The sequence below is a fragment of the Numenius arquata genome, chromosome 23 (assembly GCF_964106895.1).
Source record: "Numenius arquata chromosome 23, bNumArq3.hap1.1, whole genome shotgun sequence".
Classification (NCBI taxonomy): domain Eukaryota; kingdom Metazoa; phylum Chordata; class Aves; order Charadriiformes; family Scolopacidae; genus Numenius; species Numenius arquata.
This window is the reverse complement of record NC_133598.1, coordinates 5469260-5537580: the sequence shown is the minus strand read 5'-3', so window position 1 is coordinate 5537580 and position 68321 is coordinate 5469260. Positions and strand designations below refer to the sequence as shown.

The 68321-nt window shown below is 48.5% G+C and overlaps 5 protein-coding genes across 8 annotated transcripts; 2 read left to right on the top strand and 3 right to left on the bottom strand.

Moving 5' to 3' along the window:
* Nucleotides 1-25075: 25075 nt before the first annotated feature.
* On the bottom strand, nt 25076-37870 carry CALCOCO2 (calcium binding and coiled-coil domain 2). 3 transcript variants are annotated; one of them, XM_074163100.1, is made up of 13 exons: nt 37769-37870; nt 36806-36928; nt 33100-33288; nt 32654-32756; nt 32158-32291; nt 31306-31431; nt 30698-30825; nt 30508-30598; nt 29646-29768; nt 28436-28531; nt 27619-27757; nt 27174-27211; nt 25076-26668 (listed from the first exon to the last, which is right to left on the bottom strand). In XM_074163100.1, the coding sequence occupies exons 3-13, from the start codon at nt 33277-33279 to the stop codon at nt 26486-26488; spliced, it is 1341 nt and encodes a 446-aa protein (XP_074019201.1). In that variant the 5' UTR covers nt 33280-33288; nt 36806-36928; nt 37769-37870; the 3' UTR covers nt 25076-26485. The 3 variants fall into 3 exon arrangements, with proteins under 3 accessions (XP_074019201.1, XP_074019199.1, XP_074019200.1); XM_074163098.1 differs by lacking the exon at nt 36806-36928 and adding an exon at nt 34136-34268 and having other exon boundaries at nt 37769-37800; XM_074163099.1 differs by lacking the exon at nt 36806-36928 and having other exon boundaries at nt 37769-37837.
* A 705-nt stretch (nt 37871-38575) lies between these two features.
* Nucleotides 38576-41597, top strand: ATP5MC1 (ATP synthase membrane subunit c locus 1). Its single transcript, XM_074162676.1, is given in 6 exon segments — nt 38576-38605; nt 38608-38672; nt 39227-39275; nt 39883-39960; nt 40235-40410; nt 40993-41597. Coding segments are annotated over 6 exon segments (513 nt in total). The 3' UTR covers nt 41108-41597.
* Nucleotides 41598-42883: 1286 nt separating this feature from the next.
* UBE2Z (ubiquitin conjugating enzyme E2 Z) lies at nt 42884-53058 on the top strand. The gene is made up of 7 exons (XM_074162780.1): nt 42884-43212; nt 45067-45139; nt 46910-47097; nt 49020-49131; nt 49745-49857; nt 50388-50478; nt 52888-53058. The coding sequence occupies exons 1-7, from the start codon at nt 42884-42886 to the stop codon at nt 53056-53058; spliced, it is 1077 nt and encodes a 358-aa protein (XP_074018881.1).
* Nucleotides 53059-55725: 2667 nt separating this feature from the next.
* On the bottom strand, nt 55726-59879 carry SNF8 (SNF8 subunit of ESCRT-II). 2 transcript variants are annotated; one of them, XM_074162778.1, is made up of 8 exons: nt 59805-59879; nt 59114-59164; nt 58441-58579; nt 58012-58116; nt 57215-57287; nt 56458-56599; nt 56227-56301; nt 55726-55985 (listed from the first exon to the last, which is right to left on the bottom strand). In XM_074162778.1, the coding sequence occupies exons 1-8, from the start codon at nt 59856-59858 to the stop codon at nt 55848-55850; spliced, it is 777 nt and encodes a 258-aa protein (XP_074018879.1). In that variant the 5' UTR covers nt 59859-59879; the 3' UTR covers nt 55726-55847. The 2 variants fall into 2 exon arrangements, with proteins under 2 accessions (XP_074018879.1, XP_074018880.1); XM_074162779.1 differs by lacking the exon at nt 59114-59164 and having other exon boundaries at nt 59805-59858.
* Nucleotides 59880-62080: 2201 nt separating this feature from the next.
* On the bottom strand, nt 62081-66173 carry GIP (gastric inhibitory polypeptide). Its single transcript, XM_074163074.1, has 4 exons — nt 66100-66173; nt 64890-65036; nt 64395-64526; nt 62081-62177 (listed from the first exon to the last, which is right to left on the bottom strand). The coding sequence occupies exons 1-4, from the start codon at nt 66171-66173 to the stop codon at nt 62081-62083; spliced, it is 450 nt and encodes a 149-aa protein (XP_074019175.1).
* Nucleotides 66174-68321: the final 2148 nt, after the last annotated feature.

The following is a 68321-nucleotide window of genomic DNA, read 5'->3' as shown; positions in this document are numbered from 1 at the left end:
TGGGGATTATGCCTCCTGCTGTTCATGGCAAAATCTCGTGAGGCTTTTAGGGCTAAGATCTTCAGAGCAGGTGAAATAGTGGGGATCTGAACCTCCTCAGGGCAGCCCCGCTGTGGAAATGCCCCACGGAGGTGTCCGGGGGTGCAGCACCGCTGCTTTTCTGGCCGAATCGTGTGTGTTTCTCACCTGTGCTGCAGGGAGACATCTGTGTACATCCAAGAAGCGGCCAAGTGCTTCGTTCAGGCTTCTTCTGCCTTCCTGAGCCTGGTGGTGGATCAATAACGCCTAAAAGGGGTTACCAACAGGCACAGGGCTGGGCTCAGCACGGCCCAGGCAGAGCAGAGACCAGAGCAAGTGTGTTGGGAGACTTTGTGATTAATAGATCGCCAAGAGATTACTACAACTGCTGGGAGATGGTCCATGTCATTGCCATTGTCACTGTCACTGCCACGCCGGGTCTGGGGAGGTTCCTCCTGCCTCCCCTGCCCGCTGCACTGCGGCGTGGGGTGATTCCCAGTGGGGATGGATGGATGCAGCATGGAAAGGCACCGAGCATCCCGCCTGGACCAGCCCAGAACTCCACTGCGCCCTGGGCTGCAGCATCGCGGGGGACAGGGAGAGACATCCCAGTCCTGGTGGGTTTTAATGCATTTTTACTAATTTCTACTTATTCTGTAATTCAAAGGTTGAGAACAGAGTCTCCTCCCTGCTCTCCCCCCCACCCCTCAGCCCGTGAATCCAGTTTGAGATCCCAGCGTGAGGCGGGAAGAGCAGTGAGGAAGGACTGCGGGCACAACACGAGATGTGCGTGTCTGGAAACACTCTGAGGCCAAACTCGGTGCGCAGAGCTCCTCGTCCCTGATGCTACCCCACTTTCCTTTGCCTCCCCCGCCGGGGAGGTGTAAAGCCCCCCGATAAATCAGATGGGGCGGGCAGTGAAGCCCCCCAGAGCATCCCCGGCCTCTGCTTCCCACCGTTCACACCCCGTATCTTGCTCCTCTCCGCAAAACCCCTTGGAGGTGGGAGAAGGGGGGAGAAGGGGGGAGAAGGGGGGAGCCCGGTGGGTGCCCCCAGCTCTGCCCCCACCCCGGGTGGCCCTGAGTGCCGGGCGTGGGCGGGTGCCCGGGGGGGAGAGCTGGGAGGGGGCTTTCAAAGGTCGCTCTTCCCTCCCCCCAACCCCCACCTCCGCCCCCTTCCTTATTGCAGGGGCGGCGGCCGGGGCCGCCCGGTGCGGCGGGGAGGAGGAGGGTGGGGAGGAAGGCGGGGAGAGGCAGGGAGGGAAGGGGGCAGCCTGGGGGGAGACACGCAGCCGCCTCCCGCCTCCTTCCCCGAGCTTCAGCCGGGGCTCGGGGGGCTCCGGGGGCGCGGGGACCTAAACAGCTTTTTAGTCTTAAATGAAGCCGATATCCAAATCCAGGTATTTCCCGGTATTTTCACCGCTGGATTCACAGCTTCCCCGCCACACGTTCCCGGCTGGTAGGACCTTGCCAGCTGATGCCGAATTGGTTTGGTTTGGGGCGATAAATGCGTTGCTGTGAATCAATGAAACGCCCAAACGTTACTTGCCAGAATGGTGGAAACCAAACTAGTGCCAAGTATTAGTCGATGGGCGAGTGAATTGTGTGTTTACAAGAAGCGCCAGACTACATTCATCCCACGCGTGAATACAATGGCGGGATTGTTGGTTTACGAGAAGGACAAGGTCGGATGTTTCATATTCTGCTTTGCAGAAACATCGTTCCATCCGTTTTCCAAAGGGCAAAACGCGGGGAGACCACTTTACCCGGGTCCGACGTTCGCAATCGCTTTTCTTCCCCCCCCTTTTTTTTTTCCACCTTCGGAGGGGGTGGGGGAGGAATTGGGGCTCCTCTCCCCAGCCCCGCCGGTTTTGGGGGTGAGAGGGTATTTCTCAGGCCCTTCGCTCTCTGAGACGGTTCAAAACCCCGCAGGTTTCAGCACACAGCGGGGGGAGCCGGACCAGGAGCTCAGGTCGAGATGACAGGAGAAGAGGAAATTCTTGTCGATGCAGAAATAACTGTTTGAGGACTGAAGAAAGCACGCCTGGAAAGTTTACTGCAGTTGCAGTCGCAATTAAAGGAAAAGGTAGCTTTCCCTGTCCCATTTATTCCCTGGAATAAATCCAGCCACTGAGTCGGACTCGGTCGAGGCACAGGAATTCCCGTCTCCATCGCCTCCGAGCAGGATAAAGGTTTTAATATTCACTCCTCTGAACGTCCTCCTGAGAAACAAGGACCGTGGCAGAGCAGCAAGGACGTTGCAGGGCTCAGAGCTCATGTCAACGTGAGCATCAACGCCCGGAGCCTTTTTCCTTCGTTTTCCCTAAAAAACAAGGAAATTCCTTGTATTTTCCCTTCGCCGCTGCCGAGCAGAATTAACACCTCAGGCGAGTTTTGTTGCAAACCGGCCGAAATTATCACCACGGCCAGATCGCCATAGACTTTTTGTTTGTTTGTTTGACGGAATACCTTTTTCCACCCGGTACCGGACCGACTGACGGCGGCCCCGAGCCCCCCGAGCCCGTTCCCCACCTGGATTCCTTTCCCGGCACTTGCTGGTTTTCCCGGTGCTCGGGACACGGAGCGAAGCACGGAGCTTCCCACGGGGGGAAACCCACTGCCTTCCTCTCTGGGCCCTGGAGATATAATAATTAAGACCCTCCAATTATAATCAAGACCCTATATCCCCATTGAGAGCTTCCCTGAGAAGTTTAAGTAACTGAAGTGCATTTATCAATATATTATAAGTATTCGAATAAATATTAACATCAGTCATTAAGTTAGTATTCTTAATATTGATACAGTAATAACGATATTGGTCAATATTAAAATATTGCATTATATGTATAATAATAATATAATAATATATAATATAGTAATAATAATTAACAAAAAACCATCCCGACCAACTTTTTATTTAATATCTGTACCCGTATATGAGCATGTGCGAAGGAGTGGGTGGAAAGACGCCGTCTTTTTTTTTTCCTGTTGCATTTAACGCAGTGGACAGGAGAGTTTTCTTTCCATTCCTTCCCTTAGTTTATCGGTATGTGCCAAAATGCAAAAAAAGAAACCAAAAAACCAAAACCCAAACAACAACCCACCAAAAAAGCCCACACCAAACCCTCAATAACAAAGTACTGAGATAATACCGCGAAAGAGAAAAAAATAATTATAAAATCGGTTTAGATTTTTTTTTTTTCAAACTTTTTTTTTTTTTTTACTTAGTCCCTGTGTTGCCCGAATTACAGTAAATCCCGAAGGGAGAGAAGGTTTTCCCCTCCTCCCTCTCTGTAATATTTCAGCCTTACCTGGGTTTTTTTTCAGCTGTCCTGGGAAAAAAAGACTGATTTTTCCTCTCCCGTTTTGGTGCCACCGACTTTGAGGCTCCCCCGGGCGGCTGGAGACCCCCGCTGGGCTTCGGGGGTGCCCTGGTTCCCCCCAAACCCTCCCCCGGGAGGGAAGGTGTGCTCGGAGGCGGGGAAGGTGTCCCGCAGCAGGGACCCATCCGCCGGTGCCCGCCGATATCCGCCTCCTCTCCTCCCTCCCGGGCTGACGAAGGGATCGAGTTCCCAGCCGGGAAGGCAACTGCTTTGGTTTTACGTTAATTATTCGGATTATTAAAAATGAGACGAAGCTAAAGGTGCCCCCAAGGTGCTCAAGAAGGTGCCACTTTAGCCATTAATTTAAGGAGAGATTTGTTTGTGAACGATTCAGCCGGGAGCACCCCCACGGCTAAATTGTGGTTTATTTCTCTTTCACTTTCTTCTCTTTTTCTTCTTCCCGGCAAATTTATCCGGTGGGGTCCCGGGGTTCTTGGGATCCCGGGTGTGAACAGGGGAGAGACCCTTGGGTCTGGTTGGAAAAAACTCAAAACTTTCCCTGTTGAATCATTCCTGTCCTCACGAAACCTTAACGAAAATGGAATAATGCATCTTTCAGCAACCTTTCCCCCCCGGGATTTGTACCTTGTCACATCTTAATTTCCAGGCGATCTCCACGGCTTCTTGTCCTCCAGCCAGGAGAATCAATTTTCCTTCTTAATTGTCAAACAATCAAGATGTAAAAATTGAAACAAATTACAGCACAATCATAAATAGGAAATAAAACACACGTGCATGCTGTTAGGAAAGCTATATGCAAACTAGACACTTTTTCTACCATTTATTTCTGTCTATTAAGTTATTTTTTCCTGTTCCCACGGATGGGTACCTTTCTCTTACCCAGAGACAGTTCTCCCTGTCTTCGTACCAGGTGTTTATGCGCTGTTTGGAGCAGTCTATGGACCATGACTTCCATTCTAAAATTTCACATTTTCAGAATTCTGATATTTTTTTTTTTTAGCCAGCGTTTCCACGGGAGCTGTAGGTTTGATATACGCAGCTCCAAGCGCGCAGACGTACACCTGAGCTGCCCCCCACCTCCCTGCAGAGATATCTCACAGCCTCCCTGGGCAACCTGTCTCGAGCATTTTGGTGGTCCCAGACCATTCTTTCTTCTCATTTAAGTCCAATCCTTGCTGCTGGTCAATGCAGCTGGGAAATAACTCTGATTTTCAAGGTATAATTTAGGGAAAAAAAAGACTCCCAATGCCGGAGTTATTCACTACCACCCTAAAAAGTCCTTAAAAAAATATTTTCAGCCATTTCCTTTGACAAATGTCCTTCCAACATCGTCCAGACCAGTTTCTCCATAGCAAAAGAGGTTGACCACGTGCGTACACTTGCACACCCACACAGCAGGAGACTGGCTTGCCATTCTTTTCCTGTTCCAAGATAATCTAGACGTTTTAATACCTGTGCCCACACCATTTTGTATTCACCAGAAGGAGAGGCGGATCTGGGTTCTCCCTCCTTGCGCAGTGTGTGCACCACATCAGAGCACTTCCAAGGCACCCACCCGACAGATGATTCACAACTCATGTCGCCTTTCCGCCGTCATTATGTACAACTTCTCCTGCTGACTAGTCACGTACCGCAAGACATCAGGGAGTGCCGGCTCGTTTTATGAATGACAGGACCAATAAATGCTGCTCGCTGGTCCTCGGCGGTTGGGAGCAATGTTACCACCCGTGTGACACCATGTAATCGTGTATTTCTGTGCCCGGGCCCCGGCTGTTAAAAGCAGGGTGTGTGACATCGCCATCAGCGGCTTCATATTTTCCATTCATTACCCAACACGTGTCAGAAACACGATAGGTTGTTGCTTAAGAAAAGAGATTAAGAAGTAAATATTGTTTCCTCATGGCTGGCTTATTGTAATCGTCTCCTCTCTTGAGCTCAACCATTTTTACTGCTTGTAGAGAAGACATTTTCCTCAGACTATAACGGCTCAAATCCTTTCTAAAGGTAGAGGAGTTTTATCTCGGATATTCTAAAAAAATCTGTATTGGCTCCTCCTGGTCGCCACACCACTTTGGTGTAATGATCCAGGAATTTCAGACAGAATTCCTCTTCTGGCTCTGCCATGGGGCAGGAAATCTAGACGAGTTTCAGGAGAAAGCAGTCAGAGCGCTCCACAAGCTACATCCCTCCCTGTCTCTGCTAGAATATAAATCTTCAGATATATGTTGTAATGAAAGAAGCCATCCCATATGCACTGGAACCAATTAAATCCCAATCAGATGTTCCCAGCAGAGGGGATGTGCCTTGGGAGCAGCGCAGCTCCTCCACGCACACAGGCAGAGCCTTGCACCTTCCTACACGGGCTGGTGGCTGGAATTACAGGCCCCTGGAAGGTGCTGAGCAAAGGTTTTGCCTCCTGAAGCGCGTTAAGCCTCTGTTATTTTGGGGTTTGCTCCTATTGTTACTTCTACCGAAGCTGTGGTGGGCATGTCTTCTGCTGCTACACTCATACTTCCATTGGTTACGTGGGTGTATTCGGAGACCCCTGCCCTGATCCTGCAGCGGGTTGTCCACGTCGCTTGTGCCAGACTGCAGCAGCTTGAGGTTATGACGGGGCTGTGTTAAAACTGAATTAACTGGTGGTCGCTTGTAGGATGGAGGAGGACCGACCCTCAGCAGCTCGGCCTTGGCAGCCCAATTGTGTAAGAAGGAGCTCTCTGAACTCAACCCAAAAGGACCAAAATGACCCCGACGCACCATTTCTTTTCGTGAAAGCAGGAAAAACGGACGCTGAGGCTTGTTGTGCCGCTAGCTCTTGAAATGAAGCTACCAGAGGACAAATATTACCTACACCAGCTGAAAAGCAATACGAATGGAAACCGATGCAATTTTCACATGCAGATAAACCCTTTAATCTCATTTTGCATAATTGTATTGTTGCAAGGGGATTATGCACTATTGAAACTGCAGATACCCTCTAGCCTAGATCATTTCTCAGAGCCTTTAGTCGACAGTATTGCTGTATATAATAATTATAGCTCATGATCATCTCACTTTGCCCAGCTGTTATTGATATAACTCATCAGCCAGACGTTGTTCGAAAAACATACTACTAATAAATGCCACTGAAACCTGCGTGCATACAAAATATGACGGAGTGAAGAAATAATAAAGCTGCTACAGTGAATGATCAGAACAAAGCGATAGTCACATGTAGTGGGACCTGAAAGCCTTCAAGGCAGAGGCATTTACTGGAATTGCTTCCAAAATGCACAATTCAAAGCGGGCAGAACGAAGGAGGTTTGGTTTATCTCAGCAAGGAGCCAAGTGATACCAGAGAAATCGAGGAGACGGTATTTGATATCTGAACACAGGGGCATATCTGAGCTGCGTTAGCTCTTTGCATCTCCCCACCTCCCCAGCTCCACCAGAGGAGGGCTGAGAACGTCTCTGTGCTCCATGAGAGATGAAGCTGCCAACCTGTTCTTGTGAGGACCTTCCTCACAGAAACACCCTTCCCCCCCCCCCCCCCCCAGCTTTCCTGTAACTCCTCTTTGCCAGCTCCCGTTTCACAGGAGCTAAGGTGACAAAAAGGCATCAGCTCCCTTCTTCTGCCAATTTGACTTTTCAGTGGGAAGCGCTGGAAATTGAGCACCGTCCCGTCCCCCCTCCCCGGGATGAGCAGCAGGGAAGTGGCACACGTACAAGCGCAGATATTGTAGAACATTTCTTCCTGGCCAAATGAAGTGAAGACAACTGAACCCGTACTTGCCCTTAGCTGAAGGGCAGGGTCAAAACTTCATTTTCTTTTTGATTAACCCTCAGATTAAGTAATTTAAAGGGAAGGAAAGTGATTCTGCTGAGTGACACTAATTTCAGTCTGATTCATTTTACAGTGTTGTAAAAACAATTATGTGCCTGGCACCCTCCAGAACATTGAACACTGTTCAATAACCATCAGATCTACTGAGATGAAACTGATACAGCTTGTTAGAGCATAAACTTATTGAAAATGTGCTTTGCAGCCAGACCAAGCTTTTTTTTTTTTTTTTTTTTTTTTTTTTTTCTAATATAAGGTTGGCTGATTTTCCTCAACTTAACTAAAAAGGTGCTGTTGCTATCATCTCGTCTGATCAGATTTTTAAAGGATTCTAACTCTCACTTGGGCACTTAATTGGATTAATCTGATTTTTTCAGCAGTATTAACAATCTGTGGGATTATGTGTTAGGGGCTTTAAAAGGACTAAACTTTTCTAACAGCTTGGGACAGATTTTCAAGCATTTAGCAATTATGTAAAAGCCAGAAATGGCCATCTTCCATTTAAGCTGTTAAATAAAAGTGCATTCCCAGTGCACTTGCTCCCAAGGATATCCCACCCTGTCCTAACTCACTGGTCAGGGCCGCACACGGCAAATGGAAGAACTTTCAATAATCCAGTTCTTCTGAAACCAGCTGCTTTGATTTGCTGTTTTCTGACTACATTTACATATCTGTCCATTTTAATACTTAAACTGATATCACTGTTAAACCCCAAAAGAAAGGAAATAATTAGCTCTGTATCCTTTTTCTTTTTCTGCAGTGACACAAGACAATGAAGAAACTTCCTTTTACAGACACAAAACCTCTTTTGTTGAGATCCTGAAATTGAAAGAGATGATGCAGAAAAAGAATATCCCAATGAAATTCACTTTTCTAGAATTAAAAGGTAAGAGGTGACAGATGGCCTGAATATATCCAACCGAGAAGGTTCACCATCCACTCTGAGATGGTCAGAACAAGGCTGTGGACATGAATGTTACGGGATCTCACACTTTGTCCCAGAGTCAGTAAGATCTAAAGCCCCTGAGGGGTGTCTCTACTGTCGGATCCAAGCCTGTGCCGTTAACAGCTGGAGCAGGAACCAAAAAGCAGGCTGAAGCTGTCAAAATGATTGACTCCACTTTGGAGAGTATGAGGGTTTGGTTCTGTTCCTCATTCTGTGGGTCACAGAGAATGTTCCAGAGAGGTCCAGTGACACAGAGAGGTCCAGCGACACAGGATCGTCCCTGCCAACTAGCAACAAGCTCAGTGCTTCAGTTTCCCTGTCCACAATACTGTTGTCATACCTACATTTTCCCAATCCACTCGTGATGCTTTGTGCAGTGTTTCTAATATGCCGTGCTTCATTTCTTCATCTACGTTTGGTTCCAGAACTGAAGGAAGGAATAAAAGAAAGAGGTACTAATTGCCTTGTGCGTATTTTTACACAGGAACAGTCTTGGAGTAGGTAGCTTAATTTCTACCAAAACTCCTATTAAAATATATGAAATGATTAATATTTTATCGATGCCCTGCATTGGAATTGTCTTCCTTAACACAGATACGTCTGTCTCCCGAGGCTAAATAGCTTGTATCAGGAGTTGATACAAAATCAGATTGATGGTATGGGCTAAATCCATTCTTGGTGCAACATTGCTGAGGTCAGTGAAATCGAGAGCGTCAGCTCAGTCTACGTTACAAAACTGGCTACTGTTAAAAAATGAGCCAAAAAAGGTGAGGATTAGACACTGGTTATCTTTTAATTTTGTTTCACGTAGCTGTTCTGCTGGGGTAGAGGTTTTCATCCCTTGCTGTCACCTACTCATTCCCCACCTTCCCTCAGCCACTGCCCACTGAAATAAAACAATAGAAGAGTGAACAATTGGACAGAAAACAGTTGGTCAGTGGCTGTAGCTACCTCTGCTGCAGATTCGGGACGTGCTTTTGTTAAAATTCACAACAAAACAACTTTTCCCAGCGTTTTTCTAGCGTAGTTCCACAGGTGAAGCTCAGAGAGCGAGTTTGCAGAACACCAAACTGGCACCAGTAACAGCAGTAGGCTGTGGAGAGGAGGGTGAAGATCAGGCAGAAGGAGGCACTGGGTTCTCTTTGTTCTGTTGCTGGTAGAGGAAACAAGAAGCAACAGTCTCAAACCTTTTTTTTTATCAAGGCAGATGTTGTGAGTGCTTTGGATGGGGACAGTGCCTCCGTATCGACAGTTTTGTTAATATGTAGTAAATACACATACATTTTCTGAAATTGAGCTTGAAAAAGAAACCGCCTTATCCAATGAAGCAACTTGTCAGACGCATGAGGTCTTTTTGCCTTTAATCAGATGAAAACTAGGCCAAGGAAGGGCATATCTGGGAGTAGCTGAGTGCTCTCTTAACAGGGTTAAGTGCAAAATGAATGACTCTCAATGGAGCAATATAAACAACCCGCCCTGCCAAACCCCCAGACTGAAGATCACACTTGGTGTTCTTCATTTCAGCCTCCTCCACCCTTTACTCTTCACGAGCCTGAGAAGTGAGACTCTGCTGTACCACATTAATGTGTTTGTTTTTTTTTTTTTAATACTCTTTACAGTCCTATGAAGACTCTTAGATGTACAGGTTTGGTTTAAACATACCTTGCCTTGTGAATAGAAAATTTCTGAGGCGTGCTGCAAGCACTCAGTGGTTCAGCTGAAGTTCAGTACGGAGAACTTTTTTTCCTCACTAACTGTATTCCTCTAAGTAAATCAGACATCACACCGGCATTCTTAGCAAAGGATTTTTCATTGAGCAAAACAAGAGCTGGCAGCAACCAGATACCGTCATAGAAAGCATATATACATCAAGTTCCAGTACAATGGTTTTATGACAGGACACCCACAAACTCCTGACATTTCTTTTCTAAAGGCAAATTTCACTGGTCATCTGTTGATGGATGCTACATGCTGGCAAAGCTGTAGAAGCAGAAGCAATTGCCAAAGAGTATATTTTTAAAAAGAAACAACAAAATGGCACTGTCAGCTCTGAGTGAACAACATTGTCTACAGAAGAGAGGATCTCTCTGATTTGGGGAGATAGAGCTTTGGGAGACAGAGCTTTGGGAGCAGAGGTTTGCTAAAGCCCCATAAGGAAGGAAATACAATAATTAATCTATTAATGGTATGTCCACGCTACAGGCTGACACTTTAAACAGCCTAGCTCAAATTCTGGAAGCGTTGTAGCCAAGGCAGAGCTACACGTGCACTGTCAGTTCCCAGTGAAGTAAATTAAAGATAGCTCAGGCATTGCTTCACGAAGGGGGCTCCCAAATTAGCTACAAACCTGCACGCAGGGAAGTGTTTCATTATTTTGGTGGTACTTGCTTATCACCACCCACGTGCCATCGCTCATAAAGGCCAGCTACTCCATACCACCACTATAAGACCGCAGAACAGAGCCGTGCTTTGGAAGCAGACTGAAATCATACCCTGAAAGAAAGCACACCCTTCCCCACCAGCTGGTGACACTCCTCCCACAGATTCTGTTAAACTGGGCTTGGAGCTTGTGAACAACTTGCAAAATAGATCCTGAAAATCCTCTGCCTGGCAGTATATTTGTCCTGTGTTGTCTCCAGGAACGACACGATGGTCAAAGAGAAGGCAGCAGAAGGTAGCACCTTCCTCGTCAAGGATTTGTCTTCTAAATATAACTTCTACCAAGTCAATATATCATTTCCAAGGCGGTTATCATACGCTGAATATTGCTGATCAATCATCTAGCACACAAAGCAAATAGGTTCCCCTCTTGGCAGTGTTCAGTCCTTCATTCCTAAATCACTTTAAAATTAAAATTAGGAATCTTTTGCTCTTTTGATGCTTTGCCTTAACATTCTATAAATAGAATACTGAGGATACAGTGCTGAGTCAGAGGAAGAGAAATCACCTGCCCAGTAACTCCCGTCCCTCCTCACTACAGCGTGAAGTCAAACCGAGCAAATGATGGGGCCCACTGAAATGCACCATTTTTCACTGTACGCAGTTCACCCACTATTTGCTGGATACTTCTGGAAGGTGCTAGTTCTTGGACAGATAGGTATTAGCATCTAGTTTCTCCTTTTCCTCTTCCTTTGTCCTCAAATTTATTTGTAGCTTCCATGGTTTGTAACTTAGGACACACTACGCTACCCTTTGTGTCAAATAACTAGGATGCTGCTGCCACAAGCCATTTAATATTTTCATGAGATCAAGGTTTTAGAGGACTGGAATTAGAAAACAGAAAAAAAATACTGTGAATATGGTCCTCTGAGTGTTTTTTACTTGCTAATCTGACTCTCTGATCCGTTGTAGGGTGATGACCACATACTGCGGGATCTCTTGGATTGGAGTTGTAGCCATCCAGTGGCTCCAAATCTTATTTGATTTTTGCTAAAAATCATCCCCAGTCTGGAGCAACAGAGACAATATCGCTCAGCACATCTGAGCTCACAGCTGGACTAAAGGAATGGGTCTATCCCACATCCCAGGCGTAACCCCAAGCACCCACACTTGAGTTGGACTGTGTTCGCATTGTGTGGCTCCGGGAAATGCTAAAGGAGAAATTGTGAGCCCAGTTTATCCCTTTGCATGGAATTTTTGCAGAAAGCAGAGCCCACGAACCGGGCTCTGTGTCTGGCCCCGCTGCCTTTATTGCTAGGACTGATAAGATAAAATAACTGATGCGAAAGCCTCTCCTAAAAGAGCCCTCACCTGCCTGCCTCAAACTGCATATAAACTGAATTCCTACACGATTTGACGGCTACCTAGAACACAGTATGTACGGTGTGTTAGGAAATTAAATATATCTTACAGATGAATGAGATGTGCAGAGCCAGGTCAGGGGATGCACTATGCTCGATCCCAGCATCTAAGGTCAGAGGTGACATAGGAAATCTGGAGTTTTGCTGCTGGTTTCAACAAAGATTTGTGAACAAGTCACTCAAGCTGGAAAAAATAGCTTCTTATCCAGCCTGTAGAGTGATGCCAGCTGGTTTTTTATACATATTGCAAAGAGGGAAACAAATAAGTAACACAGTCAGCTTGGAATTATAGCCTCAGGTTGAACGCAAAGTTGCTACGAATCTGGTATGTGCTGGGAGCAGAAGAGGAGGAACTGGCATTAACTTGCTGTGCTCCGAGAACCACAGTTTGTCCCTTCCATTAGCAAGTAACTTCCACCGGGAGTGATGGGTATCTCTGAAATACTTCTGTAGGCAAAGAACTGGAGTGAAGCTGGACCCCGCATGTGTCCCGGAGCACAGTCACTGGTTTTCCACCCATTCAGTGTAGTCTATCCCCCTCTGCCGGCCACCCATCCGGCTCCGGGAACTGCAGGAGACCTGCAAAGAGCCAAACCAAGCTGAAACTGGTGGTAAGAGAGAAGCTGATGGCAGCAATGGACAGGCTGGGGAAAAAAGGAAAAAAAGACAAAAAAAAAAAAAAAAAGACAAAAAAAAGAGACCAGTTAATACATGCTCATGTTGCGGGATTAAAGAGAGACTTTTATCCTCAAGAAACTGAGGGTTGGATTTGTGATTCAAGGTAATATCAAACCCGCGTATTTCAAAGTGAGCACTGCCCTGGTGTAACTGGGAAGTAGATGTGATAGTTATGTTTTATATTAGAATGTGCTGTTATCCATATTTTAATAATAACATCTTCTATATGCAGCCACATCTGGCTGGTATCACAGCCATATTTCTGCATGCAGTTATTAAAAGTGGGCAATTTCCTAGAATATTGGAAACTCTGACAACAAACACAAATGTAACCAAACTGGTGTATTTCTACCCTAATATTGCAATAGCTCAATCTCTGTACTGCCTCTTCTTTATATCATTATAACTGTATTCATGCCTAGAAATTCCTATTGCTCAAACTGTTACTGGGTTAGAGCAATCCCATAGCACAGGAAAGGATTTAGGAAGCAAAATGTAAAGAAGAAACGTATACTCCCGGATCACTTTATAAAAGTTGTGCCTTGCACAATCACAGCACCGCAGCTGATTTATTTACGAAGAAAGAAGGTGGAACATTGCAAGAGAAATGCTTGCAATAGGACAAATACTATGTCTAGGTAAACTAATATAAACCTGCCTATCACAGCTGGCAAAGATAAATGCAGTAAAGATGTAGAATTGTTATGGAATGATGATCTAAGATTACAAGCAAAGTTTGGAAGGAGCAGTAACATCATAACATCTTACTGGACAAATCAGTGTACCTAGGAAAAGCAGGCAAGCATTTAATCTCAAGGAAAAAAAAAATTGAAACAGATCCAATGTATGCTGTCAAGCTGGAGCACAAACTCCCCTCTGTGGAGTTTTCTTCCCAATTTTGGTGTCCAGTTCTGTTACTCACCTGAGTTTCTTCACTTGATTTATTCAACAGCAAAAAATGCGGTGCACTGGGGAAACACAGATGCTTTGAAGACTTATGTCAAGCATATGAAGGTGTACGAGAAGAGGTAAACACTACCCCCTCCAGGACTAGCTTAGGAATGTTCTCTCCTTTTTACCTCTTCCTACCAGTGTCTTTTTCTCTGGCAGAATTAACTCTGTTCTCGTTAATGGAATAATTTGTCAGATGCATGCATACATTACCCTGTAAATGAATGAACAAGATGCAGGGTTAGAAAGGTATTAGCCTCCTCCCTTCTTCTCTACATGATCCTGGTCACACTGCATAATGTACAAAGCATCTTAATTAAGCACAGAAGATTTAATGGCACTAAATATGATCAGCCCTATACTGATCCCATTACTCTAAAGAACCCAATAAATGAGGCTCAACAGTTTCAATTTCACTTCACTGCAATCTCATCAGCATTCCAATTCCATCACTTCTGAGAAATCAGCAGTTTCAATGGAAGATAACCCTCTTTCTCAGTCAGGCCCCATTCTACAACCACTTATTAGTAGAGCTAATTCTGCATTGGAATGATCCAGAACTGCATACCAGAACCTTTCCCAGCCATCAGCTAAGCCATGACTTCTTTTCAGAAAGAAGTAATCCAAAATATCTTAGCATTTAGGGCTTCCTTTCCTTCCAAGATTTCTTTTTCTTATTTTTTTTTTCCCCCGCAATAATTCTTCATGAAAAATAGTACCAGAATAACACAGAACGTTAATTAGGTAGGTATTTATGAAAGTATTAACTGTGCCAAAACTTGTACGCAGCACTGATCCAGATAACATAACACATGCTGTCTTCTACTACAGAATCTGCTCAAATATTTCATGCGTAATTCTATTTATGGCACTCAGATACTACGAAGATGAATTACTAGTATTTATGAAGTGCTTAGAGATTCTCAAGAGAAAGATGCTTTGGACAGTGGAACCATTAGGATTTCTCTGTATCTCTGGCTGCTTTGTATTGAACTGTCATTAACTTCTGCTAATAGGCTTGTTTACTTACCAAGCCACGATGCAAAAGGTCAGAGGATGCTGAAGTAGCAAAATGTGTAAGGCCCTCATTATAGACAGATATCCTCAGAGGGTCACAGGATGTGACCAGCACATAAATCCTCAGATCAAACTTAAATCTAGCAATAGTAAAAGGCTTGGAAGGAGAACATGAAGCCAATTTGCTTCTGAAGTTGCTTGAAACACATGAACAACACTGGTAACTCATTAATCACTATAGCAAAGGTGACAAGATGTTGATGACCCTGCTGAACTCCTTTCTATGACAAATATTCTTCTACTACAGTCTAACCTGGTGCTGAGCTGGGAAAGATACTGTAAATGCCTCTTACTGGGGTGTATGTCCCCAACAGTGACCAAACTAGAACTTGGGTCTGCACTAAGGCAAGTGTTCGCAGGTTCTCCACTTGATTTAAAGCTGTAGCTGGTCTTCAAAAAGTTCACTTCAAGCATGAATGTTTGAAGGAATGGAACATTAACAACAGAAAAGGAGCCTGTGGGTCAGTCTGTCCTATCTCCTGCTTGAGAGGGTCTGATTTCCTACTTCCTTTTTCTCCAGGCCAGAAGCTCCATGTGTCCTCCCTTCCACCTCTTGCTATTTTTTCCAGACATTCATAGACTTTCATTCTTTCCTTGGAACATTCCCTAAAAAATAACAATGAGGTCAATGCAAAGTCAAGCAAATTTAGCCAATAGAATAAAGTGTGTCTAAACTTCAACAATCAGCAAAAGCAAATGAAGGTTTTACTCCTTGAATTATTGGAAGTCCAAACAGCTTACAGAAGTTTTTATATTAGACTTCATTTGAGACATGACGGGACAATGACTTAAAAGTGTCAATCTAAAACACTTTGGTGGGACACTTATCTGGAATAGGACGATAGGGCTTAATGGGACTCATGAAAAATGAGTATCTTTTAAGTGGTCATTCACTGATGAGGGATAAAGTTTTCCTTGTCCAATGCATCTACCCTGAATGTCCCGAATTCTCATCAAGGTGAGTCTGTCTCAAAATATCAGAAGTCATTTCTGAACAAGAGTTTACAGAATGACATGTAAAGTAGACATTTGTCTTTTGACAGCGATGAATTCTTTTGACAGTGATGAATCCGAAGAAAATGACGGGTGAATGCTATTTATGGCCGAGTGACCACATCAAGGCAAGGCTAAACTGGATATTATAACACCAGCTCAGTGACAAAGCAGCGATCTTGAAGCACGGAATGGAGGGATTACCCTTGAGATGTGGAGCTGGCAGATCCTGTCCTGTCCGGGTTTTATGTCCTTCTCAGGTTTGGTGATGAAGATGCCCCTGCCCTGACAGCCAGAGTCCAGTTTAGAGAGACAAGTCTTGTGTTTCCTTCATCAGCGACTGGGCTACAAATTGTCATATCTACGAGGAGGGAAACGGAACAGAGGGACACCGCAAAAGTCATGAAATAATTGCGTTAAAGCTGCTTTCTAATGGAGATTTTCTAGGCCTAGGTTTTCAAGCTCTCGCAAGAGTTTTGCAAAAGTGTAACTTTAACCGTAAGAGTAAATAGGCTTGTAAGAATATTGTAAGATTAAAGAATCAGGACTGCTTTCCTTCAGTCCTCTGCACTTAAAAAAGGTTTAAGTGAAATTGCTTATTTTTCCTGATTTCTTTTCCAGCACTAATTTCCAGCAGAGAAAACTCTTTGCTTTCCTCTAGCCCAGCATATTAATCTTTGCCTGGTATTCAGGAGAGGTTTCTAATATGCTGGAAGTTAGCACCTTCTGACATGCAAATAACAGAATTTCAATCCGATAGCCAAAAAATAATCGTGCCAAGAAGAAAGTCAGGCTTTAAGATAAGAAGGGTTTACTCCACAGGGAGACACTGAGAAAGAAGTTGAAGTCTTTTGGGAAGAGCTTTACCACCCTGCTCACGTTCCCAGATGGCAAATATTTCCCACAGATCTCACTCCTTCCAGGGAAGCGGCTAATTTTCTGGGGAAAGAAATCCAGGGAGGAAAAAAAAGCCATGAACAAATATTTTGCTCTTCACCTTTTTGATTAAAAAAAAAAAAAAAAGGATCATCATATGCATATAGCCTAACCAACTCCCGCTCATAAGCAGTTGATTATTTTTCATTTCCATTAGCCCATCTGTTGAGAGGGTATAATCTCTCCAGCATGCTGTTCGCTCCTCGTTATCTCTCGCTCCCCAAAAGCCATCCCCACCAGCAGCTCCACGCAGCGCGGGGCAGAGAGGGAGCAGCTTCAAGAGAAAGGAAGATTCGTGATTTCAAACTCCCTGTTCGGACTCAGAGGGAGAGGTAGAATCACCGTTCCATTAGACCTCGGCAATCAATCAAGGTGGATCGCTTTTGCTCACTGTGGATGCATTATTTACAAACCGCCTGCTTTAGATGATAATCTGGGCAATTAGTCATAAATGAGTACCGAACAAACCAACAGTTTCTTACTGTTTCAGCAGCTCCATACCAGCTAGCAATAACAAACAGTTCCATTGATATTTCTGACGAGTGGTGAAAAACAAAGATTCCTGGAATACAACTCTGAATAATGCTTTATTTGTTTTGGGAACGGAGCCATTTACAGAACTTCTTCATTTTCTTCTCTCAAGGCACGAATCCAGAAAATACTGGCAGGAGCTCACAGACATACTAAGTTTTGACTTCTTGCCTAACTTCAGTCATTAGGAGAGAAATATGTGTAACGATCACAAGCTAGTACTTCAGGAAGATTAAACATTAGGGATAGTACATACTGGCAAAGAGCAAGTGTTAGAACAACAGTGGACACCCCAGGGCCAATAAAGAAACGCTCTGACTAATGACTGGTAGCACATGTCTGAAGGCAACTGCGTCAGCGGGGGAATTCCGAGACAGCCTGCCAAACCGTGCAAAACAAGGCGCACGGACACTACAGCTTTTCATTTCCCCCAGTTCAAGCGATGTGTTAAAATAACGTTGCGACCCCTGGGCCGGGGCAACCCCAAGCACCAATCCAGGCCGGGCGGGGAATGGCTGGAGAGCTGCCCTGAGGAGAAAGGCTTGGGGGTGTCGGTTGATGAGAAGCTCCACAGGAGCTTTCTGGCAGCCCAGAAACCACCCGCATCCTGGGCCTGAGCGCGCCCCCCCGGCCTACACGGAGGCCCCGGCAGGCGGGCTCCTTAGCAGTGCCAGCCTGCACCGCCGCCCCCATGGCGGCCGCTGAGGTAAGAGGCCGGGGTGAGGCCCACAGCGGCCGGACGACTGAGGGGATCAGACCCCCACCCCTTCCTGTCTCCTGATTGGGCAAAGAGACCCCTCCACTTCCCCGCCCCTTTATTAACATATTGCCTCTCCATTGGGCCAAGCGGGAAGAAGGACCTCTGATTGGATAAAAGCAGCAAGGGGGAGGGGGCGGTGTTGTTACGGCAACAAGAAGACGCGTGGGCCTGCGCCGGAGTTGCACATGCGCATTCCGGCGCTCCCGGCCTCCTTTCCCGCCCCCAAACCAACGGCCTACTAACGGCGGCGCCTCGCCAAGAGGGGCGTGGCCTCTATTTGAAAGACCACAGCCAATCACAGCTGCGAGAGACGGGCTGATTTGAATATTGAGGAGGGGCGGGGGTGGCTGCGCAGGGGCTTCTGGGAGGGGTGCGTGAGGCGGGGCGTCGTGAGGGAGCGAGCGGAGTTTTCTTGAGGGGATTTGTCCTCTCTCCTTGTGACTGGGCGGGATCCTGTGGTACCAAACCGTTCCCCACCACCTCAGAGCTCCTCTCCCCTTCTGCTGGCTTCGTGTGGAAAGCTGGCAGAGGAGAGCTCTGCCTTTGAGCCGCTGTCGTATGCCGTTTTGGGAGGCCAGAAGGAGGGAGGTGAGCGGGTGTGAGGCCCACAGCAGCCTCAGGTGACACAAGGTAGCAAAGTCCTTTGATCCTCAAGCAGCAGTGGGCATACAGGATCTTCCCGTTAAGAATTTGTTTGTGAAGCAACAAACCTTGTCATAAGCCCTTATGCAGCTGGTTGGGTGGGATTTCAGGATCGGGTTTTAAAACAGCCAAAGTTTGCAGATGAGTTTGTGCTGGCTTTGCCCTAACTGCTACCCTAACTCTGGGCTAACAGTAGTGCACAGATCTTAAATCTTTAAAATGGCAGAAAAATCATCCTAAATAAAAAATAATGAAAGAAAATTACCAGCTTTGAGAAAACGAAATTAGACTCCAAGCTCTGTTGTTGCTGTGAACACAATGGGTAGCACCATTTACATCTAGAATTTGCAACAGTTCTACGAATTCGGTTCTGGCTGCCATGGAAACAGACTGAGATGGCTAAAAACGGAGCAGGTTGTTCTAAGCTAATTGTTTGACACGCGAAAAAAGCACCTGGATTCCCTTTTTTTTTCTTTTTTTTTTTGGTCATACTGATTCCTTTAACCTGCTCCATTTCCATGGCAGCCAGCAGCAGATTTACTAGAATTCATTTTAAATTTTACAATCTTGATGCGTGTCATAAGGTTAAGAGTTTTCCAACATTTTCTATAGAATTAAAGATCCAGTGAGCTCCTTAGATTTATTTGAGCAATCTGTAGCATACTCAATACTATGCATTCAAGTGATATATAGGTATATATAGCTTCTACATTAAAGCAGCTTGTAAACACAAGGGTTAGAGCCTTTACTGGGACTAAAGAAATTTTCATTTGGGATCGCTCAGTGATGCGTCTAGTCTATATTGTTGTCTCTCACGTTTTAGGGTAAAGTGCAAGAATCTCATGTTTAGTGGTTGTCTTAGAAAAGTTCACTGAGAAATAGGATTTAATATCTATTTCAATGCTAATGTCTCTTCTGAAATATGTGCTAGGAGTGTAACTCTGAGTATTATAACATTTCTTCCTTTAAGCGCAGAGGGGTGTTCTGGTAGGTAGCTTGCAAGAAAAGTGTGTGTGTCCATATTTTGCTGATTTGTGAAAAAAACCCACTGGTGTGAAGCAGCAATAACACCTCAAGGCACACTTTCTAGGTATAGTTCTGAAAGGACAGAATACAGGTCATTAAAATTATCTTAAATTCACTGAGAAGGAACTTCCTGAAGGTATAAAAACCACCGAGCTGCCTGAAAAAATACTGGTGTTCTCTGCTTCGTATAATGAAGAACCCCTCTTCCAAGCCTTTCCTACATTTTGGGTCAGATCTGTCCTAACAATAGCCCTCTTTAAGGAAGGATTGTCAAGTCTAATGACGCCATTAAGGCAAGCGTGGGTTCATATATACTGCTACAACCAAGTAATAACTCTTAGGAATTAAAAATCCATATGGCTCTCAGCTGTACTACATAACATGTGCAGCAGCTGCTCTCAAAAATACTATGACTTATTAAAAAAGGAATTAACTCCACTGAATGGCTTACGAAACTGCAAGTTATTACTAAATAGAAACAAATTTAGTGTAAAAAATGTTCAGAATCTTCAAGCTGACCATCTTTTTTTGTCTTTTTCATTGTCACTGTTTGTTTCTGGTTGCATTTAGATGCCGTAATCATGACCAAGGCCCCCCAGGAATACACATTATAAAAGCACACACAATATTCTAGTCTCATCCTGTTACTGGGGAAGGGAAGCAGGCAGGGGACGAGACGTACAGATGTAAGTGCCTCAGGGCTTGAGTTATCAACTCGCTCTCGAAGCAGCTGCTCCCACTGGCGAATCTCTTATGGATCAGTAGAGGAGAAGTACAGCCTGATGAACCCCACCAGGTTTTGCAGGCTGGGAAAACCATTGGGAAGGGTTAAAAACTCCCTGGAGTCGGAAGGGCATCAATCCCTTTTGGCAGCCATCCATTTTTTCTCCATCCTGGCTCGCTTCTCGTGCTGTTCAGCCTTTCTCAAAATGAATGGTAAATCTGGTGAGGGAAAGGGGGATTATGCCACAAATTTTCTGAGAGGCTTTGGCCAAATTCCTTCATGTTGGCGTAACTGTTTCTCTGTCTGTAACGTGGGGGTAATATTTAATTAAGTTATGCAGAACACAAGTCTCGTAAGGCCTCCTTCTTCAGTGCTTGTCATATGAGGTTGTAATGTGAAAGGAGCTATATTTAAAGTAATTAATTTAGGATCTCTGTTGCTGATGGCTTTGCTGGATTTTAGACTCTCAGTGCCAGACTAGTAATTATATAAGACTATAAGCCCTGGGCACTCTGAAGCTTTGTCACCAATGTCATTTTTTATTTATATTACATGGTAAGCCAGTGTGCAAACCTACATTTAAGCCTAAACTGACCTTGCACACAGATTTTAATGAGCTCTGGCGCCTCAGAAGGCAGAGAGTCCTCATGATCTATTAAATAGGGCTCTGTGCAGTCTTGTCTGCTTTGTGAGTGGGACGGGCACAAGCATGGCTGTGCCAATCGTATTATATTCCGTAATATCATATCGCTGGTGGGGAATGGACGAGTGAGCTCAAGTTCCTTCCTAGAAGGCTTTAGTGTTGTATACAGCAAGGTGCGATGATCCGAGCAGGCAGCTGAGCTACAGATATTTGGGGGATGACTAAGTCAAGGGGCATACTTTGTAGTAACCCAGTTTCTGGCCAGATCCAGTGAACTACAGAAACATTGCTGTTTGAATTGGGAAGCGGTGTCAAGTTTTCCCTGAAGGTAGTTTGGACTGGCTGGGAAGGTTAAAAAAAATTAATCTTGAAAAGGGACGTCCTCTTTGCCTAACAGCGAGAGACAGTCTATGCAGTGCCACTGCCCTAGCTCTGCCACTTAAAATGTGATCAAAACCTAACAAAACCCTCTACTTGCTGAGATTTACTGCTTCACAGACCAACGGAGCGAAATGTAAACTGCAATACATCCGTCTTTATTCCACAAGCATCCCTGGTTCTGTTATTCCCCTCTCCAGTCCCCCTGGATGAATAGCCCTTTCCCCTTGCCACGCTGAATGGCCCAGGTGACTCCGAAACCGGCCACCCAGCAGATGCTTCCGCAGTACCAACTGTTCTGAATCCCCCACCCCATCTCCGGCTCTATTTTTTCCCCCCCTTCTTCCCCCGTGTCCTACCAATCTAGGCTGCCTGGCACATGCTGCAAGCTGCAGTCCCACCGGAGTGATATTGTGATGGAAATGAGGGAGGGGATGCAGGCAGAACTGCACAGATTTACAGCACTCTAAGGGTTTCCATTAAAATCCTTGACAACTTGTTATTTATGAGTAGACCAACAGCTCTTCTAATATCCAGAGCCTAGACCCCATTCACTTCAATAATGCTGGTTTGGAATAAATGAGCCAGAGGATGGAAACCAGTTCTGTTAGTATAATGGAGGAGGCTAATAGCTGTTTAGAGAAAACAACTGATGTAATTCTGGGACCCAATCCTTTCACCAACAAAACAATAAAGGTTCGATTCTTCAGTGCGTTTCACGTAGTGATTTAGTTCAGTACAAAGAGGGTGATAAATGGCAGCGTTTGGATTTCGTGCCGTTATATACCCACTAAGCACTCCCTATTTGTACTGGTGCACTAGAGATAAAGGGTCTCGTTGACTCCTGTGCAAGCAGGAATAGGTCAGTCTGGCTCTCCACAGCAGAACAAAGATAAACAACGTGGCCTTATAAAATAATACAAGAAACAACCCCCCCCTCTGCATTGGTGTAATGTCTTAATTTTTCAGTCTCACAGGAGCCTGTGAGCATTTCCTTCCCCAGATTTTTTCTGAGCTGCCCCACCTGAGCCAGTGTGGCAGTCTGTTGTTTTACAACATTTTTTTCCACCCTTCCCATCATTGACACGTCAAATACAGAAGCACCTCCACTTACTAAATAAGTACAGGACTGATCCCTGAAATAAGGATTTTGATGATCAAGACGCTTTAAACCCTGCATGCGCATTATGCTGCTCTAAAGAATTATCGATCTCTTCTGCTGTGTCTTAAAATCAAACTGACAAGTTGATTACTGAGTATGACCACTCAATTGCTGGCTTGTACGTGGCTTTCCTTTTCCTCCTTTGTTCACCTGCATCTTGTGTATTTACATTCCTTTTGTCAGGAATCTTTTTATTTCCTTTCTGCATCCTCGTCTCTCCACGGGAGCCTCATTAAGGTGGTGTGAAGAGAAGCAGCAGCAGCGCTCCCAGACTCTGTTCTGCGGGGTTAAAGGCATCGCTGCCAGACGTGTGGTGCTTCATGCCTCCGCCTCACCCTCATCCACACCCCAAAGCTCAGCAGTGTGATTTTTGGAGGAGACTGACAATGCTGAAGGTCCAAATTTCCTCTTTTTCCAAAGAGGAAAGAGGACATGGATAGATGAAGAGGAACCAGGAGGAGAACAGGTGGAAGAAAGAGACTGTTCAAGTGAGGAAGGGGACTGTGGCTGTGCCATTGGGAACTGCTTTCTGAAAGAAGCCAAGCCACCAGTCAGTTATTTCAGCATCCTTCCAGATACTCCAACTTTCAGGGCTGAAATAGTTTGGGAATCTGGAATTGTCTCCCTTGGGGCCAATCTCTTTGTTTTCTGCACCAAAAATAACTTTTCCGAGGCAAAACAATGGTCTTTCCTATGAAACGAACTGACATCAGTCAGTATGTGATGCCCTCTGTGAACGTAGTTTGCAGCGTGTCTGTGGAGCTGAGAGAAGTTACCCTCTGGTTTGCATTTTATACATATAGAAACATACCTGATAATTGGAAGATGATGTGCCATGGACAGAGAAAGATATATTCGAAATATACTCTGTGTGAATGGGAGAGAAAGCTCAAGGGAAGAATAAACTCCTTGGAAAAAGAAGGCAAAAAATGAGGGAGAAGCAAAAGGACCAAGGAAGGGGAGAAGAGCTCTCTGAGGCTGAAGGGGTTTGCCTGGATGAGGGAATAGACAATGTTGCGCTGCATCGGAGCAGTGATCACTCACGGAAAGCAAACTGGGCCAGTTCCTGAGCTGGACTGAACAGATAAACTCTCTAAAGGATTAAAAAGATATATATTCACAGAGATTTGTCCCACAAAGTATGACTTCTTCCTTTTAGATACATTTCTAATGAATGCCTATTCAGATGCTACATGAGTTCGGGTATAAGCTGTGCCAAACCCCTACTGTCCCTCTCGAAAATTTATTTCAAGGTCCTTATCCAATACATATCAGTGGAATATTGGATCTCATCCAAAGTGTAACTATATCTAATTATCAGCCATTTGAGCTACTTCTGTATTAAACCATAAAATTGAGATAGGATTGAAACCTCTTATGATTCCAAAGGCTAAATACAGCAGTAACATAAATAATGCTGTAAATTACAAGCAAAATGAAAACTTGGTCAGAAAATATATGATGTAATTTGTGCTTAGGGGTAAATTGGTCCCTGGCTGCCCAGGGTAGGGAAGGTATGACCTGCATCAGTCTGAAGTGTATAGCTGGGAGTCTGAATCTGTGTGATTATTCCAGAAAACAAATGACAAACCTTAAACTACTTCAAAAAGCCAGCATCCTCATGAGATTTATTGCAGTCTGACCCCCTCTGCCGGTCACCCGCTTGCTGCCTGTGTCCCAGGGCCAGCAGCTCAACATAGGCACTGAGATTTGTAGAAATGATAGGAGCAGGCAAGTGGAAAACGATAGGTACCAGTGTAAAAGGGATGGAGAGGTATTTTTTGGGGGCACCGACACTTGGCACTGGCAGCTCAAGGACGTAGATGGCATTGTGACATAACTCTAACCCCAGGTGACCTGGTTTGGGTTTAAGATACAAGCCACCAAAGCCAGTACTAGCAACGGTGTAGAAAGGAAGGAGGTCTGATAACTGGCATTTGGGGTAACTACCAGGGTTTTTCGTAAAAATTCCTTTTGTATCTCTCAATGTTTGATCTGCCTCTGTCAAGATGTAAAGCAGTAAAAGAAGAAAAATGTAATTTAGAATGAGGACGTACGGGAAAAGGTTGGGGGGAAAAGCCTTTTCTTGAAAGACAATGGGGCTTTTCCTGAGGAAACAAGTGTTCAGTTAAAAATAAGCCTCATTTTGATGGAATGTTCGATTGTCAAAATTGGGATAAAGCTATGCCAGGAATGTTGCGATATAGTAATCAATAATGTCAAAACATGTACAATACCAAGTATTTTCTAATTAATATTTTATCATCCCGAGTGAGGTTTTCAGCTTTTTCTTCTAGCCTTGGGAAAAAAAGTATTGATACAGTGGATGTTCCTACGGCACAGCAGAAATTCAGCCAGCTCTAGGTTTTTAGATTAGCGCTGCTGGGAAAGGATGTAAACACACAGATGCCATACAGCTCCCGATTCCTTCACGTTATCCCATACTATCCTTTGGCCTTCGTGGTACATTCCCATGCTGTGAGGAGCCACTGAGGATCAACCAGTATAATGTGTGCTTTCTGTTAAACAGAAACAGTCCCGCTACCCATAGGGATACTGTGTTGTGTGCTAGAAGTTATTCAGAGAAGTGCTTAAGTACTTTGTTAGACAGAAGCTTCAGCAAGTAATTGAAAGCCAGCAAATAGCTCCCTTAAGACCCCATCAATTCCTCCAGTTTATTTCTTTAAGAATGAACAGACACAGACACCTTTTTCAAAGATTTTCTCCATAAAGCTTTTGTTTGCTGTTATTTTCTTTTACAGTTTTTTTTTTTTTTTTAAATAATGCTGACCAGTATAGTACATCTCAAGACAGAAATACTCTATTTAAAGTTAGGTTGATAAAAAGTTTGTGTAGAATCAAAACAGTAAAACATTTTGAAGTCTTTATTACTCTAAATACTCTTAAAACTCTATGTAAACGTCTTAGGATTTTCTGTTGCTTCAGATAATCAGCAGGAAACAGTCTAATACAGCTAGATAATAAACCTTTCCCCATTTGTGGTTGCATGGAAAAAGAGCTGTTAATCATAAATTGAAAATCCTGAAGCAGAAATAAAAATAGTAACTGGATAATCTGTGCACAAAGCATTGTAATATCATAAGGCACTTAGTTTTGGATCACAATATTTTGGTTTGAGAGAACAGGCTTTTGTTAAATCAAGAAGGTTTAGAAACAGAGAAAAAGAAATAATCCAAATGCATAATTTCCTTTAAATAAGGATGCCCAGTTTCTGACTGAGACACCATTTATCCTCTGTGCTGCTTTTTCGCTGCTTTTCTACGGGCTCCACACGTACTGACCTTCCCTATTGCAGAAATTTCAGGTTTTCCTCATCTGGAGGTGGATGGAGAAAACAGTGCAAGTGCCTCACCCTAGAACAAGCTGTGCTGCCTACTTTGCTGGAAGAAGGGCCCTAAATCTTCAGATCTGCGAACAGATCTTCGGTCTCTTTATAAATACATCTCTTTCCCTTGCTTTACAGCTGATAGTGAAAGAAGAGATGTATTTTTATTTAGACTTTTTCACTTATTAATAATTAATTTTGCATTCCAGAAGCTGAGCAGGACTGAAGGTGTGATCCTAAAAGATTATACAATGTTTCCGGTCTTTGGTTAGTAAACACAGTGCTATATTAAAGAAAAAAACCTTTATAATAGAGATGTATCAGCCAAGTGTAGAAAACTGCTGTGCTACATCCCATCACTTGGATCCCTACCTGGATGAACGGTTACATGGCCAATCCTGTTCTAAAGAACGGATACCACATTCAACTATATTACTAATAAGAGGATTTGTAACTCATTTAACAAGCATATATACTTGATCCAAGACACAGGACTTAAGTTTCGTGACGGTGATTCAGTTTCAGGATGTGGATGCCTCACCTGATTTATGCGTTGGTCACGTACTGCACGGAACAGAAAGCTCAGAATGATTAGCGGTGTAGTCAGTTTTGTCTGGGTGATCTTATTAGCATGAATCAAGCCTATACAGTGATTTTGGTCTATTCTATACTGCAGCCTCTGCTACCTTATTCTACAGAGCAGATAGAAAGTCAGAATTGTGCCAGGTTGTGACAAAAAACATGGTCATCAAACACCTGCTTATTGGACTTGTCAAAGGTCTCACTGCAGACTGGGCACTCCAGAAGATGGCTCTGCACATGGGCCTCATACTGACGTGTTTCGATATCTTCGGGAAATAATTCATCGCACATGGGGCATTTCCGTATAGAAGCCTGAAGTACAAAGCAAATGTAAATAAAGTCAGTTTAAAAATTATATTCAAAGAGAAGAAACAGAAGAGTTTAGTAGGCAGATATTATCACTTTTGGACAAGTCTTTCTGACTTCTAACACTCTCAAGTTTTCAAATGTCTCCAGGCTTTTCTAAATAGCACTTAAAAGTCAAGAGCTTCTGAGAGGTACTCTGACTTTCCATCCTACATAGCACATGTTCATATCTCGACTATGAAATAAGGTGTTTAGCAGCTGCATGCTGCTCATTCTGACATTAGATACTGGTCCTTAAAGATTAAGGTCAACAGAGTTTCCTTTCTCTTCCTTAACACATGGAAGTCTTATTAATTGTTAAGCACACGTGGCTCCATTTTGTTGTCCACTATCTTACCAGGACTAAACCAGACAATTGGTTACAAAACTGAACTTGAAGCTTTTTATTTCAAACCACTAATTTGTGTCCATAAACCACAAATTCATGTCCAGTCATGTCCACTTTACTTACTAAGTCTGCAGCTCCTGCCCCCAGATTTGCTCCTGCCACTGGAAAAAAAGAAGTCAATTTAGCCACAACAAAATGATTAACAATGTAATGTGCTGATAACTAGTAATTCTTGAAACATGAGGATGTGGCTCTGGATCTAAACCTCTATATTTAGGACTATGGAAACTGGACATAAGCCACAGAACTAGCTGTCTCGCAGCTGAATAAACTAGCTAATAGTTGTCTGTCTTGGCAGAAAATGAGCAGACAGCTGATCACTTAAGTCAGCTCTTAACACCTGGCAGCATTTTGTGGCTGCCAAGTCATCTGCACACAAGCAAAGCTGCACAGAGGTGCTGCTAATAATGTCTATTCTACAGCACTTAATTCGAGAGGGAGGATAATTTGCTGAGACTCTTAACTGCCGTGTATTTGCGCTTTCAGAGAGAGTGCCAAGTAATCTCACCACTGTATGGACTTCCAAACAGAAAGCCTCCTGCTTCTGGACCCGGAATTGGAGCTTGAGCTTGTGAAACAGCAGAGAAGGAAGAAACCTCTCCAGCCTGCGAGAGATGCCTCAGCAGTTCATTCTCTTCCCTCAGTTTCTGCAAAGGGACGGAAGGGCAGAATGAATTTCCAGACGCTCAGGAGAGCCTTTCAGAGAAAAGTAATGCTTCCCACTAAGACAGATCCTCTTCTATCGGAATTAAAATTGCTCTGAACTTCTTTTAGGTAGCTCAGCATTAGTCCTGCTTGATAGAATGGGAAAGTGAGGCAAGAAAGAGCAAGGATCTATTCTGTGGCCTGCTCAGAAAGGCAGACAAGATGATCACAATAGAATAATGCATTTTAAAAGACAGAAGACTATCCCGAAGTCATGCAGAGTAGGGAACAAAACAGCAGTCATTGTTTAGACTGGACAAAAAGCCTATGTCCATTCAAATGAGTAAGTCCATTCATTTCAGTGGTGTCAGAATGAAGCTATCATTAGTAGGTTTTGAAAATCCCCATGCTATTATGGATAAACCAGTCTATTCTGTGGCAGGGGAAAAAGGTGGCAGTTTTTGGACCCTTCCTCTTAGGCTGTACAGTCGTGGCAGCAAAAACACACTGCGAGTATACGCATACGGTCATTTGTACGTGCCTGCAGACAGCCTGGCTTAGGCAGTGGTCCACGAGCAGGCACAATTAGTGATCCGTTTGGTGGGAAGGTTAATGGAACTGAACACTAGACTGGGAGATCAGCGTCGTATTCAATGCAGGGAGCTGTGCCAAGTTCTCACCTGATTTTCCTCATCAGCTTCATTCTTTTTTGCCTGCAGAATCTGAAACAAACGCTTCTGCTCCTCGAGTTCTTTCATTAGGTCCTGGTTTTGTTGCTATGAAGGAAGAGTGTTATTTGGTAAACCATGGGAAACTGGCAATTAAATGATAACAGCTCCAAGCACTGGAGCTCTCATATCCTTGATGCCTCATTCTGCATTGATTACCAACAAATAACCTTCACTTTCAATGCGAGTCTTACCATTTCAGAGTTTATCATTTGGGATATCTCCACATCACCACTCACGGTCTGTATTTTCATTACAGCATGTGAGATGACACGTGACCTCCAAAGGGGATGTATGACAGGTCAAACAAAGAGGGGGCGGCTAAAGAAAAGGAACTCATACAGCTGAAAAATCCACCCTGGCAGGCAAGTGCTACCCACGTCTGCCAGGTTTGCTGGTGCTGTGAGACTTGCACCGGTGGTGGATAGCCAGTACATCCTCAGGAATTACATCTTGTAGCTGACTCTTGAATTAAATCAGTAAATTAGACAAGCTAGAGTACTTAGGGACTCTGCAGTCAGTCTCAAAGTATCCCTCTAAGAATCCTGAACATTTGGCACCCCAGCAGAGGTAATCACATCATCTATTTTAGGCATCTAATTTTCAATGCCAAAGTCAGAGTAGAGCCTCCAAAAGCTTCCCCAGCAGCACATACAGAGAGAGAGGCACCTTTAGAAGGTCACTTAGGGCAACAGACTAAAGATGATGTGACAGCCTCAGTCATTGCCAATGATGGTTTCTTCGGGAGAAAGAAAGGCCAGAGCATGCTGCCCTTTTCTTTTACATCCTTCGCATTCCTTCAAGGAGTGATTTCCCATGCAATGGGCAAGGCTCCTTATTTTGCTCCTTCTGCACAGAAATCCCAGATTCTCAAGAGTTGCAAAGAGGTGTTGAAGAAGGATGTGGGGCTGAGCACCAAACTACAGAACAGAAACTGTATTGTTTACAGCTTGTTTTGGTGCATTCTGACCATCTTGCATCTATTTCATTGATTATTAAATGCTAAATTTAAGATATTAAATATGAGAAAGGGACAAAAATATAAACAGAGAGGAGAAGAGCAGCAAGGTTGCTGCTTCACACCAATTACTAGTCAGCTTCGATGCCACAGCCTCTCTGCCCTGGCTTCCCCAAACACCTGGATACTCAGGGAAGGCTTTACCTGTTGAATTCCAATCGCGCGTAACTGGCGATTCTCTTCCATCAAACTTTCAAGCTCCTCTGTCTTGTCACGGTTCACGAAAGACAGGCTTTCCACTTCTTTCTCATAATTCAACACTTGAGACTAGGGAGAAAGAAGGGTGGGCAGAAAGTGAAAATGGAACAGCTCTGAGTGAGGAGCACAAGCACCTTCTGCTGCAGAAAGCAAAGCTCCAGAACCCATGGCTGCTTAAACCTTTTTTTTTCTGCAAACATTTTTCCATTAAAACCTTTGTAGAAACTGAGAATAGTTACATGGGGATGTACCGGAGCTGATGTATTCACTAGAACGCAGTACTCATTAGTACCTTCTCTGAGGAGCTTTCTAAATTTCAACATGACACTTCTCGTCTGGGCAGTCAGAGAGCAAAGAGAAAACCAGAGACTCTATAGCCAGTGGTTATTCCATCGTTCTGGGTCTCCCATGTCCCAGACCTAAAACCATACTATTTCCAGTCTGCCTTCTCCTTTTCCTTACCTCCCAGCTACAAGTCTTGTTTAAACAGAAGTGTTTTCTGCCTGGATCCTTAGCTAGCAGGAGGTGAACAACAGTCTGATTTTGGACAACTTAATGAGCGTGCAAAGGGGAAGTTTTTAGGGAAGAAAATCCTTACAGTTTATCTTAGCACATCCCCCTCTCCCCTTCCTTCCAGAACACAGATTTCTTGAGGTTTTCTAGAGGTCAGATCATATCAAAGGTTGACATTTTCCTAAAGAACCCGGGTAATCAGAAAAGAAACTCATACACCACATATTTGCTCAAGATTGCTCAGTGCTCCGTCAGAGGCAAAGCAAAGCGAAGGAGGCAGCTCCGTGTTTGCTACCTGCAGCTGGTCCATGTGATCCAAGGCTGATTTCAGTCTGGTTTCCAGGCGTTCCTTGTCAGAGGTCACATTCTGAATTTCCTCTTTGAGTCTATTCAGAACAAATCAAAACACACCATACTTTCACAGATGGAAATTTAATCCATAAAGGCAAGATGCTTACATGAAATTCTGCTGTAAATACACTTACTGGTGCAGTTCTGCTTCTCTGCAGTCATCCAGCTCTTTTAGATGTTTATTTTCCTTTTTCAGGGAATTCAGCTCCAGCTCCAGTTTCTCTGTGTTGCTCTTTAGAGACTCTAAACTATTCTGCAGCTCCTGAAAATCACAGTGTGGTCGACAGAAGGTAAATGGGACCCAAGCAATAGTCCTGCTCTGCACTGGAACTGCAAAATCCCTCAAATGCAACTAATTCCATGCAGCCCAGCCGAGGGAGGGAAATCTCTTCATTGCATCCTGACTATTCTTTCAGACCCCGTTTAATTTATATTAAACCCTGAGCAAAACTGAAGGAGGAAAAAATAATGATAATGTGATTTTGGGACAGCCTACAAAACATTTTTGAACACTTCCCATATGTTCCTGACTCCTGTGTCTGCTGATGCCTCTTGTTCATCATTATTGTTCTTATCACAGTAGGGGTCTTGTACGATTTGGTAAAGGATTAAACAGATAATACAGGGAGAAACCTCTTTAATTTTCTCCTGGAAGCATCCAGTGGACCAAGACCTGACTCAGTCCCACTTTGTCTTTCAGATTTAAAGCCTCTGACTTATTTTATTTGCTTTTTTTGTTTACCTGCATCTTGTTGAGCTTTTCCTGCAGATCCATCTTTTGTTTCTCGAGACTTGCACAGCTTGCTTTCAGCTCCTCATTTTCTTTATGCAGATTTTTGTTTTGCAGTTCGATCTCTTCCACTTCTCCCTGGCAAGCAACAAAGTCGTTCAGTCGTAACAGAAGCACTGGAAAGCCACATTCCAAACAGCACAGTGCAAAGAGCAAAGAAAGATGAGCTCTGCAAAAGGGAACAGCGTGTACCTCCCCGTGCTTTCACTACCAGCACAGACCAGGCGGCTGCTTCACTCTCCCCAGTCTGTCCAAAACCGACCATCAAACCAACTGGAATACTGAGCAGATACTGCCCCTGATCTTTTAAGGTGCTCAATGCTTTCTGTGTCCGAAGTCGTCAGCAGAGGCAGAGGTTTGGGGCTTCTTGTAGTTTGTTAAATTAGGATCATGTGCGCAGTGTGGTCATTAACAAAAGGGCTGCGCACAAGACGCTGCAAAATAGGAGTGCTTGGCTTCACAGCACCTCAGTTATTGTCCTTGTGCATGCTCTTACTCCCATCTAATGGGAGACTGTTTCCAAGAAAATGACATTTTCATTTTAAAATATTCAAAAGGCCCTCAAACGCCATGTATTAAGTCACTCCCCATTGCAAGGAGCTCATGATCTAAGGGATAAATGGCAGGTAGAGAAACAAAGGCTGCCCAAATTTGTGTGACAGATCAGCAGCAAAGCCAAGAATAGAATCCAAGTCTGCCAAGTTCTAGCTTGGCATCCGATTTACCAGATTGCTCCACGTCAGCAGTGAGCATATGCCAATAAAAGGAGAGGCAGGAAAAAGCAGGGGAAGAGAGAACACCTACCTGTGTGGTAACCACTAGGATATCGTCCTCAGTCTCTGCTCTGAACTGGAAAGGCACGCTGGCCCCCCGCACCACACCATCCTGGTCAACGTAGCAGAACTGGTAGTATTCATCATCTTTCGGCAGGTAATAAGCTTCAGACAAACACAACAACCCTGTCACACGCAGCTTTTAATTATTCAGGTCTCTTAGCTCTATAGCACAGAAAGCCAGAACCTCAGAAAACTGAGACATCCTAGTTGAGTATTGTTCCTGCACCGTTAGTCATTCCCTGGGCCCGTGATAAGAAAATAAACAATATCACTCACTCAGGACGGCAGAATTTAGCAGATTCAAAATTATGTGATTTACTATGGGATTTGAAATAAGTCTCCCAAAGCACGGTCCTGCAGGTACCCTGTAATTCTGAATGCAGTGCTTATTGGTGGCAGGAAAGGGGGAGTCTGGGTGTGCACGTGCACGTACGTCCCCCGAGTGACTCAGGCGCCCCGCTCACCTTTGAACTGGATCTGTTGTTGCACAGCGGTGTCACTGGGGGCATCACTGGGCAGAGGAGCCCACATAAACGTGTAATACTCCCGGGTTGTTTTCCATCCCACCTGCAACAGCAAAATTCTTATATGGCATCACACAGTTCATGTTTATCCTACGGTAATGGGACTGTATTTTCACATAGATCAGTTACTGGGAGGATTTTTGCATTGATATTCTGACTTCTAAGAGTTGTGGTCTATGCATGAGAGGATAATCAGTGATTAGCCTTGAAGCTCTTCAGGTCACAACAGGTCTGGCACTTTGTCCCTAGGCTGAAGGTGTTCCATTACACAGGGTTATTACTGAAAAAAAATCCCCAACCGTATTCTATCAAAGGCCACGCTGTTTGTTGTTGCCTGTTGCTGCCTTCTCGTCCTTGGCACGTCTGGTTTCACAGTATTCACTTACCCGGAAGACGCCGACCCAGTCCTTCCCGCGAGGAATGATGTTCTGTGTGAGGGTGTAATAACAGATTACGTCTCCTCCGGGAACATAAAACTTCTCCACGTTGTTAAAGATGACCTGGGAGAAGTGGCAGTTGTCTAAGAGGACAGCAGAAGTGGGAGGCTCGTCTGAGGTGTCATCCATTGTGGAAGTCTACGAGAGGAAAGAATAAGGGGATTATCTCATCTTCAGACGCTGCCACCACAATCGTGCCCGTGAAGAGTATGAAGAGCTACGGCTTGGGAATGAGACAGTGTGAGATCCAAAACCCCCTATGCCCACACCCAGGTTTCTCAGCAAGGCCCAGGAGCTCACTGGTGTCCCTGCTGCTGTGGCCAGGCTGCTCCTGACACCACGGCATCTTGCAGATCCTCTTCAGCAGACACATGTAAGACTCCTTCATCTGACCGCTGCTTCCCAGCTGCACTGCCTGGTGCTCTGAGGCTGCCAGCATGGCACGGCAGCCTCTCTCCTCCGTGGGACCCACAAACCAGACCTGCTGGCTGTTCTACAGGTCTACACAGGAGAGGCAGCGATGCCTCACAGCAGGAGGAGCATGCACGCCTGCTGGTGGGATCCCATGCTTGAAGACCCTGTTGGAACTCCAGGTGTCCCCACATGCAGCCCCACATCACATTTTTAACGTGATTTGACACTCCAGGCACATCCCCACCATATGGAGTTAATGTGGGGGTGTGTCAGCTCTGCTGAAATCTGGAGACTAGCACATTGCTTGAGAAGAACAGAGGTTTCACTGCATCAGTGAGATGCTCCAACAGTAGCACAAGACAAAAATAGCAGCTTCCAATCTATCGTGCAGTCTCAGCTCTAACACACTCCCCCGTCACTGCCTGACCGTGGTGAGACACACAAGACACACTCATGCCGGTGACAAGCAAACTCAACAGCCTCCTCGCTTTCTGCATTCCGATCCAACGCAACGACTCGACCTCCAAATACAGTGTCTTTCAGCTTCCCGGCTCCAAAGGCAGAGCGGTACCTTGCTGAGCTCAGCTCCCATGGAAGAGCACAAGCGGAGGAGCTCCTGGTTAGGCAGGTCGTCGTAGTTGTGTCTCGCGAGCCCGTGTCACGAGGCTATTACAGCCTTGCTACTCGTGACTGCCACGCTGAAACTGCAAGATGATTCTCAGTAGTGAAAGGAATACGTTGCGTGACAGCCGGGTCAACAAATAGCATTAAAGCTAGACTTTGACACTACAAATCATACAACAATAAATCTGTAAGTGGGTGCATGGATCCAAACAGTACCCGAACTGCCAGGAGCGGAGGCAGGTCTGGAAACAGAACACTAAATCACCCTCTTTGCCACCATGTCTCGCCGGCAGCCAAGCTTCAGCCCTGGCAATCTGTCAAGGGGCAGATCGCTGCGGAGAAAACCCTGCCACCAATCCCAGACAATTCAATTCCAGGAATCCAAAGCAGAACCTTCTCAGCTGCTCTCAGTGACAGCAGCAGCGAGTAAGGATTGACCTCAGAATGGAGGGAAGGTTCATCAGGAATAACCATCCCACTGGAGCATTTCAGGTCATCTCTAATCCAGAAATTTCACGTGGAAATGAACTCCCTGAAACCCTGCTCTTTTTTTGGGGGGGTCACCCAGGAAATTGTCTATTTTCTGTGCCAAAGAACAACCTGAAAATCAGGCAGAAGTTAAGGTGGGGATTGTGGGGCTGCACTTGGAGACAAAAAGGTATCCACAGCTGGAAAGAGCAGAGAGAACTGCACTGACACCGACTGCCTTGGGAGGAGGGAGAATTCCCAGAATCACAGAATGATATGGGGTTGGAAGGGACCTCTGGAGACCATCTAGTCCAACCCCCCTGCCAAAGCAGGTCCACCCAGAGCAGGTTGCACAGGAACGTGTCCAGGCAGGGTTTGAATGTCTCCAGATATGGAGACTCCACCACCTCTCTGGGCAGCCTGTTCCAGGGCTCTGCCACCCTCAAAGTGAAGAAGTTCCTCCTCATGTTTAGATGGAACTTCTTATGTTCAAGATTGTGCCCGTTCCCTCTTGTCCTGTCCCTGGGCACCACTGAAAAAAGACTGGCCCCATCCTCCTGACACCCCCCCTTTGAGTATTTATAGGCGTTGATCAGATCCCCCCTCAGCCTTCTCTTCTCCAGACTAAAAAGACCCAATTCCCTCAGCCTTTCCTCATCAGAGAGATGCTCCAGGCCCCTCATCATCTTTGTAGTCCTCTGCTGTACCCTCTCCAGCAGTGTCCTTCTTGAACTGGGGAGCCCAGAACTGGACACAGTGCTCCAGATGGGGCCTTACCAGGGCAGAGCAGAGGGGCAGGATGACCTCCCTCCACCTGCTGGTCACACTCTTCCTGATGCCCCCCAGGATGCCATTGGCCTTCTTGGCCACAAGGGCACATTGCTGGCTCATGGTCATCCTGTTGTCCACCAGGACACCTCCCAGGTCTTTTTCCTCAGAGCTGCTCTCCAGCAGGTCAGCCCCCTGCGGGGAGTGGAAGGCAGGGCAGGCCGGAGAAATGGATGTGGTACAATCCTCTGGGATACCCAGGACTTCAGGTTCACTTTTAGCCATCCCAGTAAAGCATAAGAAATGGCGTGCGATTCATTTGAGCCTCAGTCGTTACCAGGCCGGCGTCAAATCCTTCTTAACCTGATGCGCCTTTATGATTGAGTGCACCTTCAGTAAATTTGCAGATGACATCAAACTAAGTGGGAGTGTTGATCTGCTGGAGGGTAGGAAGGCTCTACAGAGGGATCTGGACAGGTTGGATCAATGGGCCAAGGCCAATGGGATGAGGTTCACACAAGGCCAAGTGCTGGGTCCTGCACTTGGGTCACACCAACCCCATGCAGCGCTACAGGCTTGGGGAAGAGTGGCTGGAGCTGCCCGGCAGAAAAGGACCTGGGGGTGTTGGTGGACAGCCGGCTTAATGTGAGCCAGCAGTGCCCAGGTGGCCAAGAAGGCCAACAGCATCCTGGCCTGTATCAGGAACAGCGTGGCCAGCAGGAGTAGGGCAGTGATGGTGCCTCTGTACTGGGCACTGGTGAGGCCTCACCTCAAGTGCTGTGTCCAGTTCTGGGCCCCTCACTACAGGAAGGACATTGAGCTGCTGGAGCGTGTCCAGAGGAGAGCCACCGAGCTGGTGAGGGGTCTGGAGAACAAGTCATACGAGGAGAGGCTGAGGGAACTGGGCATGTTTAGTTTGGAGAAGAGGAGGCTGAGGGGGGACCTCATTGCCCTCTACAACTACCTGAAAGGAGGGTGTAGAGAGGTGGGTGTTGGCCTCTTCTCCCAAGGGAATAATGACAGGACCAGAGGAAACGGTCTGAAGTTGGGGCAGGGGAGGTTTAGATTAGATACTGGGAAGAATGACTTTCCTGAGAGAGTGGTCAGGCACTGGAACAGCCTGCCCAGGGAGGTGGTGGAGTCGCCATCCCTGGAGGGATTTAAGGAACGTGTAGACGTGGCACTTCAGGGCACGCTCTAGTGCCCGAGATTGTAGGGGTTTTGAGATTGTAGGGGTTTTTGCGTGTGTGTGTGTATGATTGGACTCGGTGATCTCAGAGGTCCTTTCCAACCATCACGATTCTGTGATTTGCAGTTCCCAAAAGGGCAGCCACCAGACAGGAAAAAAAGAAAAATAAGAAAATAAATCTAAGGAGAGCACCTTTAATCACGTTACTGCATCGCTTCAGGGCGGGACGCGAGCCCTCGCTGCCACCAGGCTCAAAAGTAACTTGCAAAGCAAATGAAGAGGCAGCGTCTGGATGCAGTAAAACACCGCATTCTGCTGCAAAAAAAATTAAATATGTTGGTTTTGGGGGAAAATAAGCGTGATCTCGAAGGAAAACAACCCGTGCAGAGCGTGCCGATGGCAGAGGCTGCAGTTGGTTTCCAGGAAAAGAAGTCGAGCGGGGAGGAAGTTTTATTAACGTTGCCGTTTTCGTTCGAGGAGCAGCTTCCCAAGCCCCCGGCGAAGGCAGAGGAGACCCCGCCAGGCTGAGGCCACCCGAGGGGACCGGGAACAGCCACCTCTGCCGGGTGTTGATGCCCAAGGAGCAATCCCAGCCCGGGGCCGAGGTGTCGGTTCAGCTTCCCCGGAGCAGGGCAGCACAAATCCCGCTTCCCCCGGTGCTCACGGCCCAGCCTCTTAATGGGGCCTTTCGGTTTTGTTGTTGTTTTTTGGTTTTGTTTTTTTTTTACCTTTCCTTTTGTTATTTTCCTCTTTTTCGCTGCCGTTTTCCTCTTTCGTTCACCTGCAGCGCCCCGAAAACGCACAAAACCGCGGATTCCCCCCTTCCCAAGCGACACCGATCTCCAGCCGCGGTTGGACACCGGGCCAACCCCCCCACGCCGCCGGGTGCCACGGTCCCCGTTAGCATCTCCGTGCGTGGGGTCCCGGCAGGGCGGGGAGAGGACAGGGCTCCCCCCGCCCCTGCACCCCGGGCCGGGCAATCCCCGGCTCCGCGACGGGGAAACGAAAGTGAAAGTGTCGCCCGTCGCTTCGCAGCGGGACATCCCCTCCCTCCGGCCTCCTGGGGGTGGGGGTCCCTCCGGGGGGGGGGGAAGGGGATCAGACTCCGGGAGGGCACACGGGACCCCGTCACCGCCGTTCCCCCGCCTCACTCACCGAAAAGCACGGCTGGAAACCTCCGGTGCTGCGAGGAGGAGGTGGAGGATCAGGAACAGGCGGAGCCCCCCCCCCCCCGTCCCGGGACACCTCCCCCTGGGCGGCCCCGGCCGCGCTGCTGGGACTCGTAGTTCGGTGCGGGGAGTGGCTTCCCCCCCCACCCCCCCCGACCCCGGTACCGCCCTGCCGTACCGGCGCTCCGGTTGCGGGGTGGGGACAGACCGGGGACACCGGTGCGGATGGCCGAGCGGGAGCTTGACGCCCCGGTAACGATTTAGGGCCCTGAGGAGGCCCCTCCGGCCCTTCTCCGGGGCACCCCGGCGGGCGGGACACCGGCGGTCTCGGGCGGGCCCTCCGCCCCCCGCCTCACCCCAGCGGCGGTGCCCAGCGGTTGAGGCTGCCGGTAACGGGACAGGAGGCCGGGCCTCGCCCCCGCACCACGGCCGGGCAGCGGCCCCCTTCCCCCAGGCCCCCGGCACTAAACCTCGGCTCCAGCGGCGTTCGGCCACGGCTGAACCGGGCGCTTTAATAAACCACGGGAGAAACGTTTGAACGTTCACAATGATCTTTTAGGAGAGACCGGGGAGGGGCGGCCCCGCCCCGCCGCCATCGCGGCCCCGCCTCTATGGTAACCTCTATGGTGCCAAGAGCGGCCCCGCGGCCTCATGGTCCTCTGGAAGACCTCCAGGTCGCCAGCCAATCAGCGAGCACGCAGGGGAACGAACCAACCAATGGCGGCCCGCGCTGCGACACCGCCCGTCGCGCTGTCCCGGATGCTGGCGGGAGGTACTGGCTGGGCCGCAGCCAATGGGGAGCGCGGATGTTGTTCCCGGTGTGCCGCGCGCCGTACGCCGTGCGTGGCGGCAGCCAATGAGCGCGGAGGACGCGGGGGGGACACGGCAAGGTGAGCGGGGCGGGGGCGCCGGGTTCCTCTCACAGACGCCGCCGCCGCAGCCCCGAGCGGACCCCGCGCAGGTGGGGCCCCGCTCCGGGCCCCGCCGGGCCCCACCACACCCCCGCCGGCACCGGGGTAGCGCCGGGCCCGGGCGGGCGATGGGCCTGGGGCCAGGCCGTGTCGTGCCCTTCGGTGGGAGGCGGCAGCCAGGGAGGGCGCGGGGAGCGGCGGCGCCTCCGCTGTCCCCACATACCCCCCGGGGGTCGGGCGGGCCCTGGTGGTCCTTGGTGGGGGCTTCGACCGAGTCGGGGAAGGGAGGAGGAATGTGCGCGGCGCCGAGTCCGCCCTGGAAAGGGCCCAGGCGGGGATTAACCGAGGGAGGGCGGCGGGGGCAGCCGGAGCCGGGCGTGGGGGCGGTGGGGAAAAGCTTCGGGCGCAGCTCGGGGATGCGACTGCAGAGGGACCCGGTGCGTGTCAGCCCTGGGAGGGGGATGCTGGCTGGTGGCTGTAGCGTTGAGATTCCCAATTCCTTTTCTTCTTGTATTTTTTTTCATTTGTTTTAGGTTAATCAAAATGCAGGCTCCTTTGGCTCTCCTCAGCTCCCCGGCCCTGGTAAGTCACCTCTCTTTTCAGAGGAGTGTACTGATACTTAGCGGGGATAGATGATTGTGAAGCCTTTCTCTGTGGTGCTTGGTTGAAAAGGCTGCCCTGGACACCCTCGGCTGAGGTGGGCTCGTGGGGGGTCGGTTTTACCGTGCATTTAACAAGGAGGGGGAACAAGGTGACCTCTGGTGACCGGGAGGGTGAGACCTACCATCTTGGAAGGTGTGCAATGAACTGCAGGTCCAAGGGATTCTCTAAAGATAAGCTGATTCTCGCAGCGGTGCTCAATCGCCTCTCAAGCTCAATCGCTTTCTCTCAAGGTGTGAAAAAGGAAGGGAATATGTGGAATTGCAATAGCGCCTGAATTGCTGTTGGGGGTACAAGACTCGCCGTGCTGCGGTGTGTGCTCTGTGATACTGTGGCTCGTGGACTTAATCCAACTGGCTAAAATAGCAGTATCCTACACACGCGTACTGCCTTCGCTTTTTAGTCTTGTTTCATTCTTGAGGTGTTTTAAAAAATTGTAAGATGGTTTTTCATATGATAACTGCTCTTTCCTGAGGATGACTGCGAATGCATCTGACTCCAGGAGTTAACTCTCTGTGTTTTGCTGCAGTTCCGATGCTGTTCCAGGGCTCTGGCCAGACCAGTTTCGGTGTCTGTTTTCAGCAGGCCTGAGGCTCAGACTGTACAGGTGAGACTCGTGTGTGGTAAATGGGCTCACGTATTTCTGTACTTGCTGCTTGTGATGTTTGATGGTTCCTCCTGAGATGGAGGGAGCAAGCTTGCATCTCAAGAGGATGGCTAGTATGGAAATAGAGCTCCTAGCCCAAATTGGTGATGGCTTATCCGGCTTGGCACATCTTGCTCTGCCTTGAGGAGAGGATAAACGATGATTGCGTTTTATTCAAGTCTTACATTTATGATTAAAAGTGTCATTGGCATGTTTCTTCTCCTGTACCCCACAGCCAGCTGGTGTTTCCCCTCCACAGCTGACCCGCCGCGAGTTCCAAACCAGTGCCGTTTCCAGGGATATCGACACTGCTGCTAAATTCATCGGTGCCGGTGCTGCCACGGTCGGGGTGGCCGGTTCAGGAGCGGGTATTGGGACGGTGTTTGGCAGCTTGATCATTGGCTATGCCAGGTAAGGAAGGTGCCAGCCTGGCTTGAATTTATTCCCTTCTTCCAGCACTAAATTTAGTAGATTAGAAGAGCTTTCTCTGGAATATATGTCCAGCTCTACACGTGTAGCATGTAGATACTGTGTTTAACTGAAGCAGTCCTCCTTGGAATATAAAATGGTTGTTATAATCCACTATTCTATTAAAATAAATAAGAAAGCACCTGAATTGTTTGAATCCACCCTGTACTTCTGAAGGATGGAGCTGCTCTGTGCAGCTCTGCCTCTAGAAGGAATGGAGCACCAGTTGTTAGCGGGAGCTGTTGCTTGGTACCACCAGGGCAGGTGAAACGAGCCTTCAGGGTTCAACTTGTCACTAAAACCAGGGAGAAAATCCGGCTTTCTCATTCCAGCCAGTGGCTGCCTGCCATAAATGTGGTTTGTGCTCCAAAATCTGTTGCCTGTGTGACATAATCCTGGTTTCCTGCGATACGGGCTCTGGTTTGGCATTGTTTTTTCTCACTGTGGATCCTTTTTTTTTTCTTTTTTTCTTTTTTTTCCTCCCCTTCTCTCTCTGGTGTGTTCCCTCCCTTGTCCAACATCCAGGAATCCATCTCTCAAGCAGCAGCTCTTCTCCTATGCCATCCTGGGCTTTGCCCTGTCCGAGGCCATGGGGCTCTTCTGTTTGATGGTGGCATTCCTTATCCTCTTTGCTATGTGACAACTTCTGGTCCTGGCTGCGGCTTCCATCACTCTGTCCTCTGCGGTTTGAGTCTGCTTCCATCAGAGCGTTCCAGACTGACAATTAAAGAAAAGATTTCTCTAAATAAACTGGTGGCTTTATTTTATTTTTTTTTCTTTCCTTTCTTTATTTTTTTTTTCTTATGTTCTGGCCCAGTGGTGGGGAATTACTTGGAGAAACTGGTGTATTGGTTGAAGAGGGTGATGGATGGGGGTACCCACTGATACAGGAGAAGGGGAATAAGAAACGGTGGGAGGAAAACTAACGTGAAGTCAGCTAGAGATGGGAGAGGATGTCCTCAAAACAGCTCAAATCTATGCAAAAATCCCAACAACGTTGCTCCAGTAAAGGAAATTCTTCTGGATGAGCTGAGAAAGGGTTGTTTTTTCCCCATGCTGGTGTTAAAAATGCTCTGCTGCCTTTTTTTTATTTGTTTTTTACAGTATGTAATAAAGGTGAGGGGTGCAGGTGAGTGTGTCAGTGGAGCTTTCAGAACTAAATCCCCCGTGAGTGCACAGGGACAGGCGCTGCCGTATCCTCCCAGGTGTCTTCTTGCCCAAAGAAGAGCTGATTTCAAGGTCACGCTGTTCCTCTGCCTCCTCAAAGCATCGCTTTACACAAATGAGTTCTATTTCTTCCCCTACCAGTTCCATACTTCAGCTGTTTCAGAGCCTGCAGTATTTTAGGGAGGAGAAATGCTAAAATCTAACCCCGATCTTGGAGGCTGTGGTAGGAGAGCTGTGTCTTTTAAGGGAGGTGGGTGCTGGGGGAGCTCAGCTGGTTATCTGCTTTAGTTAATTGAATTAATGCAGTGACTCTGTGTCCTTAAAGCCTCCTGAAGTGTGGCTGTGACTTCCTGGGGGATAGGAACAGGGAGCGGGCGCTGCTCTGTGCACGTTGGAGCTGCACCCACGGAGGGGAAGGGGGGGAGAAGAGTTTCACTCAAAAAACCCCCACCAAAACCCACCCTGTTCCTGAGACTTTTGGGGGAAACCTGGTCTAGTGGGGGGTGTCTCTGCCCAGGGCAGGAACTAGATGATCTTTAAGGTCCCTTCCAGCTCGAACCCTTCTGTGAAACCACGGCTCCAGGGGGACTCGCTGGCTGCACCGGAGAGGAGAAACCCTCTGCCTGGGGACGGCCGCGTAACCCTGCCTGGGGGCAACCTTCTCTGGGTGTTGGGAGCGGGTTGGAGCTGGCAGCGTGTCAGGAAAACACTCCCGTTACCTGCGTCTCAGCTAGTTACGTTTATTCTCCCTTTCCTATACAAAATCCCGCGTAAATAGCCGGCGTTGCTGCCGTATCCCTGGCAAAGCAGACGTGACCTTGGCACTAAAACCGCTCCCTCCTTCACTCTCTGCTCGCTCGAGCCGCCGAGGCGCTGCCCTGCCGTGTCTCCGCAGGCTGAGGGCCGCTGGGCTCCGCCCGTTGCAGCAGCCGCTCCCCGCCGGAGCTTTTTTTCAACCCAAAAAGCCCCAAACTGGTATTTCTGTTGCCTCCAGACGGCGGGACCTCCGGCGCAGCAGGGGGGGGGCGCCGCTCCCAGCGAGACGCTCTAGCCTAGGACGAGGCGTCTCTATGGCAGGGGGCGGGGAAACTCTATGGTGGCTGGGGGGAGTTTGTGCCGGCAGTGGGAGCGGGGGAGGCGCCGCTCTGGCCGGCGATCGGTGGTGGAGGCGCGGGGCGGGGGCCGCTCTGGCCGGCGGACTCGCTGGTGCGGAGTCCCGGAAGCGGCGTTCCCCGAGGCCGGGCGCGGAATGGCGGAGAGTCCGGCCGCCGAGGAGGCGGCCCCGGCCGCTGTGCTGGCGGCGGCGGCGGCGGGCAGCGGCAGCGCCTCGGCCGGCCCGGGCGGCGGCGCGGGGAGCCCCGGCGTCTTCATCCCCGCCGAGCTGTGGGCGGCGGCGGGCTTCGGCGCTGCGACGCCGGGCGCCGGCGTCGCCCCGGGGAGCGGCGGGGCCCCCATCGCGGCGGCGGCGGCAGCGGCGGGGGCCGCGCTCCTCACGCACTCCGCCTTCTGGGACCCCACGGTCAGCGGCGACTGGGACAGCGAGCGGCCCAGCCCGGCCTGTCTCCTGCGGATCAAACGGTGAGAGACCCTTCCTGCCCCGGGCCCGGTGCGGGCCGAGGAACCTCCGCCGCCCTGCCCCGGCCTCCGCTGGGGGTGCTGAGGGCCCGGAGCCGAGGCTCGGAACGCGGCAGAGATGCTTGGCTCGTCGCCGGTACCCTCGAGGCGGTACCTGTCCCCTGGGCCTCACCAGCGGCCCTGGAGACATGGGTTCGGGCCTGGGGACGGGGCCCGGTCCCCCCCGTTACCCCGGGACTGTCCCGGATAGAGGCCCCGAATCCCCCCCCGGTACGGTGCCCCGGGGCTTTCCTGGGTACAGGGCCTGGTTCCCCCCTCAGGTGCCCCAGGGCTCTTCCGGGGACAGGCCCCGGTGTGTGTTGTGCCCCGGGGCTCTCCTGGGGACAGGCCTCAGTCCCTGCCGTGCCCCGGGGCTCTCCTTGCCCAGGTGCTTGGGTGAGGATGGAGTCTCACGCCTTGCCCGCCCTGGAGCTGTGGGTCCCCGTACCCCCATCCGGGGTCTCTTTCTCCATCTGCCGTTGCATTTGGCAGCGGAGCTCCTTGGCTCATGGCTCTGATCCTGCCCTCGGCGTCGTTGGCTGCTCCTTGGAGGCGCGGTTAAACGGGGAGGGGAGCAGAGGCTTCTCAGTCCCCATCAACGGTCGAATTAAGATGTTTATCCTAAACCTGCCCGTAGCCATCGTCCTTCCTGCTGGTGCCCAGCCGTTTGGCTGCTCTGACCCTTTGAAGGATCATCTGGTTAAACCTGGCGTGTCGATAACCTTTGATATAACGAGCAATATGGTCTCGTATTGTTAGCCGGGCTGGCGCCGTTTCAACAACTTCTTCCTCTTCCTTGGGAGCGAGTATCGTTGCCTGCCAGGCTCTTGCTCATCCTTGTTCTGGAGCTTGTATAATGCCTTCCAAAGATGGCACCAGATCTTTGGGCACTTTCCAATCCACGCGCCAAAAGCAGTGACTTCACAACGGTAGGCAGGAAGGCGAGGCTCTCCTCTTGCTCTCGCACTTGGTTCTCACCCTGAAACCTCTCAGAGCTCTGGTTGCTTCCCAAACGGGAAGGTCGAGGGGGGAGCTTGTCCTGGAGCTCGACCCGGCTCCGGAGGTTTTTTTGGGCGATGAAGGGGAATGGGTGCCGTTCGGTTTGTCTGTAAACTGCACGGAGTTGTAGGTGATTTGTTGGAGGGTTTTTTTTTTCAGTTCGTATGGTCTGAGTTCCTAAGGAAACAAGGCCATTGTGCTCAAGTCGCGCGCGCGCGCGTGTGTGTGTGTGTGTGTGTATGTGCATCCTAACAACCCCCGAACCTGCTGCCTGATTAAACCCAAGTTGGTCAGAGCAGGAACGTTCTCAAAGGCACTTGAATCACGGTGTGTTTGGAGAAAACAAATGACGGGGTGTACGAAAAGTGATTCTGTAAATAGTCTGAGTGTGAAGAGGGGAAAACACAGAGAGGGAAAGTCATCCTTTAAACAACAAAATTCACATAAGAGAACTTCTAAGCGACTACCTTAGGGGAAGTTTATGGCTGAAGTTCTATGCCCTGGAACCGATCTGTGGTAAAACCCAAGGCAGCGTATAGTCAGGGTGCGCTCGCTCTGGTGCTTCATGTATTGATTCATTGGATGCTGCTTGTGCTCTTGAAATGCCTCAACTATTTTTGGGGCTAAGTTGAAAGAGCTCGGCCAGCAAACAGTCAGAGGCGAAAGAAAAATGTCGAGCTCTTTATGACTTGCAAATTTCCATCTTAAAAGTCTGCCCCTTTGCATCCCTGCACAGATGTGTTGTCTAGAACGTTCCGTGCCTCGAAGGCTGATGAACGCCAAGGGAGATCTTGACTAATTCCTGTTTCCTTTCTTCAGGGATATCATGTCCATTTACAAGGAACCGCCCCCGGGAATGTTTGTTGTGCCTGATCCCCATGACATGACCAAGGTAAGAGAAGATTTGGAGCTGGTTCAACTTTCCGTTTCTCTGTATGATGCCATTGATGGCTGCTGTGAGGGTTTGCCCAAACGGAGTATTCCCTTAATGCTTTGAGAAAAATCAGGGTGAGTCTTGCAAGAGCAGGAGGCTCCAGTTTTCTCGGTGACATTGAGATGGGCTGCATTTAAAATGGGAGGAGGCTCTCAAGGAAACTGGCTCTGTGGAGAGATACCATCACAGGAGTCTGAGGAGCTTCCACAGATAAAACCAGCTCTGCTTTGGTGGCCCTGTGAACCAGTGGGTGCTGATCCAGCTCGTTTCATCCTACTGGTGCTTGAAAGCAATCAATAGAGCACCTCAAAGAAGAGAGAGCTCCATGGAAAGCTGTTGGCCATGGGGGGCTTCTCAGAGAAGCTGGAAATGAGAAATGTCCGTTAGCTACAAGCAGTGCTGGAGTGTCTATAATCCTGTGGAACCTGGAGATGTTTAATGGTGAGCTGGTAGAGAGACGTGTCCCTGCACCCAGGCACTGTCCCGATGGGTTCTCGCAGGTCCCAGGGTTGCGTGTAGGTCTGACCCACGTCACAGCTCTCACCACATCCCCTCCAGCAGACCTGCTCCTGGGGGACACAGGGGGCCCTCTCCTGCTCCCGTTCTTCCCCTCCTGGCTCTTGGGGGTTTTCCAGGACTGGGAATTTCCGATTATGTCAGAGAGAGCGCAGTGAGCTGGGAGGCAGAGGTTGCTCAAACAAACGTTCTTGATCCAGTGTGTTTCTTGGCTGGTGCTGCCCTTTCTCCAGCCAGTGTCGCTCTGCTGGTTTCTGAGAGCCGTGTGTGCCCGGGTGCGAGGTTGCTTTGGTTTTTCCTCTGCTGCACACTTCTCCCACCCCCCTGGCACCCCCCAAATTACCTCCCAGGTAAGCGCCTGCCTGGATTAGAACCCCCCTGGGTTTTTGAAGGCAGCGCAAAGGGAGTGTCTCTGCACAACCAGCTCCTTCCTGGGACACTTCCCTGCAGCTCTGCCTTCCCTCAGCCTCGGAGGCTGAAAGTGCCAAAACGCCCTTCAAGGGAAATGCAGGTTTGTAGGAAACACCAGCCTTGGGGCGTTTAACTGAAATCCCGGGGAGGTAAGAGGATCGTTAAAGGAGAGTCCTCGGATCACTTGGGGAGGGAGCTTCCAAAATAGCCCAAAGGGAGTAGATTTCCTGGTATACAATCGGGATCTTTGAGGGTAATTAGCATGGAGAGAATAGGGTCTTAATTCTGGATCCTGGCACAGGAAATTGAGTGATTGGTTTCAATAAGACCAAATCAGCATGAGACCATAAAATTGAGGAATGCTCTAGTTTTGGCAGAAATTCTGAATTTTTTTTTTTCTTTCTAAAATTAGATTTTTTTTTTTCATATTTGAAATCTTACTCTCTTTTTTTTTTTTTAAAGCCTAGCTTACCAGCTGAACTGTGATTCAGCCTGGTTTGGGCTCTATAGAGATGTATGGGAGGCAGCTGTTGTGGATTCTGGCCAAACCTTGCGATGGAAACCCGCTTTGCACATTGAGCGTGGCGGAGGGGAGAGAAGTGCGCAGCAGCGGCCCCCCCGGCTAACGAGGGAAGGAGGAGGGGAGGGTTAAGTGTGGCCAGCACATGGCGTGTGGAAGCCGCTGCTGCCTCCGTGCTGCTGCCTTGGGTGGAGGTTTCTCGCCTTCGGTTGGCTTTGTTGAGGATTTGTCGGTGCTGCACAATTTTGAAGTGGTGCGCAAGACGGGCTTTTGTTTTCCAGATTCATGCATTGATCACAGGCCCATTTGACACGCCTTATGAAGGGGGTTTCTTCTTGTTCCTGTTTCGCTGTCCTCCAGATTATCCCATCCACCCACTGCGGGTCAAACTGATGACAACGGGAAATAACACAGTGAGGTTTAACCCCAACTTCTACCGCAATGGGAAAGTCTGCCTGAGTATTCTAGGGTAAGAGGAGACTTTGGCTCTTTTGATGGGAAATCAGGAGGCGGCTGCAGGCTGTGTTCCGCCTCACGCATCCTTCTCGGCGCGTTGTGCCCTCTTCTTGCCCCAGACCTGTGCTTGGATGCACCTTTATGCTTCTGTGGAGCCGTGTGCGGAATCGGAGCCGTAAAGCAGCACAAATTCCTCTACTGAAATAAGAGTCTAACTTGTCTTTAAACGCACCTGAGAAGGGAGCAGGGGAAGCACGACGTTCAGCGGACGCTGCCGCTTTCCTCCTGCTTCCCCCTGCGAAGCCTCAGCCCCGGCACTTTCTTCCGCTTTTGCGCTTTGCAGCCTGATCTTTAACCTTGTTTGAATGTAGAGTTTTGTGGTTTTAATTTCCTCTCTCTGTGTGGGTTTAAAAATAAATAAATAAAATTAAAAGCCGCTAAGAACTTCCTTGAGAGCCATTCGACTTGCTCTGGGCTTCCACCTACACAGAGTATAGCGGTGGGGGGGAACGGTTTACAAGCGCCGCTCCCGTCCTGCCTGTCCAAACAGGCTCCGCTGCAAAAACGCTTGTTATTATTCACCTGCTTGGTTTTTAAACGTGTGAAAGTCCCGATGGATTGAATGGTTCTGCCAGAGGAAGCCTGGCCATGGTGGGATATTCCCAACCCTAGCCGTGATGGTTTTGGTTGCCGGTAAAGAAAGGCTTTTTGCGGAAACTCTGGACTGGTGCAGCTGGGGTGTTAGTACAGAGTTCCTCCTGCTGCAGAGGGACAGTGACGGCAGCCGGGTGAGGAGGGGACAGTGATGGCTTGAGTTGCTGTAGGGATTTGAGCAACCGGCAAGAGTCTGAGCGCTGGTGTGGTTCTAAGGCTGCCTTTGCTGGGCTGGTTTCAGCAGCGCTGTGCGTGTGCCACTTGCACCAAAGCTGGTCCAAGTAGCTGATAGCCATCAGCTGATAGATCCTGGCCTCGGGGCTGGGTGAGAGACGGGTTGTGCCAGGAAACACCTTCCTCGCCATGAGGAGTCTTCCTCATCCAGTGAGCTGGATGCCAACAGCAGAGCGCTGAGGTGCGTAGGGTACGGCCATATCTCAGGGGTCTGTAATGCCCAGCGGCTCCCACACGAGCCTCCTTGTTGCTCTTGCAATTGTAGCCCTGGCGTGGAAACTAAATTATTGAAGAGCGAACAAAGAGCCTTGGCCTTAGCAGAAATGGGAAGCGCAGAGGGAGCTGCAAATGAAAGGATTTAGGAAGAGCATATGTGGGTCAGCACATCCTTGTTCAGCTCACAGGGAGACAGGTCTGTATCTGGAACTAGGATATTAAGGGCGAGCAGCAGAACGGCTTTTTCTGCTTATGCTGTTTTGTGCAAAGGTTTTTGCTCCGCTCTGTGTATGAAACAGGCACCTTGTTCCTATAGCAGAGCATCCGTTGGTGCTTTTGATGGCAATCCTTGTGCTGAGTGTCTGATTGCACAAGTGATGGTCTTGTTTCAGTCTTGAAAATCAGATTTCGGTTCTGGTTTTGACTTCTGGTGGTGCTGGGAGCTTGTGTTGCTGCAGGCTGCTGTGCGAGATGACAGCTGTAGCTGTGAAGTGCCCTGTAAAATGCTTGCAAATGTTACTTTTCCTTCTCCATCACACATCATGTGTGATGCCCTGTGTGTGTTAGCAGTGGAGTGAAGTTTACTAGCCGCTCTTGCCTTGCTCAAGCTGAAGTACTCATTTGGTTGAGAGAATAAACTACTTGGACCCTGAAAACTTTCTCGGTGCCCAGGGCTTTCTGTATCTGTAGCGGCTGTTTCTTTTCCTGTCGCATTTCTGTAAGGTGTAGATGTCGTTTCCCAAACTTTCTGATCTTTGGTAGTAGGAGGGATGGTGCTCACTGGGCCAGTCCCGCATCGTTAATTGATGTTTTTCTGTTTTACTGCCTCAGCACTTGGACCGGGCCTGCCTGGAGCCCAGCACAGAGTATCTCCTCAGTCCTCATCTCCATCCAGTCCCTGATGACCGAGAACCCCTATCACAACGAACCCGGCTTTGAGCAGGTGAGAGTTTGAGGTGGATCATCTTTGCTTCTGCAGCTCTTTTGTCTCTTCCCTCCGCACCTTGCTGCTGGTGGCAAATCCCACTCTGGAAATGGGGACAGAAGTAGGTTATGTCGCTTGGCTATTTTCCAGCTTGCTCTGTCTCCAGTCAGAGCTTGAGGGGGAGTTGAGAGCCGGCTCTGAGCCGGAGGCTGCTCAGCTCACGTATGTGTAAGGTGACGGAAGAACAAGAGGCATTCGAGAAGTTGCCGGGGAGATGGGATGGCTCTTCGTTTCTCTGCTACACGACTCCTGAAATGGCTTCCTCGGGACTTATTGTCACGCAGGAACCAAACTGCTCAGGTTTTCACGGTCTCCAGCATCTTGGAGAGAGGCAGGTTTCTGTGCTAACTTTATCAGTTGACCTGTCTCTACAGCTGTGTGAGTCCGAGGCTCTGGAGACATGTAAAATCTTGCCAGCTTTTCGTTTGCAGTATAAATTAGCTCAGAATACACAGCGCAGACAAAGCTGTAGTAGGTTCGTGCACCAGTGAAATTTGTCGGGCCCAGGAGGGAGAGACGAAGAGCCATCGTTGCAGTCGCGTGGACTCACTGGCCCAAATTCTGTTTCCAGGAGAGGCACCCCGGGGACAGCAAGAACTATAACGAGTGCATTCGGCATGAGACCATCCGAGTAGCAGTGTGTGACATGCTGGAAGGAAAGTGTCCCTGTCCTGAGCCCTTACGGTACGGAAAAGAGGCGTGGAGGGAGGGAGCATAAGAAAGTGGGTGTGGGGAAGCAGGATAAACTTCTCTGGCCACTATTCCTGGGAGTTGCTTCAGGGAAGAACAAGTCTTCAACTCTCCCTGGTCCAGCAGAGAGTCATTTTATTTCCCCCGAAGTGGATGGTTGATCTGTGCAGCGGCAAAGGCTGTGTTAATGTGCAGCTTCTGCATTATTATGCATCATCGACCAATGGCTGCATCCTCTGACTTGTGTGTGAGAATAAATGTGCCTTGTCTTATGGGGGGGGAAATAGACCTCTCGGAGGGAGGGGAGCACAGCTGTTGTGGAAACACGCGCAGAATCTCTTCAGCTGCAGCGATGCTGCAGTTTGTTTTGCTGCGTCCTGCCTCGCTGTACCCTGTTAGTTGTCTGGAACACCCTGTGTGGGTGTCCACACTGACTACAGGAACTGGAATTCGGTGGGATGGGGTGACCCGGGATGGTGGGACTGTTATAACGTTGTCATTTCCTGTTGACTCTTTACATTCAGGGGCGTAATGGAGAAATCCTTCATGGAATACTATGACTTCTATGAAGGGGTGTGTAAAGAGAGACTTTATCTCCAAGGACAGACAATGCAGGTGGGTGGCAGATAATTTTCTTGTTGATAGAAAGCCTTAGATAAGCACTGCCTTAGATAAGGGGGTGTGATTAGTGACAAGCAACAATGTGCAGCACCTACAGGTGCATGGGGTGGGTCTGGATCTTTTCTGTGAGCTGTATATTCCAACTTTGAATCATGAAACTCAGACATTCCTGTGGGTAAAACACTACCTTCCCCAAGTTCAGAGTACACACACAATGTTTTCAAGGCTGTTAGATTTTTGAGTGCTGGACCTGAGGCATTCTCCAGGCAAGCAGGTTGTACTTTCAGCCCTGGAACCAGTACAGTTTGGTTTTATGTGGATTTGGCGATAAGCAGGGAGGGCACAGGCAGGTTATCCAATGCTGGTGGCAACTGGATTCCATAGCAGTGTTTTCCTGTTGGGACACTGGTGGAGTTTCTCTTTCTCTTGAGGTTCCTTTGCTCATACAGCTGATATGAACTTTTCTCTGACACTCCTTGTTCTCTCAGATGAGATTGAAAGTGGCTGAGTCAAAAGTTACTGGGGGAGGGAGAGGTGGGGGCACGGTGACAGTGTGGCAGACACATCTAGACAGGTTGAATACAGGAGCTTGTTTCTGCAGGAAAGTAGACTTTAAAGAATAGATTGCCAAGCTATTTGCATATGAACAGATGTGTCTTCCTCCCTCATCAGCCACCTCTTGTCTGACTCATTGAGAAATTCCACTGCTAAGAAAAGATGGAGGTGGTTGATTTAATGTCTCTGAGCCCTTTTTTTCCCTGTCAGTGCCGTCACTTGCTGTGTAATTCATAAACTGAAAGCGCTCCCAAAGGAGGAGAGTTGATGTTTGGAGTGAGAAATTCCTGTAAGGAAGGTCAGTGCCTGACTTATAGCTGCGGAGAGGACTGAAGGCTGTGCAGTGAAGTTTGATGACTAATATTAGAGGGTTGTCAGGTGTTGTTCCCCCCTCTTGTTTCTTCTTCAAGGAGCCAGGGCTCAGTTGATTTCTCCAGGGTTTGTGAAGATCACTGTGTTGTGCTCAGTTCTCAGGGGCAGTGACTGCCGTGGTCTGTTTTTCTGCTCACTTGGAAATAGTAGCCCAGCAAACATGAACACAAGGTGCTGGGGAGATGCTGTTGTTGTCTGCACTACCCTGTATTTAAAATGAAGTCACTCCAGGCTCAGTATCAGTTGAGTGCTTGCCAGATGTGTTGCCTTCTTAATTCTGGGGCCACATATTGACTTGTACGAAAGATTTCCATCAGATGAGACAGGGTAAACTCCACCACCACCTTCTATAGCCCTGGCAACGTGTCTTCGACCTGGGACGGGGATAAAAGCAGCAAATGTTAAATAATCTCCAAAGATTTTCTGCCTCTTGGCTACGTCTCAGCTGGGGGCCTGGGTTGAAAATGAGAATAGGGATGCATTCGTTTGGGAAGGGTCTGTAGCACTAATGTAAAGTGTGGTCAAGTCTTTGGCCTCTGGATTTGAGGAGGGGCTTTCATTGGTCGTGTTTTCCCTGCCTCCTTGGGCCTGAGACCAAATTGTGGAAATAGTTTACTTCCTCAAAGCTGTGGAAATCCAACCCGTGTCTGCTTGGTCTTTCATCTGGTTTTGAAGTTTGCTTGGGGTTTGTAAGGATTCCCAAAAGAGACTCCAAAAAGAAAGTCTTCAACCTCTGCCATGACAGTGGAAAGTTCAGGGGCCCCTCCATCCTAAGATGGGATTTAACCTGGTGCTGGTTTTGGCTGGGGTAGAGTTAATTTTCTTCATAGTAGCTAATATAGGGCTGTGTGCTGGAAACAGTGTTGATTAATAGTGGGATGTTTTAGTCACTGCTGCGCAGCGCTTACACAGAGTCAAGGTCTTTTCTGCTCCCCACCCCACCAGAGACTAGGCTGGGGGTGCACAAGAAGCTGGGAGGGGACACAGCCAGGACAGCTGACTCCAACTGACCGAGGGCTATTCCATACCATATAACGTCATGCTCAGCAGATAAAACTGGGGGAAGAAGAAGGAAGAGGGGGATGTTTGGAGTTGTGGCATTTTTCTTCCCAAGTACCCATTAGGCGCGATGGAGCCCTGCTGTGCTGGGGGCGGCTGAACACCCGCCTGCTGATGGGAAGCAGGGAATGAATTCCTTGTTTTACTTCGCTTGTGTGCGTGGCTCTGGCTTCACTTGTTAAACTGTCTTTATCTCAACACGCATGTTTTCTTGCTTTTCCAATTCTCTCCCCCATCCCACCGGGGGCAGTGGGTGAGTGGCTACGTGGGGCTTAGTTGCCGGCTGGGGTTAAACCACGACAAACCCTCAAGTCTTTGACCATTTGTTGCCCAAATCCTACACAACTTTTTCCTTTCTGCCTCTTCCCGGAAGGATAATGCTCTATATTAATAGGTTTATCTATGGTTTTCTTCCAGGATCCTTTTGGTGAAAAACGAGGCCACTTTGACTATCAGTCCCTATTAGTGCGTTTGCAAGGAATTCGGCAGAAGGTGCAAGAGAAACACCAGCAGGAGAATACAGAAATAGACTCTGAGAGCAGCTCCTCCGAGACAGAGACAGACACTCAAGGTTGCTCTAAAGCTTAGAGCTGCGCTGCCGGTGGAGAGGCCAAGCCGTGGGGATGTTCTGTCTTCGCACTCTAGAGTACCCCTGACAGACTCGACAACCAAACCAATGCCAGAGCGGAGAGAACTGCAGGATATCTTCTGTCTCCTTTTACTGCTCTGGTGGATAACGCTGAACGAGAAGACTTCATGCTAGACAAAGCCAAGCTTGTGACAGGCTACTCTTAAAAGGTACTTACTATGCTAGAAAGCCGGAGCATGTGGCATCAGGTTATTTTTTGGAAACACCTACACTGGTTGGTTTTTTTTTTTTTTCCTTTATTTTTTTTTTTTTCCTCCATTTGATTAAAGAATGAGATCTAGACTGCGAATCCTCTTGACAGCTTTTCTGTTCCTAAACAGTGAGCCCTTTCCCTGGGGCCGTGCTGAACGTGGAGCTGTGGGAGCGCTTTGATGAGTCCAGGGTATGGCAGGGCCCACGCACCCCGTGCCCGGGCGAAACCTTTTTTTTGGTGCGGGTTGGGAGAGAGATGGAGCCTCTCTGCTCTGTGGAGCCCATCTACCTGATGTCTTTCTTCTAGACACTGTTCTAGACAGACCAAAGATAAAAGAGCAGTGGTGGAATCTGGGCTCCTTTCTGAAAGCTTTACTCAAGCTCTGGGTGACTTCGTCCACTGAGACTTCAGGCGCAAAGGGGCAGATGAAAAGTGGAAACGGCAAGAATCCAGAAATCGAGTGCAGGTGTGTTCGTCCTGGTGTTCTGGGGAAGGGAGGGTGAGAAGATCATTGGTCAGAGATGGGGAGAGCACTTAAAATTTAAGTCGAGTTTGTGTACTATTTCTTTTAAGGTATTGATTTGAATTTAGCGTCCTAGAAATACTTTATTCTGGCTGCTCTGAAGGGAGCTGGTTTGTTTCCTTAACTGAAGTGTTCTTTGCTTTCCACCTCTCTAGTCACTGCAGTATTTTATTTTCCTCCCTTCTTCCTCCTGCCACCTCCAGCCGGCAGATCCGAACGCTACAATAAGGGGCCGTTCTAGTGGAGGAAGCCACTGTTTCGGGGTGGAGTTCCTCAGAGGTGTATGCCTTGTTACCGACAAATTCCTTTGCCAAACTTAGCCGAGTGTCGTAAAGTTTAACGCTTCGGTGCTTTTGAACGTTTTAAAACAGCAGCTTTTTTTTTTTTATTTTTACTGTGAGCGAAGGCCGGCCCCTCGGCTGCGAGTGCCATTACATCAAAGATGTAGTCGGTGTAACTTGGGTGGAGGCGAAACGCCCGGTTTCTCCAGGCGTATGAGCCTGGGGATGATTGATCGGAGCAGTGTTAACGTTTTGTTGATAAAGAGCTTAATCTACCTTTCTCTTTTTTGGTTTTATTATTCTTTTTACGGGAGCTTTGATAGAAAGCTGAGCACGAAGTTGCACGTTGTCCTGGGCCCTCTCCCGCTTTCCTTAAACACCTTCCCACCGGCTCGGCCCTGTTTGAGACTCCTCATGGTGGTGGGAGAACTTCCAACGCGGTCATCTTTGTTCTAAAGAAAAAAAATGCACAGAAAGAGGGGGCCCGAAAGGCCCCTGCCGTGTGCTGCACAGAAAGGCAATGCCCCACGCCTCACTCAAATTATTTTCAGTCTCTGATTTAGATCGACTCTTGCAGAACTCGGAAGCCTGCACACCGCTGCTCCGGCAGCGCCGAAAAGCTGAAAGGTGGAAACATTTTGGAATTGTTAAGGTGCCGTTTAACAACTCGGGGAACCTTTTTTCTTTAGCGAGTAAACACCCCTGCGTCTGTCGTTGGCTTGATTTCGACTCAAACCCTGTCTTCCCCTCGAGGGAAAGCTGAACTTACATAGGACTCACTCAACACAAAACACCAGACGAGAGTAAATAAAGCGGTGTTCACCTCGGAACCAGCTCTCGGGGAGGCGGCGGGGTCTCCCCAGAAGTCTCGAGCTGCCTGCTATTTTACCGCCTCTATAATCCCATTGTAAATGTCACGTTGTTTTTCACCATTCAGTAGCGTCGTGGGTAGAGCTGTGACTCCCCTGCCTTCCCCAGGCAGAGCTGGGTCTGAAATCTGTTTGTGATGCATGTGGCGTTACCATCCACCGATACAAGGAAACGAGAAAATGCCTTATTGTGGACACTATTCACATAACTAGCATGTGGCTGTAAAAGAGAAGTATTAGTTTTATAGCTCTAATGTCATCTGTCCTACCATTTCTGAATGTTTCCATTTCAAAGTGACAATCCTCAAATGACTGCTCTAGGCAGAGATGTTTTAGCAACAGATTTTTAGACCTAATTGAGTTGAAAATATATGCACAAGAGTCACTCTAAGATACCTTGTTTATATACTATTGTACATAAGATTTTCTTTTTTTTTTCTTTCTTTTTTTTTTTTTTTTTTTGTGCAATAAAGTTTGTTTTGGCAGAATCTAGACTGTGGTGCTCCTTAGCGGAACAACGCCTCGTTCACGGAGCGGAGAGGGCCACAGAATATTCCTCAGTGTCACTGCTGGCTCCGAGATTCTTTAGTCGGAGTCACCTTTGCAGTTGCAATAGCAGCTTAGATAATTTCCCCCTTGCCGTGACACGGTCATTATTAGTTGTCTGTAACGGTAAATGGCATTTCCACCCACAACAGAGGAGAAAATTCAGAGGTAAGCAAGTAGGAATTAGTCCTGTTAAACTTTTCAAGCTAGACGCTTTTTAGAAAAGTTTTATTTCAAGTCCACTGTCGCTGTGTTTCAGGTGATATGCAAATAACCCCACAAGAAGAATTATATACAGGCACAGAACACGTAGCAGTCAAGGTATCGCCTCCTTGGCTTCTTCTGGAGTGATTTCCTGAGAGTAGAGCTCTGTAAAGAGAGCAGGCAGCCAGTACTGAGGTTCTCCTGCCGCCTGCGTATCCAGCCAGGCCATTCCTTCCTTCAGCAAGTGTTCCTGTGCAGAGAGAGCGGAAACTGTGAGTGAATCGTAACTAAATTCCTGAGAAGCCCTTCATAGCAGAGGCCTGACCCCACATTTACTCTAGGGTAAGGGAGGGTGTAGAACTCGGGCTACCGGAATTTGAATTTTACTAAGAGAAATACCCAGCCACGTTGATGTAGGACCTGAGCTAACAAGATGCAGGTTTTAATGGTGTCACTGAACTCCACTCTGCATAAGAGACCTTCGTACATACCAGCACTTGCTTGGCACGTTCCGTCTCCCACTTCAGGCTGGATCTGATCTCGCTGACTGTTACGTAGCCCTTTTTCTGAAATGAGAGGAAAAAAAACCCATGTGCTTATCATCCATAGCTCAGGGGAGTGTGGACAGTTTTACTTAGGCCTGGTCTAATCACAGTTCTCTGTCATAGAAGCAATAAGATTCTTTCAAGGCGGTTGTATTTTAAAATCTCCTGGCTCCGTACCTCTGCCAGCTGCAAGACGACAGTGTGATCCATGTTCAGTTCCGCTGGTACAGACTGGATCAGATACGTTCCACCAACGGGGATAATCCCAAAACCATTCCCCAAGACCTTTAGTTTCTTGATTGCACGGAGGAGATCATCCCTGAGAAGGAAGATGCAAGGCTTTAAAGCGAGAGCCTCTCTCTGACCGCACACTGCGCTCCCTTAATGAGGGAGACCTGATGTATAATAAGAGCAATAATAGCTCCTTGGACCTTGCTGTGCTTTCAGGTAATCCACAGCTGAAAAAAATGTTAATAAATCAATTTAGAATTAGTTTGCCTATCTGTGCCCCCCCTTCAGAAGTGGACTTGCATTAGAGACACGCTTGGAGCACCTGAGCTGCAAGTGCCAAACTTTAAGATTCAGCCCCAATTAGTGATCTTGGTGAGTTGTGCCCTAAAATCTGCTTCTGTAACGAGAAGTATCAGCCCCTTCCTTCAGCTCAGGAGATCACAGCAGCTTCAGCAGAATGTGGCAGTAGAACTGGATTTGCAGGGGACTAATTGCTCAAGGCAACAGTCCTTTATGCCTTAGGGCTCCCAGAGAAAGCACAGCGCTGCTTCTCGAAATGCTGAAGTCATTAATTGTGGATCTCAAGTCCAATTTGGGGGTCCAATTAACAGCAGCACCTTCAAATGCTGCTGAGGCCAGTCACCCCCTTTTCTTCCCCGAATGCTACTCGATTCCCCTTCCCCTGTAACACGCCGACACTCACTGGCTGACATCCTGAGCAAACTTCCCCCTTCCCTTCAGCACTTGCTGATGAAGTTCTTCCAGCGTTATCAGACCTAGGAGTCAACAAAAGGGGACGGGAAAGCATTACAGCACGGCAACAGAATTACTCCATCCAGAGCCCTCAAGGGCCCTTTGTGCATTTGCCACTGACTCCCGCCCGCCTGCCATTCTACAAGCGGCTGTTCATTGTTCCCAGCATCACGCCCTGGGTGAGATAAGCATCCAGTCGCTTCTGGTCCCAGAACAGTCAGCTGTTGCCTTCTCCCACAAATGTATCTGACTCAAGTTTCAACCGGCTTTGCTGTAGCCCATTCCTGGTCTCAGATTGCCCTTTAGGAGCGAAGAACATCTACTGTCTTTTCGTTAGGCACTTAGCACTGGTATTCCAACTCTTCTGGATATCGATACGATCCTTCAGAGACAATCTTACTGCTGGGCTCAAAGCAGTAACGTTAGCAGTTTCGTGCTCCTTCAAGATCATCATCGATCCCTGCTCCTTCCCCATAATACTGCGAATTATGGTTTTCTTACCCAAACGGGGCAGAGTTGGTTGATTTCTGTAGAAATCAGTAAATCTGCATAATTGCCAGCGGGGGGCAGCTGTAACATTGTAGAAACAAAGCAAGGCTTTTTGGGGGCGATGAAGACAAAACTGCCATCTCGGTATTTTGTGAAATCTACTAAAGAACGTTACACTGAGTGATGCCGCTCCTTTTCCACAGGGAAAAGGCATCCTCCTGCTCTGTTTCTAGAAACCAGACACGGTGGGATCCTCACCTCCATTCCTGTGTTTCAGAGCCAGGCAAACTTCAATGATCTGCACACCCAGTTCATAGTAAAAGTCTCCAACTCCCAGCATCTCTGACCAGAATCCTTTACCGGCTGTGAAGCGAGAAAGGGGAAAGCGATTGGACCATGGGTAAAAACACCCTTAACAATTATTGATGCCAAGCAGGCTGCTCACAAACCTCGCTGTGAGGACTCAGATCTGTCAATGAAAAGTCTCCATTTTGTTTCTCTCTACCTGTTTTCCCCCACCCTTTTAAATAAATACCACCCAAAGGTACATTACACCAATTCACAAGCCCCAAGAATCAAAACACCGTCAGCTTTCCTCAAGGACAACTTCCACCAGCTTCACTACGAGCTGTTATGAGAACAGCGAGACGAATCCTTGGTCATTAACCCCTGGTGCCTGTTCCTCACATGCCAGAGGATCCACTCCGATGGTGGCACACATGTCCTGGAACTGGACCCGGAACTCAGGGTTTTTACGGATCTCTTGCTTGTGTTTGCTGGCAAACTCTTCTAAGTTGGTCTTAAACATGTCCAGCTGCTTAGACATCTGAAAAGAGAATTGCAGAGAAGCGTTTCTGTCTTAATGGTTATTTAATGCCGTTTTTCTGTTAACGCAGCCCCCCGCAGGCACTGAGGGAGCAGGGTCAAGAAACACTCAGGTCTCTGACGTGCTGCCCACCCAGTGCCCGTGGCCCCAGTGGTCTTAAAGGAAGGAAACAAGATAAAATCACTCCCTGGAATCAGAATTCTCTACATGTATACTTTTAACACTGAATACAAACTAAAACAGTGGGGATAAGACAAGGCAAAGGGCTGTTCCAACCCTCAGAAGGGGGGGCAGCTGTGATGTACGCGGGGCAGAAACAGTTCTACAGAAATGAGATGTTGCTGAGGTCCTGAGAAGGCACCTGTAGCAAACATCACAGCTCTCTGATGGAAAGCCAGCCTAAGGGGTGCTGTCATTATCCACGCTGCTCAAGGATAACGCTCCAGACACTGAAGCAGAGAGGGGAATGAAGCCCAGGTTTGCGGCTGGGCTCACAACCACGGTTATTCCCACTGCCGGGGGGGCTGCTCCCACCTGGGCCAGCTGGTCTTCGGCCAGGACCGTCCCCCGCTCCTTGTACTTCGCCTGCAGGAGGAAAACGGGATGATGGAGACAGTGCTGCAGGACAGATGGACCAGAACCCAAAACTGGACGGGGGAAATGCTCCTTGAAGATGGATGAACCATGAGGACCCACGGCCCAGTGCCCTGGGCAAGCAGGGAGGCTGCCAGGAAGCTCGGGGCACCCTGGGCTTGGAGCAGGGCTGGTGCTGGCTGGGATGGCAGATATGAGGCCGGGGATGGCCCCACGCCTGGCACCCCCCACCATAGGGCCGAAGGGTCTGGCCCCTCTGACACGGGACCGATGGGCCCTGGCAGCTCCCTACCTGAGACCCGTGAGGTGGCAACCCGCGGCGGGGCCTGGAGATCTCCCCCGGGGCCGCTGAGTCCTGGCACCCCTCACACGGGCCCGGTGGGTCCTGATTTCCCCCTGACGTGGGCCTGGCAACCCCTCCACGGCCTGGCACCCCCCTCATACGGGCCTGAACCCTCCCTCCCCCACGGGCCTGGCAACCCCCTCCTACGGGCCTGGTATCCCCCTATGGGCCTGGTACCCCCCACACCGGGCCTGGCACCCCCGCCGCCCATAGACCGGGTATCCCCCCCACACCCGTTCCGGCCGCATCCCGCCCCCTCCCCAGCGGGGTCCCGACGCCCCCCCTCACCTCCGCCAACTTCTTCTTAGCGATGGCGCCCGCGCCCACCCCCCGCCGGTGCATCCCGGCCCCGGCCCCGGCCCCGGCCCCGGCCCCGCCGCGCTCCGCCTGACGTCATCTCCCCGCGACGGGCGGCGCTGACGCACGGGGCGGGGGGGGGGGCGGTGTGTGTGTGTCCGTCCCATCCCCGGGTCACTCCGCGAGGGGCTGGGGGGGACACTGGGTGCCACAAGCCCCTCGGGGTGGGTGGTGGTGGTCTTTGTGTGTGTGTGTGTGTGTGTTTTGGGGGGGGGTGAGACCCTGCTGGGGGTTGCCCCCCCCCCCCAGGGTGGGGGGAGAGGCCCTGCTTGGGGGGTGGGTCCCCTCTGTGGAAGGGGGTCTCCCTCGGGGGGGGGGGGGGGGTTTAAATCCGCTGGAGGGTGGTTCAGGCTCCCCCGGGGTGAGGGGAGCCCCGCTTCGGGTAAGGGTGACCCCCCCCCAGATGGAGGTAAGTCCCGGGTTGGGTTCTCTCTATGGGAGGGGTCACCCCCCAGGAGCCCCGAGTTGGAGGGGGGGGGGGCAGGAGGGAGGGCGAGTCGTGGAATGGTTTGGGTGGAAAGGGACCTCAGAGCCCCCCCAGTGCCACCCCCTGCCCTGGGCAGGGACACCTCCCACCAGACCAGGTTGCTCCAAGCCCCCTCCAACCTGGCCTTGAACCCCTCCAGGGATGGGGCAGCCCCAGCTTCTCTGGGCAGCCTTACAGCCCACCCCCAAATCAGACCTTAGTCTGAATCTCATTCCAGCGTCAGAATAAACTCTTTATTGCTTGCGTTAGCAAAATAAAGGCAATATGCACGGAACAGAGTGAACGTAAGGCGCCTTCCTCCTTCTCACGTGCCTTGATGGGATGAAGAGGGAGCTCCTCGGGGAGGTCCTGGAGTTACGCAGTCCTAACGGAGCACAAGTGGGAGAGAAAAACATAAAATTCCTGGGGTGCTGCACTTAACCCATTTTCATCTGGTTTCTGTAGGAAACGAGGCACAAGTCATTGTCTTCTCCACCCTCCAGCCCCCTCCGATAACCTCACAAATCCATTTTGATAGCAAGAGGCGTATCGGAGTTAGTAGCTAATTGTAAATACCTACGAGTTTGGAGAAAAATCAGCGACTGGTTAGAGGAGAGAGATGCAAAGAAGTGTTTCTCCAGGGGAAGGGCTGTGGTGTGAGTGAGCTCAAGGGGCATTTGTTTGCGCTGCCCTCGCGTTGTCCGAGCGAGCTGCACGGAACTGTCTGTAGCACAGAGCGGCCTCTTATTTCCAACCTACATTTATTCGTGGCCAGTTCATCCCTTTTTTCATAGATTCATAGATTGGTCCAGGCTGGAAGGGACCTCCAAAGGTCATCTAGTCCGACCTTCCCGCAGTCAGCGGGGACACCCCCAACTAGAGGAGGTTGCCCAGGGCTTTGTCGAGCTTCACCTTGAATATCTCAAGGGAAGGGGCCTCAACCACCTCCCTGGGCAACCTGTTCCAGTGTTCCACCACCCTCAGAGGAAAGAACTTTTTCCTAATATCCAATCTAAATCTCCCCTTCTCCAACTTAAAGCCATTGCCCCTCGTCCTGTCACTGCAGGCCTTTGGAAACAGACCCTCCCCAGCCTTCCTGTAGCCCCCCTCAGGTACTGGAAGGGGCTCCAAGGTCTCCCTGGAGCCTCCTCCAGGCTGAACAACCCCAGATCCCTTTTTGTTCTGGTGCCGGCTTTTGCCGTTGGCAGGAGTGGCTCTTTTCTCACTGGTGGTTTTTTTTTTTTAATAGATGGTGACTTGGTCTCTCTCAGCCTTGCTTTTCCTCAATGAAGCACAGGGTGGGCTCACCATTCCCTTGAGCCTCCTTGGGAACCCTCCCCTGTACCTTTTGCATCCCAATTTCTTCTTGTTTTTTTCTCTGAATGCCTTTCATGGCAGTGTACAACGCGCAGGAAAAAATATTTCCTGTAACGAACACCACCTTTTCCCGTTAAAAAGGGGGAAAGGATTTACTCACCTCCCTTCCCTAGACGGTAAATTTTTGAAATTTGCCTTCCCCCGTCTTTGTCGTGTCAATGGTCTGAAGATATTTTTGCAGGACCAAACTCTGGCCAAAGCTCTTAACTCCCCAGTCAAGCCCAGCCGAGCTGCGCCGTGTGAGCGCTCGGTGGTTATCTCAAGAAATCCTAAAATTCACGGACTGAGCCCTGCAGCAAGTACGTTTGGGGACAAGGAGACCTGTAGGGACGATTGTAACTACGGGAATAGTTTGAGCAGCCACTCACGTTGGTCTGCAGAGATCAGTCGACATCAGCCACGTCAGAAACTCCTGGTTCACGACGTCCTTCAAACCTTCTGAACCTTCCAGAGAGGCAAAACTGCAAAAAAAGCGCCACGTCGTGAAGACGGAGGGGAGGCAACGAGCCGGATGCAGAAGAGAACAGCCTCGTACCCCAGTCCCCTCAAATTCACGGGGGTATTTTATTCTCCTCGTCTTCTAATACCTGCCTCGGATAAACCCACAAAAAGCTGTAACCTCTTTTTGCCGTGGCGAGCCCCTTGCGCACAGCAGCGCCTCCATCTTGGCGTGTTTGGGGCTGCCCCACAGTGAGCGTGGGCACTTTCTGAATGCGTCTGGCAGGCCTGGGGGGGGGACTTGAAGGAACGGTGGGGTGACACCCCCCCCCCCTGCACCCCCACCTCCTCTTACACCCAGCAGGCACCCAAAGAAAGGCAGAGCGTGGGTGCAGCAGCACCGAACTCACAAAGGAGAGCCTTTGTTCCCCAGAAGGACTTTTGCCCGCAAGTCGCATTTTTTATTTGCAATTAAGGAGATTAAGGAAAACGCTAGGAAAAAAAAAAAAAAATTAAAAATGAAGCTAATCAAGCTGATTAATCGCTAGCATCAAAGGTTTCCCTTCCCCGCTTCACTCCCCCCCCAGAACAGGTTAGACAAACATCTGTCGGGAGCGGTTTAGGGCGCGCTGATCCTGCCTGGGAGCAGAGGTCAGACCCAGTGACCTCTTCAGATCCCTCAAAGCCCTCGTTTTCTTTGATTGGGTATTTGCGGTACGACTGGCAATTCTCGGTGTCTGATTTTCTGAGCGCTCGGCCCGAGACACCTCTGTGAACCGTAGCTGTGCTCATTTCCCCCACCCCGGGTCATCCCCCGCACCCCCGGGTTCTAAGGCAGTTTTCATGCAAAAGGCTGTAAAAGACAACAAATGCCCCCAGATTCTCGTTCTGGGTGACTGTCCCATGACTCCCTGCAGTTAGAAATTCCATTTTTTTGGCCAGAAGACACTAGGATTGTGCCTGAAGGATGTGGGCTGTGTGCGGTAAGTGCCTTTTTTTTTTTTTTCCCCCCTTCTTGCCACCATTTTAAGACGAAAGCAGCAGCAACCTGTTAGGTTTTGTAAAATCCCCTTCATGTTCAAGGAAGGAAATGCATCCCTCATTTATTTGTTGGTGTTTTTTGTTTTTGTTTTTTTTTTTACATTTTAAATATAGAAAGTGCCCGAGAACAGATTTTTCTCTGGACTCGTGTGTCTGATTTGCTTTTCGAATGTTTGTGGCATAAGCTGAGACTGGGGGAGGTGAAGCAGGCTATTGACAGGCTGTGGATGTGCTGACACAGCACAAAGCCGCCGCGCCGAGACGCGCAAGTGTGCTCTCGGCCAGATGGCTCGGGAAACGGAGGCACGAGCTGCGGCAACGCAGAGCTCCAGATGGACCCGCTTACCTTGCCCAGAGGTACCTGCTCCCAGCCGGCTCGTATCGCCATCGTTACCCTGATCGTGATGAATTTTAAGATTACTATATCTTAAAAAGAATAAATCAATCTGTGCCCTTTACTGGGAATATTCAGATGAGAAACAAACTGGGAAATTCCTCCTGGGTCAGGAGGCATCTCTCCTTTGTGGTTTCACGTTTAGATGACGGGCTTTTCATATTAAGAGCTTGTAGCAGCGATAGGAGGAAAGAACTGGTTTGTTTCTTTTTTAAAAGAAAATGAACTGGTCAACGTGCTGAGAGTGTGAGCGAGCGGGGTTGGTTCTTCCCCCCCCCCGCCCAACACTGTCGGTTGATTTGATCAAATCAAAGTGTTTTGCAGAAATGTATCAATTTCACCCGGGTTTTCGCTGGAGGGTTTTCTTTCGAGAGGGCTTTGTTTTGATTAGGTCAAAGCGCTTCTCCGCCTGGGTGCTGCTGGGGTGGTCGGGAGCGGATGCGCTTCAGCCCTGTCAAAAATCCGTGCTTTGACCTTATCAAAGCGCTGGGTTTTGATGAGGCTACGCAGACATTTGCAAAACAAACAAACAAACAAGACCCCAATCATCTATATTTTGAGAAATTTCATAATTAGAAAGGTTCGGGTGTTGTTTTTTTTTTTTTTGGTCTTTGTTCTTTTCCTCACTCGTGAGTCAGAATTACAAAATGTGGAATTTCCTTTTGAAATCAAAATCCTCTCATTTTCCTACGTGGCACTATTAACCATTGATACCTGCCCCAAAACATTCCTGCGAAAGTTAAACACTCGGGGACCTCATCCCTCCCTGCCACCAGATTTTCCTCTTTCTGTTCTCCTGTCTCACCTGGGATTTTTCTTGGCTTTCAGAAGCCAGGCGAAGAAGTCTTTGGCTTCCTGGGTATCCAGGTCCAATCTTTGGCCGTTCGCAGCTGATACTTGGGGCTCGGCTTCCCTCTTGTATGGCTCGATGATGTTGCTGGAAAGGGGAAATGGGAAAAGATCAGCCCCAGGTGCCACAAGAGGGTGCCCAAATGCTGCTTTTTCACAAAACCCGGCTCCCTCCCGCTCCATCTACCACCAGCCAGAGAAGGCGGCGGTCTTGGACAGGGAGAGGGAGCGTTGTGCTGTGTGCCGACAGACCAGAAACATTTCTAGGACTTAGAAAAATAAAAGGGAAAAAAAAAAAAAAAAAAAAAAAAAAAAGAAAACCAACTCCCTAGAGACTCACTGCTGCCGTCCAAGAAAAATATCCTCGGCTCTACATTCTTCTGTAGCCATCAGTTGGCTGACGACAGCTGTGAGTTTGGATCGGAGGAGCATTGAGAGTCTACGCACTTACTCGCTTTTCTTCTCCCGCCTGGCTAGCAACCACTCCACAAAGTTCTTCTTCAGCATGTTATCCATCGTGCGGCTGTAGTCGCTTGCCAGGGTGGCCTCGGAGTAGCGTCTTTGCACTGGTCTGGCGCTGGGAGTCCTTACGCTTACGCTGGGGTGAGAGCACAGAGGCAGGGTGAGCCCCGCACAGCTCGGGAGCACACGCCGTGCCGAGTTTCGCTTGGGTCACACGTGGTGGCCCACGCCGTCCCTGCGGTCAGCAACAAGGTTTTGGGATCGCTTTCAATCTCTCTTGGTTCAGGTGGCCATTCCTGCATTGTAGCGGGAGGAGGTGGCCGGGGAAGGGGGCTAACGTGCTCCTCATCCTTTCTGCTGGCTGCTCGCACAATTGCAGCGCGGATTTGAGAGCTCGGGAGGAGACGAGCTCGGGATATTTGCCGATAGTCTGGAGTCAGTGCGGTTTTCCCTACCGTAGCCCAATTCGCATGGGCTTTGGCTCCGAGCTAAGGCACCAAGGATGCTCAGGCTCCCTCCTCCAGGGAGTTTCACACCTGGGGGCCAAGGAAACCTTCTCCTATGTCCTGGAGAGGCTCAGGATGGATGTCAGGAGACAAGGGCTGACCTGGAGACCAGCACTGACCTGTGGCTACCTAAGGTAGCTAAAGATTTCAAGGCTGATCCTTTTTTAGTACTATTAGCTGGGATTGCAGCAGCTCCTACTGCTCTAAAAAGGATTCTTTTGGTTATTCTTAGGTGGTAGTTGGAAATTTTGTAGCAGGAGTCAGTGAAAGAGACAGAAAGTATTAATTATATACCTGCTTTTTATGGAACTGGTCATATTTTGAGAAGCTTCCAGATACTGGATGTCCCCTAGCCTCTTTCATGTGAGATGATTACATCTCGTTTCTAGTTCTCAGCCAACCACCTTCTCTTCCTGGTTGACTTCCAGCTCGTTCCTCCTAACCCAGAGCCATGAAATTTGTAGGGAAAACTTGGGAGTTCCTGGCTCTGGCTCAAAGGCTCAGGGCTTTAGTTTGATATCTCTCTTATCGTTTGCTCATCTCTATACGCTCGGCTGTCTCTATTATCTGAGATCTACCTCAGGACTCATGTTCTCACTTACTTATCAAGATGCCAATGGAAAAAGTCCATTTGCCTCCAGTGGGGAGCTGGAACAGGCTCAAAATACACTGTGAGCTTTTCAAAACACTTACCCCGAGACGTTTTCTTCCATCAAAACAAAGCCCAGAGAAGCGAGGAGCAGAGAGAGAACTTTGAAAGATATCATTTTCTTGGCTGGTTTCTCTGTTCCAAAGCAGAAGGTGATCCAGATGTCCGGCCCCTGTAGCACATAGGACACACAAGTGAGAGGACAGTAAAGCCCAGAGGGATGTGTGGTGGTTGGGCACGCGCCTGTGCTTGTAAATGTGTTTCTTCAGCCCTCGTGCTTCCAGCAGCCTTCTCCATCCTACAAAGCCCTCTTCTGCCGGTCCCAGTTAAATTACTTTTTCAATGCCCACGCTCTTTCCCACCGTGGTGGCTTTTAATGTTTGTTCCCTATACTTTTATTGTAACCATCAAATTCATTGTGGGTTGCGCATTCCTAGAGGCAAGGGCTTTGTCTTCCCCAGTGTTTACAAGCTGACCCTGTGGGTATCTCATTGTGCTTTAAGGGTCGATTCAATCTGGAGCATGCGAACGGGGAACGGACGGTGGATCAGGCAATTCAGCAGCAACGGCATCCTCCTTATCCCAGGATTTAGGAGCCTGATCTAATTTCTGGGCAGGTTTTCCGTTGGGATGGATAATGCCTGATGTAGGGACCGGGGCCAGAGTCAGCGACTATCAGTTATGAAAAATATCCCACGGACAGTGACAGGATCGGATTCCAAGATTTATTAGTTTCAAGCTGTTCCTAGTCTTCATGTCCACAGTTCGGCTCGACAGCCCTTGGACATTTGAGCTCTTTTAATTACTATTCCAGCTCTGCAAACTCCCTACAAAAACGGTTTTGATCATGGCTCACGGATATGTTTTGTTGTCCCTCACCTCACTCTTTGTTATAGATATTTCTGGAAACTGCGTTGCAACGGAGAGCTGCTGTTAAATCAAATCGTAGGAATCAAATAGCAACGAAAAGGAAAGGTCTAGGTCAGGACTCAAGTATCCCATCCTTCAAAAACGGATTCATACATTGATGTATGTACTACTTTACTCCTCTAAGTAGTTATTTTTACTCTCACAACAGCCCAATTATTGTTTTGGAGAGAGCAAGAATTTGCAGGTTTGGGTGTGGGTCGTAATTGTGGCTTTTTTTTTTATGATTTTATTTCTGGAAAATTGTGACAACTTTTACAAATGTTTTCAGCCCTTCCTATTAAGTGAGAGAAATACTTAAATGTGTTACATTATCTCAGCTGCACCAAGTTCTGCAGAATGCTCTTAAAAGCAAAGGTGTGATATTCTGAACACTGGCAAAATCCCTAAAATACTTAGAGCTAAAAGCAACAAAAGACAAATAGTTACAGGGTGTGTTAACAGCAGAAGTAAATTCCTTTATACAACAAGCTGAGGAGTATTTTAAGTGATAACCGAAAAAAAAGAGGTCATGATTAAAGAACTGAGCTTTTCCCTTTTTTCATTTCCTATATTGGTGATATAACTATGGGTACGACGATGGGTCTGAAAATAGGTAAGTTGTGCAAGAATATTGTTCTGCTCAGGGTAATTATTTATGACGCTAGGAAAGGAAATGTGTTGTAGCCTTAATTTTGAGAAAGGGCAGTACTCCTCCTCTACAGAATTTACCCAAACAGGGAGGAAGAGCGCTCTAAGTTTTCAGAGACTGTTGGAAAAACATTTTTGAGTTAATACAAGACCCCTTTGGCTGCGTGACACCGAACTGGGGCAGTCGAGCTCGGCTCGCCCTGCCTGGCACCGAGTTTTGTGATACCAATACTCTTTTGATCCTATGATTTAACTTCGTCACAAAAGAAGGAGCAGCCGATGGGATCTTTGCCCCATGAAAGTCTTCCAGCCCCCTGTGCGAGACTCTCTGCTTTGGAAAAAGCATTATCCCTCTTTTAGCTGTAGCTGGGAGGTCCCAAAAAAATCACCTAAGAACCAATTTCTCCTTGTTTCCTTGTGTAGGTGCAGATCCCAACCTGACACTTGCCATGTACTGAATCCTTCTCCGAAATAGCAGTCTTTCCCTTTAGAACCCAACACGTACGCTGCCGAGGGCTTTTCTGCCAAAGCTACCGAGAAAATGGCCAGTTTTGTACCACTTTGGGAAAAAACTCAGCCAAAGGCACGGGCTGGTCCCGCTCTGCTGCGGCTACTGCCCGACACTGGCAAACGCTGCTCACTCCCACTGTTATCTTAATAAAAAAGGTCTTAGAAATTTAAAAAGAGAGGCTGACATAGAGCTTCTTAC

What these genes read in the sequence shown, in the direction of transcription:
- CALCOCO2 (XM_074163098.1), bottom strand. Translation starts at nt 34,156, where the DNA reads ATGGGAGCTGAGCTCAGCAAG. An exon ending in AGAGAAGCAGAACTGCACCA is followed by an intron (nt 30,599 to 30,697) that starts GTAAGTGTATTT and finishes TGTTCTGAATAG; the next exon opens with ACTCAAAGAGGAAATTCAGA. An exon ending in AAGCTGATGAGGAAAATCAG is followed by an intron (nt 27,758 to 28,435) that starts GTGAGAACTTGG and finishes GTCCCTTTGCAG; the next exon opens with AAACTGAGGGAAGAGAATGA.
- UBE2Z (XM_074162780.1), top strand. Translation starts at nt 42,884, where the DNA reads ATGGCGGAGAGTCCGGCCGCCGAGGAGGCGGCCCCGGCCGCTGTGCTG. An exon ending in ATCCCCATGACATGACCAAG is followed by an intron (nt 45,140 to 46,909) that starts GTAAGAGAAGAT and finishes TTTGTTTTCCAG; the next exon opens with ATTCATGCATTGATCACAGG. An exon ending in ACGAACCCGGCTTTGAGCAG is followed by an intron (nt 49,132 to 49,744) that starts GTGAGAGTTTGA and finishes TTCTGTTTCCAG; the next exon opens with GAGAGGCACCCCGGGGACAG.
- SNF8 (XM_074162778.1), bottom strand. Translation starts at nt 59,858, where the DNA reads ATGCACCGGCGGGGGGTGGGCGCGGGCGCCATCGCTAAGAAGAAGTTG. An exon ending in CTAAGAAGAAGTTGGCGGAG is followed by an intron (nt 59,165 to 59,804) that starts GTGAGGGGGGGC and finishes TTCCTCCTGCAG; the next exon opens with GCGAAGTACAAGGAGCGGGG. An exon ending in TCTGAAACACAGGAATGGAG is followed by an intron (nt 57,288 to 58,011) that starts GTGAGGATCCCA and finishes GTTGACTCCTAG; the next exon opens with GTCTGATAACGCTGGAAGAA.
- GIP (XM_074163074.1), bottom strand. Translation starts at nt 66,173, where the DNA reads ATGATATCTTTCAAAGTTCTCTCTCTGCTCCTCGCTTCTCTGGGCTTT. An exon ending in ATGGAAGAAAACGTCTCGGG is followed by an intron (nt 65,037 to 66,099) that starts GTAAGTGTTTTG and finishes CTCTCACCCCAG; the next exon opens with CGTAAGCGTAAGGACTCCCA. An exon ending in AAAGCCAAGAAAAATCCCAG is followed by an intron (nt 62,178 to 64,394) that starts GTGAGACAGGAG and finishes CTTTTTTTGCAG; the next exon opens with TTTTGCCTCTCTGGAAGGTT.